Source organism: Excalfactoria chinensis, chromosome 4 (assembly GCF_039878825.1).
Source record: "Excalfactoria chinensis isolate bCotChi1 chromosome 4, bCotChi1.hap2, whole genome shotgun sequence".
Classification (NCBI taxonomy): domain Eukaryota; kingdom Metazoa; phylum Chordata; class Aves; order Galliformes; family Phasianidae; genus Excalfactoria; species Excalfactoria chinensis.
Window position 1 is genome coordinate 7,696,977 of NC_092828.1, and position 60,948 is coordinate 7,757,924.

Consider the following 60,948-nt stretch of genomic DNA (forward strand, 5'->3'; position numbering starts at 1 on the left):
TGCCATTTGCAGTGGAGCCACCACCCTGGGAAAGGGCCAGGGCTCATCATGCAGCTCTTTCCGGGCAGAAAAGAGCAAGTTTAGACAAGGGTCTTTGAAGAGACTGTGGTTTTGGTCTGCAAAGGAAAACAGGAGCTGAGATTTCGTGGCAGTGCACTTCACAGATGATAGCACCATCTCCTATTAATATCTTCTCTGTTGCTATTGGATAAAAATATTCTGTGCTGTAAATACGATGTGATGCCTTCAACAAAGGCCATGCTTCATAGAATCGTCACTATGAATGAAGATATGATAATGGATGCAGAGTTTACAATGAGAAAACAGGCAAACTACCAGATGTAAATACAAGGGATGCCTATGAAGCAGTGCAGGACACCTCGGGCAAATTGAGATGCCCAACAGTAATTCCTTTGATTCAATACAATGATTTAAAAAATCTGGTGGAAGTATGTGTGTTCAGTATGTGTGTGTACTATTGAGGAAGAAGGCAGGGAGGAGAACAGAGACTGAAGTCTTCATGCAGTCACATAGCATACAATATCCAATTAGTGAGACCCAGACAATGAAACGTCTGTGGTTACATATTTCAAGATACAGCAACGCCAATTTCAAACATTTAGAAATCATGAATTAAGCTACTCTGAAGCTCGTCTCAGTGTGGCACCAAGCAATTTCTATGGAGGAAATCACCCATAATTGCCATTTTACAAGATTTACAAGATTCTACCATTTTAAGTTGGACTTGAAAGTAATGAGACACAGACTGAAATACTACTTCAATTTGTCTTCTGGTTTGTAAGCTGCTGGGATATTTCTGATCTGTGTTTTACATTTGCTCTTTAACCCGGAGGACTACAAACTCACTCTTTTAAATAAAATGTGGCATTCTTCTATAATCAGTTGCCCTGAGAGCTAGATCTTTAAGATAAGCGCTGAATTATATTAAACTTATGATAAGCGCCAAAGAATTGGGATCACTAAATCAAAGAACAAAAGGATTACAGAAGGGTCATGCTATAGGGCCTGTGAAAAGGAACTGAATGGTGTTAGAAAATCAAAGAAGAACTTCATCTTGTAAAACGACAATTATGGGCACTTTCCTCCCTACAAATTGGGACAAGTCTTAGAGACATGAAAAGAGTACCTTGAAATATTTCTCTGAAGGTACCTAGAGGAGCAGTTCCCACTTAGAAAGAGCAGGCTTGTGCAAACAGCTACCAAAAGCTGCAGCCTTTCTGACCATCTGAGTGATTACAGGTAATAATTTTGCAGAATTTTTTAGCTTGAACTCCTGGACTCAGGCCTCTACTCATCTTTAACTACTGTCACACCTATATCTCAGAAACAGGTGGCTCCTGTGCACATCCATACTGAGGCTGTCCTTTGGTATAAGCTGAGGTGTCTTTCTGCTACACCGTGGTCTAGACCTCTTTCAAGAACTGCACTGTTTTTGTCTGCTGTTTTGTGCTGCTGAAATGTGGTGCCTTTAACCTTCTCTATTTCCTGCTCAGGAATGAGACGCCAAGATGGGGCAATAACTAGAGAGTTTTTCAGCGGTTGCTTCTGGTATCTGAGGGGCTGGTGGTGTGAAGGATGGCTGGATGAGTGACTGTGTTTTGGTGTCTTTCTCAAAGCAGTGTTGACTATTTCAATTTGCATTGGGCAGACTTCTTATTTTCCTAATGCGTTTTCCAAGCATCTTGAGGTTTGGCATGACTGGCAAAGCTACATTCAGGCAGGCATTCTGAGTGGAAAATATATTCTTGTCAGGTACTACTTTCTTTCCAAGTTAGTTCCATACATACTTGGCTAGTTTAATCATTGTAGTGTGCTGACAGCCCCTAACAGGAGCAAAATCTCCTGTCTGATCTGGTGCCTGGGCTGATTAATTGGTTCACTATGCAAAATGGCCCTACCGAGATCTGACTTCATTGTACTGATTGAGAAAGAATAAGAAGCTCATTTTGTCCTCATTTCTGCAGCGACAGATTTCTAGAAATGTTATTTGTGGTGGGATTCAGAATGGATTTTGCATTATTCTTGTTGGAACTATTTCCCTGGATGTTTCATGTACCAAAGTGAATCTACGCAGCATGCCACTGAGGTCAGCTACTGAGTATTTGTCTACCACACCATCTCTCGTATTTTCCTTTCTCCTGGAATGGCAGTAATTAATCACTGCCTAATGTAGGCACTGCCTCAATGAGATTTTAGATATTTGGCTTGGGAGGGCAAATCCAATTCATCTTGTATTGAATTTCCCTTTGCAGTCATTTTGGTTTAGCACTACGGAAGACCTAGGAAGGTAGGTCAGACCTCCTTAAATTGTCTTTTTCCTTTCAATGTTTATTCAATAGGACATTAGACTGCAGAATATATTTCAGTCTGTATATATTAGGAATTCATATCTTTTATATCAGGAATGCTATGAAAATCCATAGCACCGAGTGTGCTCTCCCACAGACATACCAAGCTAGATTGGAGCTGCCAATTGCCAGGAAAATGATGTGTAGACATTTTGTTTTTAGGGCTGAGGTCTTCTGGCTATCATGAAGTTCAGCAAGGGGAAATGCCAAGTCCTGTACCTGGGGAAGAACAAACCTAGAACGTGATAGGGCCACCCAGCTGCAAAGCAGACTCGAAGGAAAGGACCTTGAGGTCCTGGTGGACATCAAGCTGAACATGAGACAGCAATGTGTCCTTAACTGCAAGAACATCTAACAGTAGTCTGGACTGCATTAGGCGAAGCACTGCCAGCAGGTCAAGTGAGATGATTCTTCCCCTCTACCAAATACTGATGAGGCTGCATTGTGCCCAGATCTGGGCTCACCTGTACAAGAACAGCATGGAGCAACTGGAGAGAGTTCAATGACTGATGCTTAAGGAAGAAGAGAATATTTTCTATGAAGAAAGGCTGAGAGACCTGGGGTTGTTTAGCCTAGGGAATCAAAGGATTGTAGAATATCTCTAACTGGAAGGGAGTTACAAGGCCTGAGTCCAACTCCTGTCTCGAAACAAGTCTACCTAAAAATCAAACCACATGTTTGAGAGTGTTGTCCAAACACTTCCTGAAGAGAAGTTGTAGAGAAGAATCTTATCAATGTCTACAAATACTTGAGGAGAGGGTGCAAAGAAGATGGAGCCAGGTTCTTCTCAACAGTGACAAAGGCCAGGCCTGGAGGCACTAGCTGCAGCTTGGACACACCAGTAGCTCCCCCTGACCATTAGGCATCTCTGCTGTACTGGGTGGGTGCCAGAATGCTGGCACAGAGACCAGTGGGATGTGGATTGTCCTCCTTGGAGATCTCCAAAAGCCTCTTGGATGTGACCCAGAGGTCCTTGCCAATCCCAACCGTTCTGTAATTCTGTAATCATTTTCTGAGGAAGGTTCTAGACAGTTTGGAGAAGACGAGAGTCTTGCAAAAGAAGTATTGCCAATGAAATTGAAGTTGTTCACCATATTGGGAAATGTGTAAAAGTCAATACTGATGTTTTAGGAGCTATGCTGAGTGGTGTTTGGAAGCAAAATGCACATTTTAGAATTGTAAATAAATAAGTGCTTTTCCTAAGCACACATTTTTCCCAATTAAGTGAAACCTAATAACAGAATAATTATTCCTGGAACCTCAGACCTGGCTTAGACCTTAGGCCTGTCCTGTGACTGTGAAAAAAACAAAGAGTAAGACTCTTAACTTGAGGCAGCAGTTCAGAGCCTTGGAGCTAGATGGGTTGAGCTGAGGCTTTAGCTGCTCATTCTGAGCTCAATCGTTGGTAAGTTACTAAAGCTTGCCACTTGAATTACTTCTGATTGGAAAGAGACAGCTAGCGTCTGGTGGTGCCCATTCATATTCAGCTCATGTCTGAATGTTTGTGACTGCACCTTTGAATGATGTAGTTCACCAGTCTGCTTTCTGTATGCTGATCCTGCTCATCGGGATGCCCACATGGACTCCTGACTGTAATTACTCAGCTGTGTTACATGAGCACATTGGAGAGTGAGTGAAGGCAGGAGAGGAAGAGGACATGATCAGCAGCCTTAGTTTCTGGCATATCCTCTTCCTCTATTAATTCAGTAGTTTTCCAACTCATCTCTTTGAGGTCAGGGAGACATAAACTGTTCAAGAAAAACCCCTCTTGCTGGTGTTGATGATGAAGTGAAAGCTCTAGAGGTTAGTTGTACCAAACATAAGTAATTCATCTCTCTATTTCAGGGCAAGTCTCAGCCATTTGCAGAGGTCATTTTCACCATTCCCTTGTGAGGTAGGACTGACAGGAAGGTTCCTGATGCATGTATCAGAAAGCAAGCCCAGGTCTTCTGGCAATGCCTTATTAATCTTTAGAACACCGTATTCATGCTAGATGAATAAGTATCACTGCTATTTATCAGACGTATGTGGTTTGTATAGTACAAAGAAGACTTTAATCCACAAGGAAATCCAAATAGTCCAATCAGCAAATAATTTGTCTGAGATTTCTTACAACAGGAAAGCTCTCAATTTTTGCCTCTTTGCCCTCACCTAATTACCTGACTTTGTGCACCTAATTAACTTGCACTGTTGTCATCAAGGGAATCCGTGATCTTTCCAAACAGTTTAGCAGCAGCCAGAGATGAGTCCTCTCTAGGAAAGAAACAATCTGCTTTTCAACTGCTGTGCCCATTTTGTTCCGTTCCCTTTCCTCATGCCCTTTCGAAAGAACCACAGGTGAGAAGAAAAAAATATATTGAAGTAAGCACAGAAGAAAGAACATGCGCTCTGGAGATAATACTGATCTTTTACTCAATGAGGATGGTCATGTTATAGATGGGGACACAGATGAATCAGAGAGATTTAATGAGTTCTTCACCTCTGTCTTCAACACCACTGATGGGCTCTGGGACCCTTGAAGCCCTCAGTTGGTAGATTGTGACCTGAAGAAATGGCATGAAACTATTTCAGAGGAGGGTCAGATTGGGTATTAGGAAAAGGTTATTCATAAAAGGGTGGTTGGGAACTGGAACAAGCTCCCTAGAGATGTGGTCACAGTCACAAGGTGATAGAGTTTGAGATGCATTGCCAGAATTTGGGTGGTCCTGTGTGGAGACGGGAGTTGGATTTGATCATCACTGTGCATCCCTTCCAACTCTGAACATTCTATGGTTCTATGGCTTTATGATTCTATTTGGTTTTCCCTTACATCTGATGGATTTAACCAAGGTATATTCATTTCCTCATCTGCTTTCCATCCCAGAAGGAGTGGATGTGCATCTGAGTTGATGTTTTCTTATCTGGCCAAGACATTTCAAGAATTTCAAGATACTTAAGGACTCTTGTGCATGAGTGTAACAGTGGGAGTTTTAGGGACTTTTTCTGCCTCTGGCTCTAATTGGTAGGGGAGGGATTCAACAAGTCTCTGACCTTTTAAAAGATAATGTTAGCCTCAAGTATTCATCAAGACTTCCTCTGCTGAGAGTTAGAAGAGAATGCCACTTGTGGGTGTGTCATCTCTCACTAAATAAATACGTTTAAATAAGAATCTCAGCCACACGTTAATACTGAGTGTAGTAACATCTCCTCACTGCAGTGATGCTCCACGTCAAAAGGAGACAATAAGGTTTATTAGCTGTAGTACGAGGGTGGCCATGAAATTTCAGCTGCTAATACATATCAAGTGTTTTTTAAATCCCTCAGCAGCAAGTAAAAGTGAATTTGTTGTCATTTGCATCCAACATCAGAGAAAGCAATGATCTCTACAATGTCTAAATGAGACATTTTCAGGAGCAAATGGTAACTACATTGGTACCTCTTCTGAGTGCAGACAGTGACTGTAACTGAGAGAAGGAGAATGGAAGGTTCTGGTAATTTATGTACAGCTTTGTAGGCTGTATTCACTTGGAGATCTCTGCCTTGCCTTGCTCCTACCCACCAGCATGCATTGGGTTACGTGGGTGGTGGCGGAGTTAATCTAAGTAAAGTGCCATGTGCCACTCAGGACTTCTCAGGCTCACTTGTTTGCTTTTAATTCTGGTGTCCTATGTTAATTATCCTCTCTGTGACAACAATTTAGTGTTCATTCTGTTATTTTCAGCATTGGTCTGTATTTGCCTGTCTGTGTCAAGTCTTTTGGCGGCCGGTCACAAGTGGCGTCCCCCAGGGCTCGGTGCTTGGGCCGCTTCTGTTTAACATCTTCATTGATGATTTGGATGAGGGGATTGAGTGCACCCTCAGTAAGTTCGCAGACGACACTAAGCTGGGAGGGAGTGTTGATCTGCCTGAGGGGAGAAGGGCACTACAGAGAGACCTGGATAGACTTGATCGATGGGCCAAGGTTAATGGAATGAGTTTCAACAGGGCCAAGTGTCAGGTCCTGCATTTTGGTCATAACAACCCCAGGCAACCCTACAGGCTTGGGGAGGTGTGGCTGGAAAGCTCCCAGACAGAAAGGGACCTTGGTGTGCTGATGGACAGTCGGCTGAATATGAGCCAGCAGTGTGCCCAGGTGGCCAAGAAGGCCAATGGCATCCTGGCTTGTATCAGGAATGGTGTGGTGAGCAGGACTAAGGAAGTCATCCTGCCCCTGTACTCAGCATTGGTGAGGCCTCACCTCGAGTACTGTGTCCAGTTTTGGGCACCTCAGCACAAGAAGGACATGGAGGTACTGGAGCAGGTCCAGAGAAGGGCAACGAGGCTTGTTAAGGGCTTGGAGAATCAGCCCTATGAGGAGAGACTAAGGAAGCTGGGGCTGTTTAGCCTGAGGAAGAGGAGGCTGAGGGGAGACCTTATTGCCGTCTTCCAGTACCTGAAAGGTTCTTACAGTGAGAGTGGGGCAGGTCTCTTCTCACTAGTGACAAGTGACAGGACGAGGGGAAATGGCCTCAAGTTGCGCCAGGGCAAGTTTAGGTTGGATATTAGAAAGAACTTCTTTACAGAAAGGGTGGTTAGGTACTGGAATGGGCTCCCCAAGGAGGTGGTTGAATCGCCATCCCTGGATGTGTTTAAGAGTCGCTTGGATGTGGTACTCAGGGATATGATTTAGCAGAGGTTTGTTGTTGTGGTATTGTTTTGTGGTTGTTTTTTAAGAGATAGGCTACTGGTTAGGCTGCGGTTGGACTTGATGATCTTCAAGGTCTTTTCCAACCTGAGTAATTCTATGATTCTATGATTCTATGATTTTCTTTGCCTCCTTCACCACATTGCATTTTTACAGTCTTCGTGCCTCTCAGGACACTAATATCTGGCAGAAATGGGCTCTTAAGTTAGATTTTCCTTCGGGTTATATTTAACCTCCCTGTTCTTGTCTATCCTGAACATTCAGAGCCAGCAGTGTTATACCACCTGGCTGGCCGGTGCTGAGTAAACACAGCACCAGTCTGAAATCTTCTCCTTGCAGCCAGCCACAATTAATCTCTTTCCACATTAAGAATTGGCCATTTGTTCCTCCTCTTTTCTTCTTATCTCTCTGCAGGTTTTTAATCCATGACTGGACTTTAACTTCTACCTCTGGATTGCCAAGTTTCTCAATAGCCTTTAGTGCAGGACTTTATCAAAAGCCTTTTGAGAGCGGGTTGGTCCTTTCTGAGCACAGTTTGGTTAACCCTTTCAAAGTATTCAGGCCAAAAAGAGCATGAGAGAAGGAGAAAACTATCACTTTTGGAAAGTTTGCTGTTTGGCATATTTGTCATTGCCTTTGTTTCCTGGATTTTCTTGGCCCAAAAGGCCTCCAGCTTCAGGAGCAATATGTGGTTTATATTAACTTGCTTACTTTTCTTGGTCTTGCTCTTTTTGCTGCTTCAGCCTATTTGGGAGGAAGCTGGGGAAGTCCACATGTCTGTATTTTTAAGTTACAGACCCATCTTGGCTTCTAAGTCTCTGTGTTGAAGTCTGAAGTTATTGCTCCAGATCCCCAAACTTGGAGACTCTGATACAGGCTTAACAACACTTGGCACTTACTGGCATTTTGCCTTCCCTCCAAATCCTGTTTCAAAGAGGGCAGAGAGCTCCCAGGCACTTCAAGGCAGTCCTCATTGTGCCATCTCAGTGGGTGACTGCTGTAAATGCTGTGGTTCTGTGCAGAGCTGGCAAAAACCAGACCATGTTCTCTGCTCAGAAGCTTCTGTTTGTGGTCACTAATGCTTGCAGTTTTGCATAATCATAACAATCTGAACGCTATTCTGCCACTTTAGCACGTCTTCTTTGTTGTCACCATGTCAGTTCTCCACTGATGATGTCCATTTATTGTTGTTATTTCATTGCTTCCACAGAAGCAAAGTCTCTTAAAAATGCTGAAGACCCTCGAATCTACACAGCTTAAAAGAGCACTGGATGAATGTCAGTATCTTTCAGGACATGCCTGAGTCTGCACAGCTTCTGCTCTTTGCTCTCCCATGCTTCCATTTTGCCTGTTGTGCTGTATTAACATTGCTGTGACTGGACTTCCATTCTTACTTTTCCTTGTTGTCATAATAAACTGGGAAGAAGGAGATAGTATGGGCAGTAAATGAATCCTGATACGTCTTCCCTTGCTTATGTGAACCACAATGATTTCCTTTTCTCCCTGCTGGCCTGACACTTTGCTGCTCTTCGTGGGGCTCAGTCATAGGCACTCCAGCACTATTTGCTGGACTGTAATGTGAGAACATCTGGACAGAACCTCTTAGGGCCTTTGGGGCAGGCAATAGGAATTTTACTATGAGCTTTTCTTAAAAAATTATTTATGTTTCCCTGTCTGGCATGCATACATGTAACTGTCATATACAAAGTACTTCAATGGGACAAGGGGGAATCGCTTTAAAGTAAAAGAGGGGAGATTCAGTCTAGATGTTCAGTAGAACATTTTTACTCAGAGGCCGCTGAGGCCCTGGCACTGCTGCCCAGAAAAGTGTGGGTACGCCATCTCTGGAGGTGTTCAAGGCTGGGTTGGATGGATCCTGAGCTGATGGGGGGCACCCAGCCCACGGCATGGGTTGGAACTGGATGATATTTAAGGTCCCTTCTAACCTCAGCTATTCTATGATTCCACAATTCCATACTTCAAGCATAGATACATATTCAATTTTGGTGTTTTTTTGTAGCACAGTGACCTATCAACAAACAAAGCAGGAGTTGCAAGGCACGGGTTGGAATCTCTGGCTCTCATGAGAAATACTGTATTTCCCCGAAGGAGTAAAAAACTTAAGGAGAAAGATAACAGCATATTTCAGCCCCTGCCTGTAATCCTCAGGGGCATCAAAGGACTCTGTGGGGATCTGTTGTATATAGCGAAGAGCCTGAAGAAATACTGCTGCCAAGAAATGTATTCCCAGCTCAGAAACCAGCAGTTAACAGTTTGCAGAGAAACACCTTCAACGTGGATACATGATGTACTTACACGGGCACCTCTCCTGAGGCACCAGATTACAAGAGCTGTAACCCTTCAGGCAGTGATCAGAAAGCCAAACAGTCCCAGGAGATATCCTGGGAAATTACAGGATTTAACCATTTTGCCTCCTTAGGAAGGAAACACCACAAAAGATTTTCCAGGGCACATGACAAGGACTCACTGAGGACAACAGTTTTACCACATATTCCTCTATGGGAGTTAAATCAATAGTAATGTTGGATAAATAGCATTCAAAGTTGCCAAAACAACAAAACTGACAACAGCAGATAATATAGCAGTTTGTTTAGATGAGGAGGAAAGACACTGGAATCACTGCTATCACTGTTAGTGCTGAGTAGGGACCCTGGAGAAGAGCAGTTCTGTTATTGCCAGAGCCCAGGACAACTGCCCTTCACAGCGTCTCCCTTTTTATGTCACCTTTTGCTGAGGTTTGACAGCTATCCATTAAATTCTGGCATGTAGTTATGTTAGCATTCCAGCTGCTGGATCATCCAGCCCCAACCCCTGCCCACACCAGCTCAGGCTGCCCAGGGCTCCATCCAACCTGCCCTTGAGCACCTCCATGGATGGGGCACCCACAGCACGGGGCAGCCTGTGCCGGAGCATCATCACCCACTGCCCTGACTGGAGGAGGGTTAGGAATGAGTAGGTAACATTGGCTGTAAAGAGAAAGGCTTTATACACAGTGAGGAAACTGAACATCATTTCCTTAAATGTCACCAGAGTGAATAATTGCATAAAATAAAATAAAATAAAAAAATCTTTTCTTGCACCTGAAAAAATAGAATACTGCTGTGGGATTCCTGCAGGAAGCGTCTGACTTGGGCTTAAATCTGAGTCAATCAAATTCTGCTCAGCTCAGCTTGAGAGCATTCATAGAAAAAAAAAATAAGGGCCGCTCTTCTGTTCCATAAGAACACAGCTTTTCATCATTTGGGGACTAACAAAAGGGGAAGGTTGTTATGAGTTAGGAGTAGATCGCTTTTATGATATAATTTTTATTAAAAACTCACTGACCTCAACTGTTTCAATTTAGCTTTTCTGAGTGCTTTACAGAGAAACTTTCCCCAGCCTCGAAGTTCTGTGTCTCGGGGATGATATCATCAGACTCAATTTAAATCACAGATTTAACACATCATGTGTTATCTTTCAGCACCTGATGAATGTTACATGTTTCTTAATGCTCTTGCAGAATTGGAACCACCAGTCATTTGGCTTTCCAACTGTTGTTTTATTACACGGCATTAAAGGCTGAGTATTTTATTAACAAAAGGAAAACAACACTTCAATTAAGTACTTCAGCCAGTTGCCTAACTGCATACTGCTCAACCTCAATCCAATTTGTTCTTTTAGCTATGTCCAGAATATACAGATTGGATAGTTTTGACAATTAAAAACGTTTTATGTTAATATGTTAAAGATGGAAGAGATTCTATAACTTGCCAGAAGGTCCATCCGCTATGATATTGTTTTTCAAAGGAAAAATAATGAAAGCAGGAGAGTTTGGGAAGATGAAACACTTAAAAGCTGCAGTTTGCCAAGAGTGAGCACTTGTTGGGAACTTAGTGCAGCAAGGCTGAATCAAACAAACTTTGATGTAAATGTTGAGATTGAGAGGAAACGGTCCCAGGATCACAGACGTGATGGTCAGGAGGGACTGGATGATCTTGGAGGTCTTTTCCAGCCTTAATGATCCTATATCTTCTGGAGGTCTCTTGTCCAACCTCCTGCTTGAAACCAACTCTACATCAGGTCAGATACAACTTTGATGGCCGAACTTTGAATACAACCAAAGGTAGAACTTGAGCAGACCCTCTCTATGACCAGCTCCAGTGCTGCACTGTGCTCCTCATGACATTACATTTTCCCTGCTGTCCCTCTCAAGCTGCAGCCTGTGGTCACTGATTTCTTTTATACCACTCTGCACTACTGAGAAGACTTGAACTCCATTGCACTTATCATTGACCTTCAAGGCATTGTAGGCAGCTTCTCAGTTTCTCCTTTTTCTTCTTTTGCCCAACTGAACAGCCCAACAACATCATTGTCCCTTTTTAGAAGTTCAGGTGGTCCCTGATCACCTTGGCAGAAATATATTATGAGATTGGGGGTCCAAACAAGCCCAGGCATGGAGAACCCACTCTGCATGAAGCAGGCAAATAATGTGCAGAGCACACTTCAGCAGTCCTACAGTCCCTTGGAGTTGTATCCTGTGCTGGAAACCTCTGACCAGCCCCAAAAGGCAGCACAGGCTGTTGGGCGAAGCAAGAACAAAGTCAGTTTGTGGAGAAAAGGAGGCAGAGGACCTTTGACAAGGCCATCATCTCTGCCCTGCACTGAAACTTTAGTTCCTCTGAAATCATCTCAATCCAATTACCCATAATTTAATCTCCTGTGTTTCTTCTCCAAGTGAGCCACTTTGCTGCAGGTGTTACTTGCATATCTATGGTCTGTAGTTGAAGGAATGCCTGCTCTCTGCCTACAAGGACTGAGAGAACTTCTGCTTTTTCCTCATCCTCTGCTAATTTCTCTCATCTTCTTTTTCTTTTTTATGCTTCCTCTTCCTTATTTTTTATTTATTTATTGTTTTAGATGAAAGCCTCCAACAACCTCTTCTTTCCTATTCTTGCTTTCTTTCCCCATCCTCTCTGCACCCTGTCCTTCATAGCCATGCACAGGGATTGATGCCAAGGCTTGAACCAAAGGTTTGAACCCATACAGCTCACATCCCAACTGTATTCATAAACTAAGGGGGAAAAAATCCCACTTTATGCAGTGGCTCTGTTAGGTTTAAGGGAGATACGTTAGAATACATGGCAGAAAACATGTGCCGCACATTCAGAAAACATTCCCAGTGAGGGAGAAGCTTCCATCTCCCTGTGCTTCTGTGGACATGCTCATAGATGTGGACATACTCATTGATTGTAGCACATTTGTCAGTAATTTATGGACAGCCCGACTGGGACAGCAGCTCTTGCTGGATGAGCAGATGTCCAGAAATCCCAACATCTCTGCTGTATGAGGGAACATCTGTGTGGTAGCATTGGATCAGTCAGACGGAGGCTCCAGGAAGCCACAAGGGATCCTTGGCTGTGGCAGTAACATCAGCTGCTCTCTGACCCCAGCTCAGAGGGTTTGGAGGGCACATCCCTGTGCTTTTGCAGGCATTGCTATCATTAATGAGCAGGCGGTGTCAGAGCAGCATCAGGGACGAAGGAGATTTTTATCTATGCTGGGAACTGGCTGTGTTGCTGTGGATGTCACTGCATTTTTGGAACTTGGATTCACATGTTTGGAGCAGAGATTGTGTTCCCTTTCTACATAGCCTGAATGGTGATATCCTCCCCACCAGAAATCTCTTTCTGCAGCAAACCAGGTAACCAGAAATAACACTTCACCTTACAGCTGATGATGGAGAAGGGGCAATCACCACCCTAAACCTCCTAAATTGCATCCAGCAGCCTTGATCACTGCAACGACCATCACTGGACAAGGTGGATAATAGACTAGAGTAGGAACTGGAGAATGAACCTCACCAAGCACTGTTCTCAAGTTGTCAGCAGGCCCCAGACCCTGTGCATTTCAGTGTACAGGCTGTGGGTTCATTGCACGTCCAGGACAGAGAAGCTGTGACCTGATGCTGTTCCTATTCCATGACCTCATCACTGGCATCTGTCAGTGCTGTCCTCTGGGGAAACTCCTCTCTGATAAAGTAAGTGCCAGCCATGAGGAAATCCAGCCTCCCCACACAGATGGCCTTCCATATTTGGTCTCCCACAGCGGTGTCTCCAAAGCAGAGCACTGAGATGGACCTGTGAGCATCTCTTCACATTGAGGAGTCCCCAAATTGTGGAGCTCCAAACACAATGGTTCTCCAGTTGGATACAAGCATTCTTCTGTTTTCCTACGTAGGCCTTATACCCTGGTAGGATGCCCTGGTGACATGCCAGGTCCAATGTCCAACCTAGAAACCAGCCTAGTGGGTGAAGGCCTCGGCAGCACATCTGAAAGCTGACAAAAATTCTCTGCACTGATGGCTATATCCTATTATTTCCTCATGGAAGTGCTCAGGATCTACCCAGAAATCCTTTTGAGTAGTTTGGAGGAAATGTCATGTCTATTATGGATTCAAATATAGACAATATAGATTAAAAGTATGCACCTCTACCAATGTAGAGCAATTTTTGTCCATCTCACAGCATGGAAAGCAAGCATAGGTTTGCACAAGATTTTCTCTCCGCTTTTAGCCTTTAATATTCTGCATGTTGTGTTTTCTCCAGCAGCTAGGAGAACATTCCACCCTTGGGGTTTTGCAGAGATATCTGCGTAGCTCCCTGAGTTCTGCTGAGAAAAAGTGTCACATGGGAGAAAATGCCTCACGTGGGGCGTTCAGAAAGCAAGACGTGCAGAGAATGAAAACCACTCTTGGAAATGTTATATTAATAAACCCTCCCTGCTCTTGCTAGGCCTATTGAAGAGCTGTCTCCCAGTGAGGAGTGCATAGCCCCACGTCACAAGCAGAACATCCCAATTTAGCAGAGGGGTTTGAAGCCTTTGCCAGCAGTTCTCACACTGCCTTACCTCCTGGCAGGGTGCACAGCCCTCTCTTTCCCCACTCACATCCCCATCTGGCCATGGTTGTTAGCCCTTCAGGCTGTCCTCCGCTGTCCTGGCTGAGGCAGAAAATCCTGGGGAGCCTTGTAGGTGAGGAACAACAGGAGAGCAGGATGGAGGCTGTGCTGGAGGGCTGCCATGACTGCAGTGTTGGCCAATGGACTAGATAGTCCTACATGGACATACAGAGGAGTGTAAATACACCAATGGGATTGCATGGCTTTGTTCTGAAAGTGATGGCTGCCCACAAGCAGTGTAATTGAAGTTGGTGAACACTGCTCTCAGCAGCGACTAGAGACTGAAGGGGCAGCTCTGCTGCAGGAACCTTGCTTTAGCTGGAGAGTTGGACTTGATGATTCCCAGAGGTCCCTTCCAACCCCTGTGATTCTGTGATTCTGTGAATATCTCTGTTTCCTGCTTGCAGGGACCTGGTTGGGATCATGACTCTCCAGATGTGTTTATCCATCCTCAGGGACTCATCCTGGCCACCATGAACAACCCCTCCCTGCCTTCTTCCCTGGTTGATGATGCTAAATATTGCCTCATCCCAGGACCTGATTTCATTTCATGCTTGACTTCATACCTTGGGCTCACAGGAAGCCTTGTACATCTCAGAGCTTATCAAGAACAGACCCTTTAGCAGGGTCTGTTTTGATAGGACAGGGGAAATGGTTTCAAACTAAAAGAGAGGAGATTTAGATTGGATATAAGGGGGAAAAAAATTATGATAAGGGTAGTGAGGCACTGGTTGCCCATAGATGTGGTAGATAACCTGTTCCTGGAGACATTAAAGGATGGGGCTCTGAACTGTAGATGTCTCTGTTCATTGCAGGGGAGTTGGACTAGATAGGCTTTAATAAGGGTCCCTTTCAACTCAAATGAGTTTTTGATTCTATGATTCTAGTATCTCCTTTTGGAGTTATTGATCCCTCCTTCTCATGCTGTTGTACAGCAGGTGGGCTGACCCACGCACCGTTTATTTTCCATCCTGCCTCTCAGATCTCTGTGCCCACCACAGGGACTGGTTGATGTGACAAGGGTGGGATGGTGAACAGCGGCGCAGACGGGAACCCCAGGGAGCTGCCTGGAAACACAGCAGTGGGGCGAAGTGCAAGGGGATTCCTGGAGAGAACCGGAGCTGCAGGGGATCATGAATGTGCGTAAATCACTCCCCATGCCACATTTATTCCTCCAGTGCTTGCAGAAGTGGCAGAGTCCAGCTACAGCTTGGCGCTTATTGGATTGCTGCTGGGCGAACAAGATTCATGGGAAAATTAAAAATTGATCAGATGAGCGAGAAACAATGTGTTCCTCTGGAAAAAAAAAGTTGGCTTCAACCAATTTCACAACTTGGGAAAGTATATCTTTGAATCATAGTCGACATTGCTGAACACGTATTGTTTTGCAACCAGAGCGGGTGTCAGGGACAATTGCTGCATGTTTGAAATGGAAGCGAAACATTTTGGTTAAGCTCCCCAGAATCTTTCTTTCAGGTTTAGAGCTTGAAAAAATGCTTCTGTGATTGTGGCTTTTCATTGCAGCTCATGGCAGATTTATTATCCTCCTCTTTGATACCCTAACAAGTTTCACAGGGAAAGAAAAGCGCTCTCCGCTCAGCTCTGGCTGCATGCGCTTTGGGGCCAAGCATTGTTTTGCATGGGAGGCTGTAGTATGTACACTCAAAACAAGGGCTTCCTGTTGTGCAGTTGGCTGTTTAACCCAAACAGGAGTATGAACAGCAAACAAGCCAAAGCAACTGTAGCTGCTCAAGGCCCTAGTAAAACCAGCTCTTTGCACAAGGAAAGTAGTTTGGATGCAGACATCCCCACTGGGTCCAGATCTGCTGCTGATTTTGCACAGCAGAGCCAGCATGAGTCCACATGGCTGCTCATGCAGAGGCATGCAGCACGTTCTCTGTGGTCACCAAGCCATCCCAACATGGCTGGTGGCTGTGGCAGGGCATCTGAGGCAGGTTCCTGCCCATGCAGAGCAGATAGACGCCAGGCAGGCTGTGAAAAGACATTATCCACCTTTGCTTTGGCAATGGAGCTGTTCCCATCTAGTTATGGAGCACACTCTACCCGAGTATAAAAGGCAAGTAAGCTATAACTGTGTTCATGCTCCTTACTATGGCTTCTCCCCCTTGCTGGCCAACATTTATGTGTGATGAGTGCATCTCCTCCTTCTCCTGACTTTAAACACCGTGATTGAAACAAACACTTATTGAAAGAGTTCAAAGCACTTGAAGAGGTCATTCCCACGACCCAGTGCCAAAACTCTGGCAGGAGGTTTTGGTAGCTGATGGCAGCGTCTTTGGCCAAAAGCCCCAGGAGATTTGAATTTTGGGCTCCTCGCTACAAGAAAGACAACGCGACACAAATCTAAAGAAGGACAACAAAGCTGTGGAGGGTTTGGAGCACAAGTCTTATGAGGAGCAGCTGAGGGAACCGGAATTTTTCAGTCTGGACAGGAGGAAGCTCAGGGGAGTCTCTCTACAGCACCTTGAAGGGACGTTGTAGCAGGTTGGGGGTCAACCTCTTCTCCCAGGTAACAACAATAGGATGAGAGAAAATGGTCTCAGCTTTCATCAGGGGAAGTTCAGGTTGGATATTAGGAAAAATTTCTTCTCTGAAAAGCGGTGAGGCATTGGAATGGACTGCTCAGGTAGGTGGTGGTGTCACTGTCCCTGAAGATGGACAGTAGATGTGGCACTGAGGGTCATGGCTAGACGCCATGGTGGAGATGAGTTGGACTAGATGATCTTGGAGGTCTTTTCCAACCTTAATGATTCTATGACTCTATGAATTTGGGCATTTGATCTTGAGTTGCCCTTCCAAGGAGGGTTGTAGGGTGCATCAGGATCTCCCAAAGCAGGAAGGTAAGTTTGTGCTGTCTGCTGTGTGCTTTTTTTTATGAGATCTGAAGGATTTTCATAAGGAGTTGTTAGAAAACTGAGGTGGTGCAAGAAAAATCCAGGGAGTCACTGAGCATCAGGGAGCAGAGCAGCCAAGGTGCCTGGTCCTTTGAATGGGTCCTTCCCTGTGAGGCCAAAAACCTTTTTAAAGTGAAGGCGCTGACTCCTATTTGCCTCTCACATGGGGGACTTTCCTGTGGCCATTTTGTGTTTGATCTGTTAGACATGAGAGGCAATTCAGGACAGCCCTGTTTAGTCTTACTCATCTGGCATCTTGCTATTGCACGTCTCTCCTCCCTGGACCAGCTGTTCCCCACAGTCAGTCCCGCAGAGATAGCAAAAGCAGCAAAACGTGCTGTTCCCGGTGTGTCCCTCCAGCCTGCAAACAGCCTCACGCTTTCCACGAGTCACTGAGAGAGGCCCTTGTGCAGAACACAGACCCTAAGCTCCAATATACAGAAAGGAAAGGAAATCCAGGAGGGCAGGTTTCCATGCAGGCTGTTTCCCCTCCTGGAAATCCTCCTGGAGATGCTGAGCAGCGGCAGTGGTTGTGAAAAGCAAGGCAGAAACCTGCTGCAAACCACCATGGCTGCAAAGAAGGGAGGAACCTCACACCTGGTCCCTGCCTCTTCTTTGTGGGGCAGCACCAGCAGAACACTCTATCATGTATAGAGATGCAACTTTGATCACTTTTGCAGCAAAAATGAAGCAAGGGAGTTTTCTGCCTGCGGTCTTAACCTGGGCACATCAGCCAAGACTTATGTTCTAAATTAAGTACAAATGGCTGGAAAAAAAATAGTTTTTGACTAAAGTTGAAGGAATTAGGCTTGCTTAGTCTACAAAAGCAAGTGAAAAGGGCATAAGATAATAGGTTTCCAATGTGCAAAAGGTTGCTGTAAAGCAGGTGTTCAGTTGTGGTCCTTCATCTCCTGGCAGGAGGATAGGATGTAATTGGAGTAATGCACAACGAAAGTGACTTAGGTTAGGTATGAGGAGTAATGAGATTTAAATGCTAGGCAATAAAACTAGAGATTACATTACTGAAGGAAGCTGCAGACCTCCCCTTATCTGAAGGGTCTTGAGGACAGATTTTAACTGGGAATAGTCTGTGAATATTCATCCCTTACTTGTCGAAGGAAACCTGGATAACCTTGGATTGCACCTCAACTGGAGATTCAGTTTCAGGGGCTGAACGCTGAGAAATGGATGGGTAAAAGTAAAGAATGAGAGCTCCTTTAAGAAATCATTGCCAGCAAGAACATATTCCTCTAGATTTTAATTCTCTCCTTACTTATTTATTTTTATTTATTTCTTATTTATTTTCTTTATTCTCTCATTACTTATTCAACTCCTGCATTTAATTAATGTGCACTAGTCAGCCTCATGCCCTGCCTTCCTCTCCTCTCCCCTTCCCCAAGCCCTGGGCATGCTTTCCTTGCAAGCAGGGCTGCCACATGGTATTTCAGAAGTATTTTTAGCATGTGCATCACTGTGGCATCTCCTCCTGCCTTGGAAAGCTAAAGACAGAACCAGGTCCTGCTGTGATTTGAACCCATGGTTCCTACAAGCTGGGGCGTGAGCGGCTGAGCTGTCCATTCCAAGTTACAGAGTTTACTGAAACTTCAGGGCCAGACTGATTTATTGATGCTGGAGACAGTGGTGGCCTCATGCAAGGGCCAGCTGACCTTCCAAGGTGCTCCTGCTCAGAACAGGTGGGTGACATGCCTCCTCACCCCAACAGGATGGATGTGAGCCTTGAACCTGTGTCAGCCTCCTGTCTGATGACCTCTGGTAGCCATGTGCTGAATAAGCTGAAAAGGTCAATCAGCATATCAGCCCAAACAGCTGGATCTAATAGAAAACGAGTCAACATGATAAATAGTTGGCATTATAGGAATAACAGATGTACCCCGGGTTGGTTGCAGCAGCATGTTGATGTGTTGAAGCAACTGAAGAGATTCATATGACGGCAACCTATCATTCCCATCCTGTCCACTGAAACTGAGATGGCCAACAGATGTTATGCACAGATAATCTGATGGCCAGCTTTCTGCATGCAGCTGATAGACAGCAGGCCACACGGCAAAATGCCCTTCAGGAAGGGCCATTTGCAACGGGTGGTGCAGAAACTGCAAGGTAACACATACAGCCCACATTTGTGTTTGGTGTGAGGACTCTGCACCTTCCAGCAAATCAACTATCAGTTGTCACCATCCCTGGAGGTTTTTGAGAAATGTGTAGATGTGGCACTGAGGGACACGGTCAGTGGGCATGGTTGGGATGGGTTGATGGTTGGACTAAATGACCTTAGTGGTCTTTTCCAACCTCAGTGGTTCTATGATCACAGCTGCCACTCTGGATCAGGCATGCCAAAAAGTCCAGATATTATTGTTTTGCCTTCTCTGCTGTTACAACTGGAAAATAATAACAATAATAATAAAATCAAAGAGCTCTTTTGCTCAGAGCGTCTACTATTGCTCACTTACAGGCAACAGCTGGGGTAGCATGAGACTTGCATGGAACAGTGCAACATTGCACCTCATTCCCACTGCAGGAAAAGGAATTAAAGTGAAAAAATGTAAAAAGGAAGGCTAAAATAGGAGTCTAAAATAAGAAGCAGAATCCCTCTGGTAAATTGCTGAGTTTGCTCCCTGCCGTGGAGAGCCAGCCCTGTGGGGGGGGGGGTGAGCTATTTTCTGGATATGAGCTGAAAATAGCACAGGGTAGCAGCAGCGAGTGAATGTGTGGCCCCCAGAAGCTTCGTGCTGATTCAGGTCTCCCAGCTGTGCTCTCAGCAAAACCACCCCATTATTCAGGGCGAGACACTTGTCCCAGTCCCAGCCCTGGCAGAGGTGAGCAGCCACTCCTCCAACAAAGCAATTACTGTCAGCCCCAACGTGCCGCTGTCAATGCAGAAACTGAATTTCGGAGCAGCCGGCAGCAGCTCCCCAGAGAACGCTGGGGGATGGCAGCAAGGAGCTTTTCCTCACCAGGCTTCAAGCCTCCCTTCGACAGGCTGAAATGAGATGCTAAGCCTGGAACTCAAATCCTCTGATCTTCCCTTTTGCATTCAGCACTGCTCCTGGCTTTCCCCTACAAAACCCATTAATCAGTGCCACACCAAGCACCTCCCTGTGAGCCGGGCTCCAATCACCACTTCCAGGTCAGTGCCTCCCCTTCCCTCAACCACCCTCACCCCCCAGCTGTGTTCTGTGCATGGATGTTTTGGGGAACAAGAGTCTGAATGCTGTATTTTTAATAGCAGAGCAACATACAGGGATGAAATCCTGGCCCAGGCATGGCACAGAGACACCAACTGAACAAGCTGGTGGCCAGGAGGAATGACGTGCAACCATCAAGAGGTTGCATGGCTGTGCAGATGTCCCAGGAAGCAAGCATTGGGCTGGGAGTTAAGCACAACCATGCAAAAACACCCAAAATGAATCTTATTTTGCCAGGGTTTTGTAGCAGTACTACTATGCCCTTTTTTGCCCAGGAGCAGTGCATTTAGAGCACTGCTTTGTGAGCAGCAAACCATGTCTTACAGGGACATGGTTCTAACAGAGGCACCTGCAGGACTGCCGGGTGTTGGAAAGCTTTCAGTTGGACGACATGAAGACAGATGATGAGCTCACACTGGTATCTGCCTGGGCTGGGCAGGAAACCCCACAGAGAGGAAGAGAAGCAGCAGGTTTTCCTTCCTGCTCGCTTTCCTGGGGGAAGCAGGGCAGAGAAGAAGGCCTCCTCCAAACCTCTGCTCTCCTGCACGTCTCCATGCTGTGCACCTGAGCATTGCTAGCAGGGATAAAGAGCCCCAAGTGGGTCTGTGCAATGCAGTACTGGGGAGCGCCGCTGGAGGTCTGTGAGCATTGGCTTTCTCCTCCTCTGCACAGAGACAGGATGGCTCTCTCAGCTCACCTCGCTACGGTGGTTGCTTTTCTCCCACCAGGACTGCAGGGTGGCATCTCTCCAGCACCTGTGCAGGACGGCAGGCTGTGCCCATCATTGGGGTGGGATGCCATAGGGTATTACCAGGCCTCTGTGTGTTGGGTTTCTTTTATCTGTCCAGAGCCATGACTACAGCAACTTTAATGTTACAAAAATACTGTTGGGGTGTTTGATCTACGCAAACCACCGTGACTTTGATTTCAATGAAAATATGGCAGCACAGAATCACAGAAGGGGTTGGAAGGGACCTCAAAAGATCACCGAGTCCAACAGCCTGCTAAAGCAGTTCCCTACAATATGTTGCACTGGTAGCATCCAGATGGGTCTTGAATATCTCCATAGAAGGAGACTCCACAGCCTCTCTGGGCAGCCTGTTCCAGCACTCCATCACCCTTAGTGTCAAGACTTTCTTCCAAGTGTTTGTGTGGAACTTCCAGTGTTCAAGTTTTAGGCCTCCACTCCTTGTCCCGTGGCTACACATCACCAACAAGAGCCTGGCCTCATCCATCTGCCTCCCACCTCCCTTTGGACGTTTATAGACATTTATTACAGTGGCAGCCACTGCTGTATTGTGACACCCATCAAAGGGGAAAGTTGTTGAGTCATAGAATCACAGAATTAAGGCTGGAAAAGACCCTTCAGATCCTCTATGTAGAGAACCCGCTTTCCATTTGAAAACATGAAAACACCCCTTTAAAAATCTCATGCCTCTGTCCAGCTGGTGCCCCCAATGCCAGCCCATTGCTTTCAGCACTCACAATATTTGGTGTTTTCCTCAAAGTTGCCATTTCTGGAACCAACTAAATCCCACCTGAAAATAAAAATAGTAGTTAAACAAACAGAGAAAAACAGCAACAACAAAAGGAGACTTCCCCCAGAATTCAGTGTAGGCATGGCAGGGATGGGCTGAAGGCCAGACTATATGATTGTAGTGGCTTTCCTATGTTAATGATTCTACAGTTCTCTCTGAGAAGGGGTTCAAGCATAAGCCAGCTGTGGGGAGTGTGACTTCAGATCCTGATGCCCCCCACAGCAATGGGGACAGGCATATGTGACTCCGTGCCGTTGGTTTTGCTTCTGCACCTGGAGCAATTACTGTCCCATGTGCAGAGCGAAGGGGACCCAGGCCATGAGCACAGAGCCCTGGAGGCATCACTGAACAGCAAAACTGGAAATACCGGAAACCTTCCCTCGGCTTCTTGCTGCAAGGCAGCATGCAAAGGCAGGAAAACCCTGGCCTGCTACAGCTGTGCTTCAGCCATCAGTTAAAATCGCTGCTGTTAAAAGTGCCAGCAAAATAGCTGTTGGCCGAAAGTACAATCATTAACCTTAGGTTCTTCTTTCCTTCTTTAGCAAAGACAGATACTCATTGACAGAGCTGCTCATGATACAGCACATTTCCTAGCGCTATTACCTTGCTGACCCAAGCAAGTAACCAAAATTTGGGTGGCTGCGGGTTAATCATAGCAAGAGGAAAAACTGATTGCAGGGACAGGTACTTTTCCAGGAGGGGAAAAAAAAGAGAAATGAGAAATCCCTGTCTCGTACCACCTGTGGCAGTCCCAAATGCACCTGGCTTTAAAGCCCTGGTGCTCCTCCAGCCACATGTGGTTTTTGCTCCCACCATTTCAGTGGTGTCTCCTTCACACCCCATTCAACCACCCCAAAGTCCTGCAGTAGAGAGAAGATTCTGATGAATCACCCTTTAGGAAGCTATTTATTAGGCAAATGCCTCACATTCATATGCACATCTGCAGCCAACAGAGAGGCTTTCACTTCTTGCAGCCCAACAAAGCAGAGGCTGCAGCAGCTAAAGCCGTGGTGCTGGGCTGCTCCTTGGGTTGAGCCGGTGCCTGTGCCCATAGCATGGCAAAGCTACTTGTAGTGATGGAGCTGGAGGCTGGAGGAAGACCTGGAGGCAGGTAACAATAGCTTGAAATCTCAGCACCTGCCTCGGTTGCTCACTGATGGAGATACTGCGGAGGATGGGGTCAGAGACACCAGACCATGCTGGGAACAGCCCTTCTGGCACCACTGCGCCAATAGAACTTGGGGCGTCTTTTGTGTTAATTGCTGTGATATATTGATAGCCCCCAGTGAGGGATGGATTGTGGCTGCTTGTGGCTGTTACAGGATAAAGACAGAGCCTACACTGTGGTGCTGCTATGCACAGACCCTTCCCGCATCATGTCTACTTGCCCAGCACATCATGAGCTGGAGGAGGCACAAGGATGCTGGTGAGGTCCTGCCTTGGTGCCCACCATCCCTTAGGAACAGTTGCTCTTACAGAGCATCCAAGTTGTTTGGACTCGCCCCTCGGGTTTATTGCTTCAAGAGTTACAGCAAAATCTACTTTGGTTTGGTGTGTTCAAATCCCAGGGCTGGATAGAAACCTCCAGTTTGAGTGAGAACAGAGCACGAGCTTCCCAGTAGTCAATGGCTCTGTTCACATGTAAAGGACCAACAAGTGACATCACATCTGCCTGGTGCATCCTACAACTGGGTTGGTGTGCTACTCAAAAGCAAAGCCAGTCTGAAGCAGCCCTGCTGAAGACAAAGCAATTTCCTATTTCCAAATAACATACCACATTTTAAAGCATGCAATACTTCCTTGCTGAAAACGATACCAAATTCCTCAGCCCTCAGAGCCACACAACTTGCCCCCATTCATTCCATGCAAATGGATTGAGCATCCATGCACCGAGTGCTCTTCTTTACACTACGGCGAGTTGCTGGGAGCACTGGCATGAAATGCAGACTCTGAAATGTCCATCTTCATTACGTTACTTCTTTCGGTGAGGTTCAGCAGTGGGTCGTGGCATGTGGGTGACTTCCCCCCAGGTCCTGGAGGAGCAAAATCCTCAGTGACTTGGGATGACAAGTGCGCTTTTACAGACTGAAAGCTCTGGGCAGCGCAGTTGCCTTGCCAGGCAGCTCTGCTAACAATATTCTTTTCATTCCGGGGGCCCAAATCTGCTGCCTGGGAACCTGCCTGCCTTGTGCAATCGATTGCAGTGAGGCCCTTGATTTTCACTGACATTTGCTTCCATCCGTCACAGCCTCCTGCTCTGTCCCCATCCCTCCTTGCTCCTTTGCCAGAGCCCTGGAGAAACCTGAAAACCTGGCTTGGCAATGAGGGAAGGTGAAGTTTGGCATTCAGACAGGGCTCAGGAAAGCTGGTGTCGTGCCCGCAGCTCCTCCGAGTCACTGCATGATGGTGCACAAAATCCCCCCCATGCCTCAGTTTCCCCCCTGCAGTAGCGTGCCCTCAACTCGGGCAAAGGGAGGATGCTCATTATTGCTTACGAGGTGCAGCATAAGTAGTAAACAAGTGTTTGGAGCCTTTCTAAAAATAATCCATCCGCCAACACTCCGGCCCATAGAGCAGGACTGGAATTGGGAGCTTTCCTGGCTGTTACATAACTGCGGCAGTATTTTTTTAAGGAATGAGTTGTTTTGATTACTCTCGTTATTTCATAAATAAGCAGCGTAGAAAGGATCAAACAAAAATAAATGCCTGCTTCACCCAGGCATATGGAGCTGAGTGTTACTTGAATTATATTTTTAAACCAGCAATCTCCTATCTTTGGCCTGGAGCTTTCACAGTCTGAAAGTGAACACTGCCCCATTTGTTTGTTTGTTTTCCCCATCCACTGCCTCTTTGCCTTCACGCTGGCAAATTCTGCTGAGGGCAAGATGTGCCAGGGACATGGGGACGTCTTCCTCCCATGGAAGGTTCTTTGCTTGGGGACATTTCTCCCCTGGCACCATGACTGACGAGTTGAGCTGCCATCAGTGCCACTTCTTGTCACCCCAGCTCTGTGAGCAGGTAGGACATTCTGGCTCAGATGCTCTGGAGAAAGGACCATCCCGTGCCCACCCCGAAGCTCCCCACAAGGGCATCTGGCGCAGTGTGAGGCTGCAGGTGTTGGCAGCACTCAGCAGGTGGGAGAGCTTCCAAGCCCTGGCCTCACATCTTTCCCCCTCCATGATTTAGAAAGCTTTTTTTTTTCCCTCCTTCCTCCCCCCTCCCCCCTCTTTTTATGATAAGGCAAAGCAAGGAAATCATCGCTGTGGCACCAAGCTTGGAGCAAAGCCCCAACTGCCTGCGCACCACCCTGGGGACCTCACCCGGAACGCAAACCCACAGGGTGCAGAGGCTCCAACGGGGGACGCACTGAAGCCCGCAGGGGGACGCAGCATCCATAGGGGCGGCAGCAGGGGAGCACCGGGCAAGAGGACGCTCAAGTGCACCCCGCGGGAGGACGGGACTTTCAGGGGCGACCTCGCAGTGGGGCTCACACGGGGCTCCGGGGGCGCAGCCGGTGGGAGGGAGGCGGCCACCGGTGTGGGTGTCCGTGCCCGCCGCTCCGCATCCCCGCACCTCCTCCCCGGCCCCGCACCGTCCCCGCACGGCGCATGCCTGGGGCAGATGCCGGCCGGTTCCAACCGGGAAAGAGCGAAGCTTTTCGGGTCTTGCGAAGAGGAGGAGCCCATCTTCCTCCTCGCTGTGCATCCCCCCGCCTTCTCTCTCCCGCAGGAAAAGTTACGGAGCGGGGGACGAAGCGCGGAGCCGGCGTGGGGGACGGATGCGGGGTCGCGTGGGCTGGGGGAGCGCTCGATGCGTGGATGGGGAGGGGGGGCCCGCGCCGCATGAGTCACCGCGGAGCGCCCACGCTGTGCCGCAGCCCACCGGGACGCGCACCCCGCGCACCCACCCGCGGTCGTGTCCGCCCGTGGGGCTCCGCGCACCCGCAGCGACTGTTCCAGAACGGGAACGGGGAAAGAAAGAATGAAAGGAAGCGGCGGCGTCCCCGAGCGCGGACGCAGAGGAGAGATGCGCGACCCGCGGGAGGAAACCGCCCCCCGCGCAGGGACGCGCCGTAGTAATTTGCAAAGGGGCGGCGCGGGTGATGGGGGTGGGAGGTGGGCAGGCGGCCCGCCCCCCCCGATCACATGGCGACCCCGCGCAGCCAATGCGGGGGGCTCTCGGACCCCAAGGACCCGCGGCCCCCCCCGCTCTATAAATGCCTCTCCAAAATGCAGCGCAGCTCCTTTCTCCCGTCCCGCCCGGTCGCGCTGCTCCGCGCCCCGCGCAGCTGCCCGCGGGTCTCCGGCCCTGCTCCGCGCTCCGCTCCTCCCCCCTCCCCCCCCCTTTTTTTTTTCCTTTTTTTTTTTTTTTTTCTCCCCCCTCCCCTTTCCCCTCTCCCCGTTTTTCTCCTCCTTCCCTCCCCGCGCCCCGTTTGCATGCATTGTCTGTCTCCCAAGATGGTTTGTGAGACCAAGATCGTGGCGGAAGACCATGACTCAATCCCGGGAGCCAAAAAAGACACCATCATTGTTTCTTCCTCCCAAATGTGGCCCACCCTCTCGGGCTCCCCCTCCTCCCCCCCTGCTCCCCTCGGTACCCCCAAAGAAGAACCCAAACGCGACAACGTCTACATCCGCGAATTCCACCCCTCCGAACAGGAGGTGGTGCGCCGCATTTTCTACGAAGGTATCATGGAGCGGATCCCCAACACGGCCTTCAGGGGGTTAAAGCAGCAGCCCCTCACCCAGCTACTCTACGCGCTGATGGCGGGTGAGTAGCGACTCCGCTCGGGGTCCCCACGGGGATGCGTGGAGCCGGGAGCGCCGCAGCCACGCGGAGCCGCAGCGATGCGGAGAGAGCAGCGCATCGCGGCGGAGGGAGAGGGGGGTGGTTTGCGCTGCGCGGGTTTGGAGGGCGGTGAGGGGCTCCCCGCGGAGGTTGCGCGTCCTTGCGGTTGTTCTGTGCTGGGCGTTGAGGTGGGGGGGTGGGATGGGAGCGGTGCGCGCATCGCAGCGCGCAGCTCCGCAGCGCGCAGCCCTGCGTACCGCGTGCCGCCGTTGCTTGGAGACGGCCGGTCCTCTCCATCTCCGTGTGTGTGTTGGGGGGGGATCACCTCCTAGGGTGGCAATCCCAAAATAACTCCTGCAAGGTGCTTCCACCCCCCGCAAATAACCACGTGTGCCCCCTTCGAAACCCCCCTTTAAAATAAGAATGTGCCCCCAAGCCCCCCCTTCCTGGAAGTAATGGTGTGAGCTCTGCTTTTGTGTGAATAATAATGTGATAATGCATGTCCCGTCCCCCCCCCCCCCCTAAAAACGCACTCTCCACCCCAAGCCTGGGTTCTCAAGCCATTGGTGGTTGCAGGTGACCCCTCAAGCTCTGTATTGGAGAGGGACTGCTGGCAGTAGTGGGGCGCTGGGAAACGACTACTAAAGGGTCCCCCCCAGGAGCCCCCCAGGCCTTGCATGGACCCCCAGTCCCAAGGCTGTTGCCCCTCCCCAGCAGCCGGTGCTTCCCAGTCTGGAAATAGTAATGCCGCAGTGCCAAACACATGGCTGCGGAACACGGTGCCTGCAGCACAGCCCCCCCTCAACTGACAGCGGGGCGCAGGGGGTGCCCCCAGCAGCCCCTCTCCACCCCTCCATGCACTGCAGGAATACTGAGCTGCATTGTCACTTAGCACTGCTTAGGGAGAATTGCACCGTTCTCATGTGCGAGCTGCAAATGTCTGTTTTGCTCTGTGTTCTTTATTAATTTTATTTTATTTTTAAATGAGTTTGTATTCCGAAATCAACACTAAATTCTCTTTTCTGACAGGTGTCGTTTATTTCTCTTCCTTATCTCCATAGTAATGTGCTTTGTTGTGACCAAGTCCTTCCTGCTGACCTGCTGCTTGCCCATCTTTCTGATGGGCATGAGGTACTACTTCAGCAGAAAAGTTATCCTCCACTATCTCGATTGCGCGCTGCATACGGACATGTCTGATATCGAGCAATATTACATGAAACCGCCAGGTGAGTGTGAGTGCCTGGGGCTGCCTTCCCCCCAACGGGGACTGTGGCTGCCCCATGCTGCTGGCACCTCGTCCTCTTTGCAGCAGCACTGAGCACAGCTATAAAGTTGCCAGAATGCAGCTTTTAGGACATGCCAAGCACAAATCCATCCATCCATCCATCCATCCCCCCCCAAGATGTTTAGTCATCCACATCTGCAGGCAGGCGCTGGGGGCTGTGCTCTTCACGCTCAATTGGGGTACAGAGAGCTGGATGCACCCCATGTTCCTTGAGCTGGGGGTTTCTTTGCCCCCTGTGTGTATCAGGGCATATGGGGTGCTGGTGAAAGCACATTCTGCCATATTACTCTAGAAGAACCTTCCTTAATGCAAGCGTTTTGGAAGGAGCGTAGATCAGGTATGTAAAGGGATGTTGCTGGTGTTTGACATATGCCTTCATCTTCTTGTTATGCAAGTGCATGTAATTAAAAGCACAGCATCTAATGTTTGACTGTTAAGCTGCAAATAGCTCCTACGTGATTAATAACAATAAAAATCTCCTACACAATTAATAATAATAAAAAGAAGTCCTTTGCAATTTGTCGGGGGGAAGGTACCATTCCCATTCTGTAGGTGAGAGCCAGAGCTGGGGGCTCTCTGGGCTGCCGGGGGCTGTTACTGGGTTGGAGGTTTGCACTGTGGTTGTACCGTGCTCCTGGGGAAGTGGGCTGGGTGAGATGTGCCATTCATCATCTTCTCTCTCAAGGCACCACTCATTGGTTTCTCCATGTGATGGTTTTCGCTGCATCACTGCTGTCCCCAGTGTGGCAGAACTCTTCCTAGGGCTCTCCTCATTGGTAATAAAAGCCACAAACTTATGTTCTCTTCACTCCTAGTATTAAATCCTTCTAAAATGGTGCTTACCTTGTAATAAGACTCAAAATGCCTTAACAGCATTTCTTTTGGATGTTGCATCCCATTGCTGTGTCCATCTACATGGGTTATATTTAATTCCCAGTGCTCGTTCTCGTGACAACAAAACCATGTGTAACTTGTACATGTCCTTAAAAAGAGCTCAATATTCATTAAAGCTGTTGTCACAAAAATAAATGGGCTGTGACTTCACATTTCCGAACCTGTGTGGTGAGGTCCAACAGTGCACGGTGCTGGGGGGGGAGAGCTGCAGGAGAGCAGGAGCAGCGAGTGTGAGCTTTGTAGGTGCCTGAGCTGCATCTGTCCCTGCAGCCTGAGATGTGCATGGCCACAGTTGGGGTGTTCTTACACCAGTGTTTGTGGGAAAGGCTCAAATGAAGAGTTGGGAGTGTCCCCACTTGTGTAGGGTCAGCAGCACTGTGTAGACAGCGTGCCTTCCACCCATCAGCGTTGCTGCTTCTTGATACCTAACAGGGCTGATTTCAATTTCGGAGGGAAGTGTGGGCTTTAGTTTTTGACAGAGTTTAATCACGTGTGATTAGGCTTCTGCCATGCCATAAAAAGCAGATTTATGGGACTGCTGGTGCTTGTGAAGGGTGCCCGATGATTGTAGCATGAAGCGAGTTAGAGTCATGATCTGGTAGAGGCCAAGAGGAGGCAGCCAGGACTGCTCCATCCACAATTCCAGTGCCTGTCTGTGTGCTGTGAAGCTGTGTGGTGCTACCTGCATGAGGCACCAACCTGGCATTCTGATCGTTTATTTCTGCTCTAGAAGACACCAGTATAAATACAGATATCTCCGAAAGCTTTGAGTTCCTTGCCTTTCTGGCACTGATTTTGCTGTCTATTGAAACACACCAAGAACAGGCAGTGCTGTGCCATATCAGCTCCCTATCCCTGCACAGAGGACAGGAATGACAACAGAACAACTTCCAGACCCAAGTTTTTCTCTTATTGTGATAGCTGACGAGTTAGCATTCAGACATGAATTAGTACAGCAGGAACAAGAAGGGCTCCTCCTTGTAAGTAGTGCCTGTTGTTCCAACTTAGATATTAGTGAAGGCTTTCTCAATTGAGTATTATGGAAGAGTCATAGAATATCCTGAGTTGAAACAGACCCTTAAGAATAATCGGGTCCAACTCTTAATGCTGGAACAAGAGCCCAGTGAGGCTGTAGGTACTCAGAGCTTGGCTAGATGCGGTGCAGTGAACAACCTGGTGTGACTTCAGGTGGAACAGGCAGGCAGAGGTAGAGCTGGGTGTGGTCTTGAGGTCTTGGATCTCAGTGTTGGTTTTGGCTTTACTGAGGTATTGCTCTTGGCATCCGTGCCATGAAGAACTGCCTGTCATACCCAGGTCACGGTTCTGTTGTGCGGAGCATCCACAGCAAACAGCCCTCTGCTCACAGGGAGGGAATGGGTTGCTTCTGGTGGTTCTGCCAGAGCATCTGTGTGGGCTGTGCAACCTATGGATCAGCTTAAGAGCAAAGGCCAAAAGCACAGTATGTAGTGGGATGCTGGAAGCACCATGCTTCACGATTAGTGTTACTCGCATCGGAGTATTTCTTTTCTTCTGCAGTTGTCTGACCCACCAGTCTGCATGTTAGTTATTGTCTTGAATTTCTCCCACTGGGTTTTGTGTGAACGTAACAGCATGTGCTGACAGCCATTTTGCTGAAGTACACAAGCCAAAACTTAAATATTTGTTTGCTCTCATCCTCCTACACTTGCACCAAGGATCTGGTGGAACATTTGGGCCAGTTTGACTCTAAGCCCAAAGGCAATAGATTGAGTTGAAGTTGATGTTGACTTCAAAGGAATTAATTGTTGGCATTGAGTTTGGTGCTGGATTGGGATCTTAAAACAGAAGAGTGAATGGCCCAACCTTCCGCAGCTCTTTGTTAGCTTGCATTCCTCATTTTAAAGTAGCACTTACTGGAATTCATCTTTTTCCGCATAAACTATGAAATAAGGCACTGGGGTGGTAGAAAAGGAAGGAATTGGATAATAGGCTTAATTGTCAACCAGAGTAACTTGGGTTCTAGTAAACAACAACAACAAAAAAAGAAATTAATTTTAAATAGAGAAGTGCGGGAGGCAGGGCTTTACGCAAATAAGGGGAGCACAGCTGGAGCTTCTTTTCTGGTCTGATGATTTTGACGACTAATCAGTTTTACAGCATCTCTTCAAGCTTCTGTCACGGTGGTTCTGTGTATGTTTGCAGCAGTTTGTGTGTTGGAAAGATTCTTGGGAGGTTGAAGTCTCTGCTGGAAGGCTGATGGAAACCAGAACTCCTCACTTCTGGTGCCAGCCCACTGCTCTCCTGAATGAGCAGAGCTTGGGTAGATGAACCAGCATGTTTTTCTGGGGTAGTTTCAGCCCTTATCTCCTGTAACTGTCTGTCTTGCCCTTCTGCTGGGTACCTCTGCAGAGGGATGTGTGTATGTGTGCCTGGTGGTGGTGCAAAGATCTCCTTGTTGCAGAAGCTGACCTTTGTTGGTGTTGTTTGTGCAGAGCCCAAGCAGGAGGAGCAGAGAGCATGGGCAGGTGACCTGGAGAGCTGTGGCGGCCAGACCTGGTGAAGGGTTGAGGGCATCTGCCTTGCATAAGGCAGCAGGTGAAGCTGAAGGGATTGAAGCAGGAGATGTCAGGATGCATTAAATGCACCAGTCTGGTGGCTGTGGTTTCTTGCATTGATTATTCTGTGGTGGTGTGAGCAGGGCTGGAGGGAGAAGTTCTGTGTTCACTGAATCCCCATCTTAGGCTTTCTCCTTTCAAATTGGGTTCAGGGAGCCAGCCATCTCTATGTGTATATCAGAGAGGGCCTTGACTGCATTGAATGGGGAAGGGTCTGCCTTTGTTCACCCAGTTCAGGCTGCTGGTGAGCAGAGCAGTTCTGTTTCCATTGTCCCCAAGTACACGATGAATAGATTAATCCTGAATGACAGTATTGCACTGCCCTGAAAGAAGGATGGCTTATGAGCCATCAGTCTGAGCTGCTTTTGGGTGGTACGTTCAGGTTGGCTATTAGGAAAAATTTCTCTGAGAGTGGAAATGCATTGGAACAGTCTGTGCAGGGAGCTGGTGGAGTTTCTGTCCCTGGAGGTGTTCAAGAAGAGGGTAGAGGTGGCACTGAGGGACATGGTTAAGTGGACGTGGCGGGGATGATTGATGGTTGGACTAGATGAACTTAATGTTGTTTTCCAACTTTAATAGTTGTATGGTCTCTCAGCTGAACTCTCATGAGGTATGTCTTGTCCTTGACAGAGACCTTGAGCTTGTGTTCTTACCTCAGGATTCCAATTGAGGTAGGGGCAGAGAGGGCTTGTGAGAAGGTGCAAATCCTGCTAGTTTCCTTCCAGGCCTGGGCAGGGAGTTGGAGTCCCCAGATGGCCGCTTTCCATGGTGGGGATGGAAGCCTGGGGCTGGGTATTGGAGTACACCCCCAGGCACAGGGCTGACTCTGCAGCCCAGTTCTTCCACATTCTGGGTAAGGCGAGCAGCTGAGCCACCAGATAAGCTGGAGGGACGCTGCCCAGTGATAACATTGTTTTGAAAGAATAGAGCAGCTCAAGCTTTGCAAAGCCAGGGCTTAGTTACCTGACCCCAGGATAGGGCTCAGGGCTGCTGCTTCCCAGTGCAGGAATGTGTTTTCAGAGGGCCCTGCCTCACTTGCCCATCCCTGAAAGGCAGCTGGAATCTAAGGCATCCCTATCTCCATCATTTCTTGCTGGATCATACAGCACCCTGACCTCAGGCATCTGCCAAACCCCTTCACTGGCTTTTGTGGGTTGGGTTTTTTAGGGATTTTCTCAGGCGTGCTTCTCCTCACGGAGAGATGGGGAGTGCAGCCTGAGGCATGGAGCAGGGGCAGGAAACCCAGGAGAGAGGCTGTGTCCTGAAACATTGCATTTCCCAGCTCTGCTCCCAACAGTGCTGGAAGAAACAGAGGTCAGGTCTCGTATTTTGGAGGAGAAGGGCCTTGCTTCCGCTGCCTGCCAGTGGAGGTAACTTCAAAGGATGAGATGGTGCACCTCGGAGAGATCCTGCAAGAAAAGATCTTTAGTGTACTTTAGAATGGAAAACATGGTGCCTGAATACATCTTGGACTGGCCTCCTGTGAGAAGACTGCTAAGCAATTCCCAGTGTTGCCTTTTTTTTGTTCCTAATGCCTTAGCTGAGCTGGAACTGCCCGCTTTGGCAGTTCTCACATTCAGTGCCTGTCTTGAGCTGAACTTGTTGGGAAGCAATAAAACAGCAACTGATGTTTTCAAGTGTTAGAGATGCATGTTGTCCAGAACTGGTGATTGACCAAAATATTTTATTATTTGAATTATGTAAAATGTCATTAAACTTAGAATCATAGAATCGCCAAGGCTGGAAAAGACCTCCAAGATCATCCAGTTCAACTGTCCACCTGCAACCAATATTTCCCCCACTAAACCGTGTCCCTCAGTGGCTCCTCGGCCCTTTTCTTGAACACCTCCATGGACAGGAGACCAACCCCCATCTCACCACAGCCTCCTTCCAGGTAGCTGTAGGGAGCAAGAAGGTCTCTCCTGAGCCTTACAAGTTGTTTCGTGTGAAACCTGCCTCTTCAGATACAATTGGCGTTCCATCCTGCACTCTCATATCCAATGCTCTGCTCCTGCAGCCAAGCAGCAGCAGGGACCTGCCCTCCAGGATGGACGTGACACCTTGCTGTGCCACTTTTCTGGGGCTGAGTGTCCCCAGGGCTTCCTCCAGCATGTGACCAAGTGTGGACAAACCCAAGGCTGGATGTGGTCCGCCCTGGCTGATATCATGGCCAGCCCCAGCCTTGCCCTGTGCCTGTGCTGATAAGCACTTGGTGGGGCTGAAAGAGGGAAAGTGACACCTGAGTCTTCAGTTTTTTCCAGTTTTAGGGATGCTCAGGCTGTGCACATCTTCTTATCTTGAAGAGCAATGCTGTAAGCCAGGAGTTTACCACGGAAAAGTTGAAGTGTCCTGATTAACAGAGCAGCCTGAGGGTTCAGGCTTCTTCAGGGCTATGGTACAGACCCAAATGGGATAAATGCATTAATGGAGAAGCCGCTGCAGCCTTGCTCCCCATAGTTTCTCTTCTTTATTACTGGAGCAGGAACGAGTGTGCAAACCCATTCCTCAACATGCATATCCATGAGACAAAAATAGACCTTGCTTCAGATCCAGCTTCAGCACATTCCCATGTCAAAATGAGATAAAGTTACATTTTCTAGTAAATTTTGCGGAGTGCTGTGACCTATATTTTTTTCCCTTGCGTTCAGAAACTCTCTCTTGAGGTGTCCCTAATTGATGTGGCTATCGGTTCGTGCAGCGCTGTTGAGTTTGTACCGATGCCTGGTTGGGAATGGCGCTGCTGGAAGCAAACTCTGCGTGCAGGTGTTTAAAAACCCCAATATGTGCAAGTGCTTTTAATTAATCTGTGACATGAGAAGTAGTGAGTTGTGCAAATGGCACACCAGCAGTTTATAGGCTCGGTTACCTCCTCAAGAGCATTAAATGTGAGCTGTGTGGGGACTTGTGAGCATGAATAGAGTAGCAACATCAGGTGTTGTGGTTTTGTCTGACTTAAAGTAATTTTTTTCTGTACAGCTTCCTGTGACTGTTGCAGTGAATAAACGTGAGGAGGAGTGCAGAGTTTTCTCTGTGAGTTAAGCTGTGAAGCAATGAGTCTCAATCAGGGTGCTCAATGGCTCTTCTTCCTTCTCTCGCTTCCTTCAGAGTGGCTGAGATTTAAAGCAATTACCCAAAGGTGTGTTTCAGTTTAAGGCTTTTGAAGAGATTTAAACTCAGTCTTCACATTAGGTGCCAAAGTCGTGGTGAGAGGCAGAAAAGTCCAGAGCTTTGAGCTGCTGTGATGCTGAGTTTTGGATGTAGAGCATGAGTTGAAATCTTACTATGGTTAGACTGGATGATCTTAAGGGCCTTTTCCAACCTTCGTGATCCTATTCCCAAGCACCAGAAGCACTGTATTTAGCCTCTTAGGGATTTCCAGGAGTGTCTGTGATCCTCATGAACACAGCCAGGTGCCCAGATACTTTAGGGGAGCTATCAGAAGGCTTTGCTCTGTATCTTAAGGTCTCTAATATTTGTTAGATACCAAGCCTAAATACACGGCTTGGTTGTCAAAAAGACAGAACCCTCCAAATCTGGAAGTGGATTTCAGAAAATGGGCACATTGCTTCTTGCAGACTTTCATCTTCTTGTCTCCGAGTCACGAGGCTGGGATTGCCTTTCCCAGCAAGCCAGGTTAACCACTGCCATTGGAGTGAGGGAATTGTACCTTGGGGGTGCTCACCACTATTAATGGGTATCACAGAGCCCACCCCTCGCTTTGGTAGTGAGGTGCTGAAGGTCTCTTAGAAATAACAGCATGTTTTGTGCTGCTCCCTGCCTTTTAACGGAGTGGCTGCCGGGTGCTTTGCTGGTGTGTAGTTCTGCAGCGCACTGAGTGATGCACGGCCTTTGTTGTCTCTGCATCAGTGAAATGGGGAGCTTCAAAGCGTATTTATAGGGTTCTTTTATTGTTACCTTTTTGCTCCCTGCCCCCCAGTGAAGCTGAGGAATCAGATATTTTTTTCTTTTCTTTTTTTTTCCTGACAGCTGGCTAATGAAAGCAGCCTTCACGGGAATCCAAACACAGCAGAGTGCCTTGCTTAGCTTCTGTTCGCAAATCTATCATTTGTAACTGGTGCCAATAAGAGGATTTATTTAATTCTTTTGACAAAAGCACAGTGGAATCATCAAGAAACCTCTGCCATGCCTTTATTAAGGCATCACAGCCGGCTTGTGCTGGTCTGGTTAGAGACAGGTGTGTGCCATGGTGTCTGTTACAGATGGCTTTGAGCCACGCGTTTATAAGTAGCCTATTGACCCGCGGGACCCCAACGATCAATTAACTATTTATGAGAGCACGTACTGTATCATTTCTTGCCCTCTGTAATTGCTCAGAGGGTGTTTCTTTACGGAGCTGAAGGTGTCATTGCTCACAGGGTAATTCCAAAATGTTGACCTGGAGCTCCCAGTGCTTGATGCCAAGCGGGGTTTGTGTTTTAAAAACAGGTTCTGAGAATTAAAGACTGCTTTTCAAAATAGCTACTGGGAAACACGTATTGCAGGTGTATTTTCTGTAACGGCGCTGTGAGATAGTGCTACATAAAACTGATTTTGGAACAGTGTAAAAGCAAATACAGAAATGCAGTGCCTTGTGGCAGGGTGTGCTGCTTGAAATGATAACTTGCAAATAATAGTTTGGTGACTTGACATTCGTTTGTTGTCTGTAGGATTTATTCAAGTGATAGAGCTGAAAACCTGAGTTTTTATGAGGACACGATTCCTGTAGTGAATGTTTTGAAGTGAACTTAATGCTTTCCTTGTCAGTCAGGAGTGTTGGTTTTCATACAGGATTTCTTCTGAAGCCAGGCATATTTAAAATAAAAAATGCTGATTAGAGTAGAGCCCATGTTATCTCCCAGGCATTACCCGACTTACTGGGCCATAAGGGGCTGTGGTCTTTGCATGGTATTATGAGGTACGCACAGAATCAGACCTGCACAGGTACGCACAGAACACCTGAATCTGAGCCCTGTTTTAATGACAGAGGCATTTTGTACCGATGTAGTTGTTGAGGAGGTGGTGCTGTGGGAGCCCCCTGAAATCCCGGTAGAACTGTAGAATCATTAAGGTTAGAGGGCACTGAGGTCATCTAGTCCAACCGTTGGCCCATCACCATCGTGCCCACTGAGCCACATCCCTAAAAACAGCAGCCCAGCAGAGATGTGGGGATGAGCTGTGAGCAGGATTAGTGCCAGTCTGGGTTGCCTGTGTATTTACTTATCTGGCTAAAGATCTTCAGTGAATTCATGACAAGAGTGTGACTTGTTTTGAATTGACAGAAACTGTGTTTTGAGCACATTGCTTGCCTGGGTTTACTTTTCAATGCAAGTAAGAGCTATATGAACTGCTCCTGTGCTCCTTTATCAACGTTTGAATCCTGACTTGCAAACCAGTATCAGAAGTGCGGGCTGCTTGGCTGTTCTGCTGGTTGGGTTGGGGTTCTTGGCCAGCTGGCTCCTCGGTGTGCCCAGCAGACACGTACAGTGCTACCAGATCACAACAGTGATATGGGGAACTGACAGTGGCTCTTTGTTTATTTTTGTCTTTTTTTTCCCCCCCTTTCCTTTCCACCACCATTCTGCATCCCATTTCTCTGCTGTCAAGTTGCAGTGCTTGCATTTTTCCTTCTTTGAATCCCACTTGGCTCTCCTACCCATCCTTGTGCTGAACTCTCTGGTGGGTTTGTGTGGGCCAGTTCTTGCTTCATTTATCACTTGTGACGGTTCCCCAAAGCAGCAATCTGCATCTAGCATCTCCCCTTCTCCTCCCATCATGTTTTTAAATGTGTTTATGTCCCTTTGCTTAATGTCATTCTATAGGTCCTTCTCTTTCTTAATGTGCCATTCAGATATCTGCACGGTGAGCACAGGCATTTATTTTTGTTGGTGGAACGCTCAGAATAACAGAGATGAGAAAACAAACACAAGTCAGCTGCACAAGGATATTGTGTCTGCTAAGCTGCAAACACGGTGCGTCAGCGCATAAACCCACGTGGCAGTGGGGAGAGAACATTTTGCCTGAAGGCAAATGTACAGCCAACAACAGGATTTCTTACACCTCCTTTAAATCCTCTGACCCACCTCACCCCGATCCATATCTGGGTATGTCCTATTGATCTTTTCCACTCTGACTCTTTCCATGAAACCTTTTCTGACCGTTTTAATAGGATGTATGAAATCATTACTGCAGGCAGAGTACATGGAAAAGTTGTTTTGCTTGCTGAGATCGGGGCTTTGGGTTCTTTTTTTGGAGGTGCCAAATCTGTTCATCCTCCCTGGAACTAGCTAACAGCATCAGCACCCCGTGTAACACTTCCAGTGGGAATCCAGGGAAGACCTAAATATGCTGTCTTTCAATTTAAAATAATGCAAGTAGTAGAACAGCAATGAGAAGCTTTTGAAACGGGGCTCTTTTGGAGCACCTGCTGTTTCCAGCACTAAGCAACTGTGGATGGTGTTTAGTTAGAGGCAGAGCAATGGAAGCGCTCCGGGTGCTCAGCTGCTGTCTGCCTGACAGTAGTTTGGTTCTTCACCCTTGGAGTGCACTGGTGAAGTCACTGCTATCGGAATGGCAGTGGTGGTGCAATTGGTCAGAAAGAGGGAGGATGCAAGTGGGGGCAGTTGGTGTTAGAAAGGGGTGGCAGTGAGCATTTGGATGGATATTTTTTTATGAAGCAATCCAGACTTTTTGAAAGGACCGTTCTTGAAAAGCTTCTGCTGCCTGTAAAATATATGAGGTTCATTTAGCAGCTGTGAAAATACACGTCTGGTCTGATTTTAGAACCTACAGATGCTCGGAAGATAACATCTAGCTGTGCAGAGGTTTTCATTCAGGAGTAACCTATCACCAGATTTTGCAGTGTTTTGTTTTGTTTTTTAGCCCTCAGCTCTCTGAAAAGCATCAAAGTATCTGCAAGGCTTCTTAAGAAGTGCGAGTGTTTTTCCATGAATAACTCAAACAGCTAAGGAAGGATTTCAGCAAAATTATTAAATAAAGAAAAAAATCATTACAAAGAAACCCCTGACACCCCTTATTTCCTGAGGCAGAACTGAGAGAGCTCGGCTCAGAGATTCAGTGGAGCATTTGCTTTGAGTCAACCACATGCTTCCATCCTTTGTCTTTTGTTGGGAGTCAGGAGCACACTGATGGGCATCTTTCAGCACAGGTCCATGTGTTGTTTTGATCTTTGTGGGAAACCTGTGGTGTAAGTGGGAAGTGCAGTGGCGTGGAGTAAACCTGCCTCCAGTTTGCTGTGTGTGTCTATCAATTGGCTGCAAGAGAATAGGTGATGTTTACAGGATGTCACAGAATCGTAGGGTGGCTTGGATTGGAATACCTCAGAGATCATGTATATCAGCAGAAGGCAGTATTAGACTAGATTAGGAAGAAATTCTTTACTGTGAAGGTGGTGAGACACTGGTACAGGTTGCCCAGAGAGGCTTTGGATGCCCCCTCCATAGAGGCATTCAAGGCCAGGCTGGATGGGGCTGTGAGCAACCTGATCTAGAGGGAAGTGTCCCTGCCTATAGCAGGGAATTGGAACTAGATGGTCTTAAAGGTCCCATCCAGCCCAAACGATTCTATGAAGGAGTTGTTCCATCCAGGAACCTGCTCTTGTTTCACTTGTTCTTCTCTGTCTTACAATTGAGGTTTAATATATACTTTAGTGTTGCCTTGATAGATACAAAAACCTTCCTGGATCCTTAAAATACTGCATTGCTACCTGGATTGCATGGGTTTGCACCTCTCCTGGCCATGGTTGCTGTTGGGTGCCTTATGTGTAAGAGAAGATCCTTTCTGAGCAAGGCTCAGGGCACAGCAGTATCTGCTATCACCAGCTGTAGACACGCTGCCCTGCACTGGTGGGACTGGTCAGGGTGGTCTTGCCTGGTAAGTTGAGCATGTCACAAAGGTGTTGTTATTTTTACTTTTCATTTGTGAGATGCAGACACTCGGCATGTGATTTTCATTTTACGTTAATGCATCACCCACAACAGGTCCATCGCCTGTGCCCAACCTGACAGATGTTCGTGTATTTACGGATGTAGTTTTCCTTTGGTGCCGCATTCAACAGATGTGCTAATTCCAGTCTGGATGTAGTGCAGTTTGGTGTAATTAAACCCAAGTCACCCTGGCCTCGATAAGGCACAGAATCTAGTTTTTAACCAGTGGTTGATTTTTGCACTTAGGCAGTGCTGTGGCTTCACACTGGAAACGGCTTGCTAAGAGTTGAAAATACAAGCGGTGTGCGATGGTTGGGGCCCATGGTGCTCCACAGTGGAGTCTGCAGCATGGTGGGATGGAAAGACAAGTGCTGAGGCTTTTTAGAGGACCTTTGTTTTCATTCCTCACATGCTAGAAAGAAACAATATCTTACCCATAGTTTTAGCGTCTGGCCTTGATGTGTAGTTCTCCTAACGGGACATGAGGGAGGAAAGAAAAGCCCTTCATGTTGGCGCAAGCAGGTAGAATGCAATTGAGCAACCTTACCCCAGGGCCATACTTGGTTGTGTTAAGTATGAATAAAACAGTCCTCCAGAGGTTAAATATTTATGGTAAATCTAGAAAAATAAAAGGTCGGCAAGCAAGGAAGGTGTTAGCTGTCAGGAATATTTGTTGCTTGCAATAGACTCAAGGAGATCAAGTTGTGTACTGTCTTCAGCCTTTAGTTTGTACCAAACCTGTGCCTTCAACATACTCTCATTTTTTTGTGTGTGTCTTCCTCTCCTTTGAGCAATGAGCTCTTCAGTGTGGTTTCAAAGAAAACATGACTGCTTATGGTGGCTGTTTCACTCCAGCAGATCATTAACGCAGTGGCTGGGGAGCTTTGGATCGTTGTGTTAGCAACCAGGCAGGATTCTTATGAAACCTGAGTCATCTGCAGAAAGAAAGGCTTTTGGAGCAGCAGAGTTGTATTTATTGTTAGGTTTTGGAGAGCATGGTGGTACTTTCTCTTTGCCAGACAGAATATAATGAAACGCGTTCCCCATCCTTAAGTGCCTGATACTGATCTTGAAGCAGAGGACCTGCCCTGAGGTCTAAGACCCTTCTGGTCAGTGTGTCTGCACCGTAAGCTACTCCTAATGAGTACTCATAATTATTGCTCATCAGCTGTTGTAGTCATGAGGTCCCCATTCAGAAGCTTTTAAGGGCAACAGGAACATTTCCTTTTAATGTGCTGAGGGGAAAAAACACGTTTGGAACCATTGAAACGTGTTGCATAGATTGTTTTGGCTGAATATGCACACTCACTTTGTGATGTACAAGTGAACATTTCCAAATCGTGCCTTTGGCCTTTTGCATTGCTTCTGTGGCCTGGGTTTCCTTCATGTCCCTGAAAGTAGAAGGAAAGGTCATGCTGTTTGGGGCATGTGAATGTGGATTCTTTTATGCTTTTAGGTTCATCTTCTTACATACAGCTGGGTATTAGAGTGGAGGAGACCCGTTCAGCCTTGCTTTAAACTCTGATTTAAAGAACTTGCTTGTACAGATCGGGTGTTCTGTCCTAATGCACCATTATACCATATCCCACATTTGTGTCTGTATCTTGGGGGTAGTTCACCCTGCTGCCTTTGTCAATTCTATGATCATAGAATCATAGTATGGGTTGGAAGGGATCTTTAAGATCATCTAGTTCCAACCCCTGCTGTTGGCAGGAACACCTCCCTCTAGTTCAGATTGCTCACAGCTCATCCAGCCTGGCCTTGAGTGCTTCCAGGGAAGCTTCCAAAGGACCTCACCAGTGCTTCCAGGGAAGCATTGCAGCATTTGCAGAACGCTGAGTAGGCTTTGATACCGCTGTTTGCAGAATGGCTTCTCCTGAAGGGTGAGTCACCGTAAAGTTTGTTGACCTCCTTTAGAACGGCATAAAAGTTCTCAGAAGTCCTTGTAGAGATCAGAATTGCTTTTATTATTTAACCTTAAGTAAATGCAATGTTGGTTTCTCCCTTTGCTTTGAAGCATTTGATGCAATTCCTGTGTAGGTGCATGCACTTCTGTTCAACTGGAGGGAAGCTTGGCTAAATTTAGGCCAGACGAGTAATGATATATGGCTAAAATAAGATCAATTCTACCCATTTTCTCTTTATGATCTATGTCTAGGCCAACTGCTAAGCTAAAAAGAAGTCTTGATATTGCTCAGTGCCTTTTTGTGGTAATGCACATAAAGTAGAAGCCAGCCAGCAAATAATGAATACTAAAACATCCAATAATTCTAGATTTTCCAGTTTTTTTTTCAACATTTGAAAGTGAAATGTGCTGCAATGTAGCTCCAGTACATTTCAGAAAGCACTAAAGCCATAATAGGTTGAGAAGATTGAGAAGATGGAGACTGAGCATTAACAATGTCCTTTTAAGAAGCTGGCTTAAAGTGCAATGAACAGCGCATTTTATTTTGTAAACTAATTTAACTAATGAGGAGCTCATTGTCAGAGCTGTCATTTGAAGCAGTGACTGGGGGTATGCAGGACAGCAAGGCTGGCAGGAGGGCTGCCTTCCTTCTCACCTTTATACTTCTGACTTAAAACAGCCTGAATACTAAAGCATTGACTTACCTAAGGTCTGACTCCACAATTTAGAGGCTTAGTGAGGATTTTGGATTCGTGGGGAACATCTGCTCTCAGGTTGCTCTAAATATTCTTTTCTTGCTGCTTGCTGCAGACCGATCTGTGCTGCTCAGCCAAGGTGTGTCATGCTCAGCAAAAAAGAGCTGAGCAGAGGATTTCAAGTCTTGCTGTTGCACTTGTTAATATAGCAGCCTCTGAGATGCACTGGAAGTGCTGCCTGTGTCTGGTTTTGGGACTGTCAGAAATGCCTGCAGGGTTTCATAGGAGATGCTGGGCCAGACCTGGCCACTTTCTGAAGTCTGGCTGCTGCAGAAGGTTTGTTTTCTTCTTTTCTGTTCTGCAGTCCAACAAATTGTGTGAAGTGTAGCTACTTTCCAGCATTTTAGGATTTTCTGAGAGGCTTTGACACCTCAAAATATGATTCCTGTGACATAGGAGGAGGATGCTTTTGAGCTCCATCCGGAAACATGGAAAGGCGCTGGTCAAAGTCAGTTTTCCTATTCTTACTCAAAAGTTCAACCTCACCATGTTTTCCCGTCCTCATCTGAAAGTATGAGCTGAGCACGGCTGCTGTTCTGGACTTGCTAGTGGCATGTTACAAAACAGATGTTTGACTCTGAACCCTGGAGTGTTCTTGGGTTTGCAGAGATGTTTACGTCAACCTAGAGTCTACAGAATGCTGGTATACCCCAAGCTAGAAGGAACCACAGAGATTATCAGATCCAGCTCCTGGCTCCAGGGAGTGAGGATGAAAAAGAAGGCAGATGGAGAAGCAGTTGTGTTGGTTGGTGGTGGCAGCTCATCCATCTCTCCTGCTGCTGTGCACACGTCAGTGATTTGCCCCTTGGATGCCCCATGAATCAGTGGGTGTCACCCACTCTGTGCATCCACATGGCCCAGCATTCTTCCAGCACGGAGCTGTTTGTGTTGGGGCAATGAATCCTGCTGTGGTAGGTTGTGTTGAGTTATTTACGTGAAGGAAAGGGTCCCATAGCATTTCTAATTTCATGCATGGGTAATTCTTCTGTGCCCCTGACATTTTTGCTTCTCCATATCTGTGTCAGCTGAATAGGGATGCTCACGAGTGTCAGGAGTGCCAAGGCAGGACTCTCATATGTCATCCAGTTTCCACCACCATAAACTACTCTAAAATGCCATTATTTTGTCGGAACCCTCCAGGAATGCCTCCTAACTGAAGTTCAGTGTAGAATTATTTGTAGAAGTTGTTGGAGCTTGTTACTCAGCCCTGCTTGAAGCCAGGGGGAACTGGAAAGGTGAAAGGGAGAGAAACAGGCCTGGAAAGGATGGAGGTAACGGAGGTGATGCACTGAGCTTTGGGGCTTTTTAGCTGGCTATATGCAAGTAAATCAGAGTAGCACAACCTACACAGTGTTCAGTGCAGTATGGCCCCACTGGGTTCCCCCTACACTGCCCTGCTTGGGCTGCCCAAAACCACCACGGAGCTTCCAGGGCAAATGACTCCAAGGGGAATATGTAATGCTCTGCGATGTGACAGTGTGCTGCATTCCATCTGCCCTGATATTCCTATGCAGTGGTGTTGCAATGGGACCCAGGGCATCAGTGGGTTGTAGCAAAGAGTTTGGGGCATACAGGTTTTGCAGCTGGTGTTATCGAGCCTGTCGGTTTTGGAAAGCTTCTGTGTGTGATATGTGAGTGAGGGACATGGGGAATTGCAAGACCTGCTCTTTGGGAAGTGCTCAGCTGTTTTTTCTTTTGTTTTCCCTTTTTTCCCCAATGTAATGATATAGGGGAGGGTGTGAGATGTAGGTTGGCCCTGTATGCAATGCTTCAATGTAAGACAAGGCACTCACTCCTCCCATTGAGCTCTGAGAACACAAGAACCTCCATCCCCTCCCACAACTCACACCTGCGCATCGCTTTCCTCCCAGCAATGCGGGTTTGCAGTGTTTAATCCTGAGGAGGCTGAACAGAATTCTGTAGGTGTCAGCTTCCTTCTCACTCAGTGGCTCACTCACTGGGATCACCTCCTTGGTTGGAAGATGCTCTGAGGACATTGCTCCTGACAGCTCTGAGCCGGGGGGGACTGCTCACATCTGTGTCATGGTAACATGCTAAATCAGCACTGAAAATCACAGTCCATCTGAAATGTGCTTGTGGGGATGTTGTGTCTGTCTGGAAGTGAGGTTCAACGAGTAATTGTGAACATCATTGCCTCTGAAAGAGGGTGAATTCCTCTCATTTTGATCGTGGTGTGAGCTGGTAGCATCACTTCTCTGGGTGGTGTCCCCTCCTTCATGGAGCTGCTGAAAAGGGAGGAAAGCTGGAAATCAGTGTGTGTGCACCTAATTTGCTGGAATGGACCCACAAGGATCATCAAATCCACCAAATCTCTGCACAGGAGCACCCAAACCCTCTGTCTGAGAGCAGTGTCCAAACACTCCTTGAGCTCCAGCAGCTCAGTGCTGTGCCCACTGCCCTGTGCAAACAAACAGAGAGACCTCAGCTGTTCTTCATACATCCTGTCCTCCAGAGCCTTCCCCATCTTCACAATCTTCCTTTAGTTGCTCTCTAATAGTTCCTTGTCATTCTCATATTATGGCCTCACAGCTGAGTTTAATTGCCCAGCCTGTGTGCCACCTGTGTGTGAAATGAGAGCTCGACCTTCAGGAAGTAGAAATGCCAGCAGTGAACAAAGAGGGGAGAATTCTGGTCTGCTGCAGGAATAGGGTTCCCAGAAGTGTCCGGTGTTGAGCTCCCAATGAAAGCGCTGTCACAGGATTGCAAACCCTACACAGGCTGGCACCAGCCATTGGCTGTAGCTGATCTCCAGCCCTGCGGAGTGAAGGATTTGATCTGATCTGGCTTCAGGAAAGGGGTGGGTGAATCAGAGCAATATCTTTTGGTCTTCAGAAGCTGGGAATCATCCTTGAATTTAGAGCTGTGCCTTCAGCTGAGGAGCCATGTCTAACTTTCCTAGGTGGATCTTGCCACCAGCTCATTGCTGTGTGTGTTTTTTAGAGCAGCTTCACTATTACCATGGCTCTTTTTTGAGCACTGTAAATAAAATACATCTGAAGCGACCATCACTTCACCGTGGTGATGTCCAAGTTGGCAGCCAGCTGCATGGTTTAGGTTAATTGCTGACAATTTGGTCCAGCTTGTTGCCAAGGCAAAGGAAAGATGCTGTTAACTGAAAGACAGACGACAGGAGAGCATAGGAAGATAAGACAGAACGGCTGGCCTCTTGCTATCCCAGGTGCTTTGTGTAGCTTTATGGAGGTAGGAGATACAAGAGCATTTGCTTTATCTTACAGTGTATTTTGTAGATCTTTTATATCCTACTACGGCATCTCTCCTCTACACACTTGTAAAAGGAAAGCTTTTGGAAGAGGCTGCTCTGGGTGCCACAAGTGGAGATGTGAGGCAGAAAGGTCGAGCTTCAAGGGGAGTGTGGTAGGAGCACCAAGGCAGGAGACAAGGACGTGGTTTGGAGATGGCTTGCAGTGAGACCACATTCAAGTGGGAAGCCTGGGCATTACGGCGTGAGCTGGAGTGTGTTTGGAGATGCCTGAGGTGCTGACAGCATGGAGATAGAGACAGTTGAAGTTAAATGCAAGACATGTGTGCAGAGCAGCCCTTTGAGTGAGTCTTCTTGCAGGATCAGAAATCTAGAGAGCAGTTTGGGGCAGCATGATTTGAGAAGGTTTTGACTGCACCAGTGATCGAGGGGGGGACGCCAGAAGATGGAGGCAGGTGAGAGTAAAAGCAAATGCTGACCAAGATGAGCATCTGAAGGGCAGGGTGAGCCGCAGCCGTCAGGGTGTGTTTATCTTTGAAACCGTGATTATTTTCAGATCACAGTTCAAGGGAGTAAAACGTCAGCACCTGCTATTAATAGTGTTGCTGGCAGCGAGGCTCTTTCTTATTGCTGACAGGTGAGAGGAAGATAATTTTGTTTCATCCTGAGTATGAAAAAGTGCAAAAATGAGACGGGCTCTGATTCAATCCCCTCAATCCTGAAAAGATTAGAAGGAGATCCCCCGTAGTCCTTAAGAATGAGGATATGGCTTGTATTCCCTGGGCGCTTCCCTCCTGCTCCAGATGTGCTACGCATGTATTGCTGGAGGAATTGGGTATGGAGCTGCAGCTGGCTAGGATCAGTGGGGAGCAGTGAGCCCTGGCAGAAAGCAATCTAAAGACTTGCAGTTTCTTCTCCGAAGGAGTGGTGAGGCATTGGAACAGGCTGCCTGGGGGTGGTGGTGGGGTCACTGTACTGGGAGATGTTTGAGAAGAGGGTAGAGGTGGCACTGAGGGACATGGTTAGAGGGCATAGAGGTGATGGGTTGATGGCTGGACTAGACAGTCTTAGTGGTCTTTCCAACTGTAATGATTCCATGATCTAATTTATCTGAAACTTGAGGGGTTTACTCAGCAGAGAGAAGCACCAACCTGAGATCAGCAGTGTGCATGGGGATCCAAAGAACCACTTTAGGTAGCAAATCCCTGTTTGCAAGAAGCGTTGCTCCCCAAGGAAGGGATTTAACCAGACCCAAAGTGGATCAGACGGCGCTGGGTTTGCAGCTTTGGGATCTGGGCATTTTTCTGTAGGCTGGTGGCAGTCTACAGCATGGACATGGAGCAATGAACATACTGGGGTCTGATCATGTCGGTGCAAAGGGAAGACAAATACAGCTCGCATTGTTTGAGCAGATGTGTCCTGTCTGGCACTAATTATAAGCGTTTCATGCACAACACACACCAGGAGATGTGCCAGATAGTGTTTCTTTTCATGTTGAACTTGAAATCATTATAATCAAGCTTTAAAGTTGTAAGTTAAAGCTAACAAGATGTGCGTGTTTGCCTTGGTTCTACTTGCAGTGAAGCTGGTCCTTGGTGTGAGGATGAGCATATCAGAGGAGTGTGAAGAGTTTCTGTGCTCTGCCCTGGCAGCCATGTCCAGCTTTGTTTTTAAAATAGGCAGAAAACCTAAAAATTTGGGCAATGCGCCGTTTTACAAACTTTGGAAGTGTTTTGTTGAATAAGCTTTGCTGGCTCCTCGGGCACGTGAGCTGTCTGTTAAGAAAGGAAAAGCATTAATATACAGAGGGAGTAATGGAGGTGGAAGTGCAGAAGAGTGTCTTGTTTTGGGGAAGACGAGCCATCTCTGCTCCTCAAATGCAGGGGAAACCCTGAAGCCCCATTCTTGGGCTATGCCACTGGAGCTGAAATTGGTGGCAGTGTGCATAAGGATGATGAGCACCACATTATGCAGTTCAGTGGTCCAGCAAGCATGCTGGAGGCATGTGGGATGAGTGATAGAGGGCTGACAGGGTATTGCCATGTAGTGCACAGTCACCACATGATGTGCACTTGTAAAAATAAGGCTGACGAGCAAAGAGCCATGAGCTACTGGAGCCATTGGATTTGTGTGCAGAGGGAAAGCAGCTGCTGGTCCTCAGCACTCCTGAGTTTCATCTGGGGTCTTGTCTGAATGAATTACAGCGTGAGATTTGGGCAGATGCAGGGGGATGAGTGGCATTGTCAGAGTGGTGGCACTGAGGAGATGTTTTAGCTGCTTGTGATAAGTGGGTCAAGATGGGTCCCAGCGTGTTTAAAAATTAGCTGTTGACCTAGATAGCAACAGTGTGATGATGGCTCACAGCAGGAGCAAAAGCAAGTGTTAGTGCTGGCACTGTGCATGGCTGAGTGCAGTGGAAAGGCTTGGAGCTGATTTATCCTGGGTGGCTTGTTTCTGCCCCACTATTCATTGGCTGTTGTGCCATGGATTGTAGCCATCTCCTTCTGATGGGGGTACCTGAGTCCTAAAGTCACAGCATGTCGAGATCTCGTCTGGTCAGTCTTCTTAATGTAAGGCCACATTCCTCCTGTGCAGACGTTCACATTTTCCTTCTAAGTGAAAAGTTTGTCATAGTATCCCTCATTAGCTGATGTAATTGAGTAATGGCTTTCTTGGCTGTTAATTAAGCAGCATCCAAGTTGGAATCACTTTTGCCCTGTGATGAAAGCATTAATCTTCTCAGGTCAATTAAAGGCACTTTGTTACATGTTATCACATCACGTGTTATGTGATGATCTGCTTTAGTTAAGACCAAAGTAATTCATTCATTTAACTTCAATTGTTTTGCTTAAGTTGTCTTGCTAGTGGAGCCAAATGGTGCTGCAGTGCCCTGGAGCTGCAGTAATTTGTAATTTCATTGGCTCCCATGTTGATTAGTCAGCCTGAGCAGCTGGTTGGGATGGGTACCAATGTCTCTTGGTGAGATCCATATCCCACATGAGCCATTTTGTTGGAAAGCCAAGCAAACACGTGGCTTCCTGTGCTGTGGTTGGATCTAGGGAGGTGCAGCACACAACCAAAGGTCTGTCCAAATGGGGGCCAGGACTCAAGGTGGTGTAGATGCTGGTATGACTGGAGAGCACGACTGCATGCAAGTTGGGATTTGCCCATCGTGCCCCATTACAGTGGAGGATCACCCGTTGCTATTAGGTGCCAGTGGCTGAAGCTGTCAGGGACCAATGCAGGGCCACACAGAATAGGGTGCTCAGATCCATTTCCAAAAGTGGCTTTTGTAGATCTCCATGAAGGCACATATCCGTACTTTAGAAGCTTATAATTGTTAGTGTCTATGTTTTGTTTTTTAGCAACTTTATGTACATATTCCTCTGGAAACAAACATTTCCCTGGCATTGCCAAGGGGAAAAGCAAGTTGGGTCCAAGCTTTCAGAGCACTTTAGTCCCCAGGCAGCTACATGTGGTGCTTTGTTTCCTACAGGCTCCTGCTTCTGGGTGGCTGTCCTGGATGGCAACGTGGTGGGGATCGTGGCAGCGCGAGGCAACGAGGAGGACAACACGGTGGAGCTGCGCCGCATGTCTGTCGACTCCAACTACCGTGGCAAGGGGATTGCCAAGGCCCTGGGCCGCAAGGTGCTGGAGTTTGCCATGCTCAACAACTACTCCTCCGTCGTACTGGGGACCACAGCTGTGAAGATGGCGGCCCACAAGCTCTACGAGTCCTTGGGCTTCAAGCACGTAGGTGTGGTTGAACATTACGCGCTCCCGGGGATGACGCACTCCTTGCTGGAGAGAATGTTCTTCCAGCTTCGCTACCACCGCTACCGCCTGCAGCTCCGTGAAGAATAAAACCCAACCAATGAGCAAAAAAGCTATTTTTCTCCTCCCCCTTCCAAAAAAAAAAGAAAAAAAAAAAAAAGAAAAATAATAATAAATTACCCTTCTCTTTCTTGTCACCGTTTATTTGCCAATTTTGTGCCCCCCTTGCTCCCTCATCTCATCCTGGCTTGCTCCGTGCAGCCTGGTGGCCCAGCCTTGCGTGCTGGAGGCGGCGGGGCTGGAAGTCAGCATCCTACAGCCCAGCCTCCCGGGGACTGACAGAAAGCACAGAATCTTCCCTGCAACATCGCACCGCCACTCTGGTGCGCCCAGTGTTCTCCTTCTCCAAGTGTAAGATAACATAGCGATGCATTCATCATAGTGCAGAGAAAATTACTTGAATGCAGTTTTCAGTATTTCACGCACCAGTAAGTATAGAATATGCATTCGTCTTACCGTTATTTACTGGTTAATAGTTTCCAAGGAAAACGTGGGGGGCAGCCCCCAGCCCAACCCGCTTGCTGCAATGCATGAAGAGGAAGCGTGCGCTCGCACTCCAACACATCGCACTGCCACCGCGGCACTGATGTTGCACTTTTTTGGATGTGCCTCATCCTGCCAAATGTCTGAGAGCCCCTCGGCGTGTGGGAATCACAGCTCCATCCTCATCTCCTTCCCAGCCAGCAACCAGACTCGATCCGTCCGAACTCTGAGCCCCGATGTAACATAGCCGAAGTGAAGATCAGCCCCATCTATCTCCTGCGCTACCGTCGCCACGCCTGACCTGCGGCGCTGGGCCAGGCTCCGCATGTGACTTTCTCTTTGCTGCCTTTTGGGGTGGGTGTTCTTTTTTTTGTTGTTTGTTTGGCTTGGTTTTATTATTTTTAATTTTTTTTTTTTTTTGGTTGTTGTTGTTCATTTTTTAGTTCTGGCTTTTGCTGAATGGTGTCACTGAGGCATAATGGAGGCTGCAGTTCCTATGGCAACACATTTGCACATTAATGTGCGCACCAACTCCGAGCACTTCAGAGAAGCAATGTGACAGATAATAGCATTTTGGGGGGCTCTGGGGGGTGGGGGGCACGTACTTATTATCTTAACCAGCTGCTTGTTTGATCCATGTAGATGGCCTCACTGCAGCCTGCCATAAAAGGTAATTAACCGCTTTAATGATGTCAAGATTTGTGAATTGTACAATGCAAAAAGCAATGCAAAGCAGATCCGGCATGTGTCTGTACCCAGTATGTATGTACAGTGCCTGCCAACTAAGAGTAACCAAGGCTACAGCTTCTCCTAGCCTGAAATATCAACTTTTATAACTTATTTAAACAAATAGCAACTTTGCATGAATTACGTCTTGGGGTGGGGGGGGGGAGGGGAAAAAAGAAGATGAGTAGATTTTACTTTTAAAACGTGGTATCAGAAATATAAAGAGAAACACTTCTGGCTGCACTTAATTTGGGGTGGGTGGAGGGGTTTCAGCTACGTTAACACATTCAAAGGGAAAAGCCCTTTCACTCAGTTCCTGGGGGGAAAGAAGTAGTTACTATTTCACAAGGTATTATGTGTGTAGGGGGGGGGAATGTTCACGATCAACTCGGTGAGAGGATAGGGGACGTATCAACAGCATTGAAAGCGTCGCAGTGTGCGGGAGGGGCAGGGTGGTGTGGGGTCCCATCCCTGGGCAGCACCAGGAACAGCCCCTTCCCCATCCGTGTTGCCAGCAATAAGGGGGGAAGGGGCGGAGCAGGGGTGCTGTGGCACAAGGTTAATTAACACCATTTCTGTATGGGGGCACTCTATTTTTAATAGTCTTACTATGCTGTACATTTCTCCTGAAGCTGAAATAATGTACTGTTGGTTGGGGGGTTTTGTATAGTGTACAGAAATGGGCAGAATATTTTCTTGCTGCTTTCAGTGATTTATTAACCTATGGAAAATAGACAACTATAAAGTGTTAGTGAAAGGGAAAGGAAAAAAAAAAGAAACCACAAAACAGTTTGTGCCTTTTTTAGTTTATTTTTCTGTTGCTATATAATCACTGCACTAAAATCTTTCCAGAGGGGAAAAAAAAACCAACAACACACAACTAGTCTCTTAATAAGGGAGGAATACGTAAAGCCTAAACTGAGCATTAGGGGTTTTTTTATTGGAGTATTTAATTGAAAGAATGTCGCTGGTTTTATTTCATACCTGTGCCTTTGTAATGAAACCACCGCATCACCCTATCAGAAAAGCCAAACCTGGAATCAATTGTACCAAGATCCCACAGATACAGAAGTACCGTCAGCCTACCAGGATTGTTCTTAAGATGAGCAAACTGAAGCTGGTGATGGCAGAAGCTGCTGGTGATACCTGCTGGCTGCTGGGGATGTGCTGAATCTTTGCCATTTGGCCACCAGTTGCCCAGTGAATTCCATCCTGTAACGCTCTCGTGTGTTGCTCTGTGACCTGTGGCTTTTTGGAAGGAATCCATCCCTTGCTCCCAGTGCCATCCATCCCGGGCGGCTGGTTCTGGGAGGGAAGGGCTGGCTGTCAAGCGTGCAGCTTTGTGCTTGCCAAAGAAGGAGAGGGCTCACGGGTGCGACGCTGCTGGTGCTGCCCCAGCTGGGCTGTTTTTCACCGGACAACTCTTAGGTGCCAGTGTGGCATCCAAGGTGCAGCAGTGGGGAGAAGCACCCCAGTGTGATGTTTAGATGATGGCTGGCAGATCCATCGTATGCTGTGCCCCATTCAGGGTGCACCCGTTCAAATGGTGCCATGCAGGGAAGTCAGAATCTGCAGCTCTCTGCAGGGCCCCTAGAAGTGTCCCTGTAGTCTCCGTAGTGAGCTCCTTGCTCCTCCTGCATGATGCAGTCCTGCAGCAGGACCATCCCTGTGTTCTTTTCACTGGCTCAGGCATCATCTTGCTGCTTCCAGTTGAGCATCAGGGTGGCACAGAGCAGTTCTGAGCTTGGTGCTGGCCAGAAGATCTGGACCCACTGCCTGGAACTTGTTGAAAACCTATTTCCAGTTGTCATCTAATCCCAGCAGTGAGGGGCTGCTGCTGACTGATGGTGTTTCTGCACAAGTGCATCTATAGCAGGAGCAACTGGAAGAGCAGTACATCCCTTGTAAAGCTTGCCTTGGGTAAATATGAAAGCTAACTGAGGCCACTTCAGGGCCAGGCAGAGCAGCTGGATAACTGCAGATGTCCTCCAGCTGTGCCAGGCACCTGCTGTTCCCACGGGTTGTATCTGCTGCCCTTGCATTGCATGGCGATGCTGCCATCCCTTTAGCACCATGGCTGTTCTGCTCATGTGTCCTCAGCTCGAAGCCAGAGATCACCCGGGAGAGCAGCTAGGGGTGGTACAGGACACTTTTCCTTCAAAGTAAGAAATTTTGCATTGTAGAAGCTCAGGAATTGCCCCAAGAGATGAGTTCCCTTGGAGATGAGCCGGGACACCCTGCACATCTAGAGCAAACAGCATCCCAAGCACACATCATGTTTGGCAATAAGATCTATGGGGAGCTCAGCCTCTGCTTGCAGACAGGTCAGCAATGAAGGATGTAGTTTCCAGTTTTACTTGCAAGCCACGCACTGCTGTTTGTTGTCAGTTCAGTCCATGTCCTCCCTTGAGCGAAGGCGGCAGCACTTGTGAGGTGCTCAGAGCTGTGCAGTGCTCCTGGCCACAGGGACATCGCTGCTTCTCACTTGTGCTGCTGTCACTGCAGCCGTGGTCAGGGCAGCACCAAAGAGGTCAGCGGGAGTCCCAGGGGGAAATTCACCGAGGAAATGGGGATTTTAGGAATCCCAACGAGGAGCGTCCGCTGCTCACTGAGTCTTTTTGATCCTCCATGCAAGGCCGCTGCCTTTTAATTCGACGCATTTCCTGGCTGAGGTGCAAATGGGTAGAGAGGGACTGCAGGGATCCCAGAGCTGCCAGATACACGAGGGTAGGAACCAGCTCCGGTTACTTCTGAATTAACAATCTAATTTTAAGTTTGCTGGGAGCCTGCGTTTCATTAGCGCTGGTATAACGCTGTTGGTATGCGCTCTATTTAAAGCTTAATAAAGGCATTTTAATTCCAAGCTAACTGGAGTCTTGCGGTGGAATGTACTGTACCGCATAAAGAAAATGAATGGGTGCAAGCTATTAAATAAGCTTTAACATGCAAAAGGACCTTTTTTTTATTTTTTTTTTATTTTTTCCTTTTTTCTATTTTTTTTTTTTTTTCTCCCTGAAAAATCCTGAGCAAAATCCTGAGCAAAAGTGTGTTCTTGCGCTTCTCAGTAGCAGACACTGTGCACAGAGATTAGTTATCTCCCACTGAAAAGCTGCTGCCTGCGACCTCCTTGCGAGTACCTTTCATTGGGAATCAAAGGAGCCAGAGAATCCTTTGGACAAGTTGGTTAGAACACAGTCTGTCTAGAAGCAGGAGCTGTAAGGCAGCTTAAGGAAGGAGACAGACACTTTAGCAGGGTCTGCTATGATAGGACAAGGGGAAATGGTTTCAGGCTGGAACAGGGGAGATTTAGGTTGGCTATAAGGAAGACGTTTTTACAGTAGTGGTGGTGAGGCACTGGAACAGGTTGCTGCATGTGGGGAAGCCTTGTCCCTGGAGACATCCCAGGTCAGGCTGGAGGGGCTCTGAGCACCTGATGGAGCTGTAGGTGTCCCTGCTCATTGCAGGGGAGGTGGACTAGGTGGTCTTGATAGGTCCCTTCCAACTCAAATGATTCTGTGAGTCTATGATTTGGAGGTGCTGTTCATTGGGTGATAGCCAGCTAGAGGAGAGAGGGCGCTAAAAGCATCAGAGTAGCTGGAGATGGACTTACTGAGACCAAGCGCATAGAAAATACCTAATGCAACTGTAAATCTATTGACAAATAACACGTTTGGATGCAGAAGCAGCTACTGCTATGTAAGCGTAATGAGCATATAGCTAACATAGTTTTCAATTTCTTTGCCTTCAAAAGCTTAGTCCTTTGACTTGTAATATGTATATTTGCTTTTTTTATTTTTGATTAATAAAAAGTTATTATTAGGTTTCACAAAGCACCCTTTGCTTTGTGAGCTGTACTTACAGTTGTGCTGGGCCGTTAGCTTTAAGCCGTTTGTTTGTGTGCTCGTGTTATTTTATCAAAGCAAAAGTCTTCTTGAGACAAATGCAGTAAAGGTTGCAAAAATAATAATAATTATTAATATTATTTTTTGTTTTAAAATATAGTGTTAAGCAGATGTGTGGTATGCATTTGGAAAATGTCCAATGTCAGCTGGGGCTCCGTGGCTCTACGTGCCCATGGCGGCGGTGTTGGTTCATGGGGCTGCCTCTGCACCTCCCCTCTGTTGTACGAGACTGATGTGAAATTAGTCTTGTGTTCTCCATGTCCAGCCTCGTATGTACTGTATTTGTAACAGGAAGCGGCTACAAGTCCTCAAAGAAATACGAACCTATTTTAAAACAGCAATAATTACACGGTAGAGCAGGTGGGGGGCGAACAGGCCAGGCCCTACAGGGCCATGGGGCCTCGTGGCTGGGCTGCGAGTTGCAGGGCCTACACGTACAGGATCGGGCCTCAAACGGGTCAGCGCCACTGGGCCTCGTGTGGGGTGGGCTGTGTGTGGTGGTTGCATGGAAAGCTACTGGAAATGCTATTTGTGGTGGGAGAGAGGGAGCCTGTGGGCAGGCAGGAGGCAAACCCAGCACTGTCACACAGAGGAGAGCCAATGTCTCATAGCCCGGTGTACTCTGCTCTGCCCTATGGCAGAATGCAGGAGGAAGGAGCACACATGAGTCCGTGTGTCCACATGTCCGTGTGTCCACACGTCTGTGTGTCCGTGGTGGGGTGGAGCGGGGAGAGCGAGGCGTAGGCACTCGTGTTGTGTTCCTGATGGCCGCTGTAACTGTGAAAATTAACCAGACCTGCTGTGATAAATTTGGTTATATAAGGTTTATTTGGTTAATTTTTTATAAGTGAAAACTGAAAAGATGAAAGAGAATTGTAATATGAAAGCAACTGCTGTAAATAATGTATGAATGAATAAAATCTAAAACTTATGTCAGTTTTTTCCTAAACTGTATTGCTGTCGAGTTACTGACTACTGCACAAACATCCCGTGTTGTTCCCAGCTCTGAGCCCAGCGCGGGCACACACCACTTGTTCCTGTTTCCACTGATAAATAGGACTATTCCTATGTGTGTGTCATGTCCTTGGATTCTATTTCCGCGCTGCCCCAGCTCACTGACTAATGCTGTTAGAGGTGTCAGTGTTCTTGGAGCCGCACAGAGTCAATCCACACGCCTGCAGACTGCTGGTGCTGCCGCTATCAGGAAGAACCCCACGAGGTACAACCCAAATCCCAGCCAGGACGAGCACTTCCCTGCAGCCAGAGATGGTCCTTATCCTGAGCAAAGGGTGAACAGAACTATGCAGTGTCTTATTTTTATCACCAAGGACGTGAAGCATTAGTGAGCTTTATGGGTGAGGATGTTTTTGTGGTGGAGATGGACTGGTAGAGATTCCCCGAGTCCCTCAGTCTCATTCTCTTCCATATACCTGTATGTTTCCTTATGTAAAACCCAGCACAAATGAGCTGTTCCCCAGTGCCCTGGGTTTAGATCAGCACAAGGCTGTTTCTGACTCTTAGAATCATAGAATTATAGACTCATAGAATCATTAGTGTTGGAAAAGACCTCCAAGATCATCTAGTTCAACCCTCAACCCATCCCCACATCCCCACTAACCATGTCCCTCAGTGCCATGTTGACCTTTTTTTTTCCTGAGTGACTGTACCACCTCCCTGGGCAGCTTATTGCAATGCATCACCACTCTATCAGACAAGACTTCTTTCCAACCTACACAGAACCTCCTGTGGTACAACTTGAGGCCATCAGCTCTCATCCTATCACTGTTACCTAGGAGAAAAAGCTGACCCCCACCTCACTATAATCTCAGGTAGTTATAGAGCAATAACAAACATTCACCTCCAGTTTGGGAAGGGGAATTTGAACTCTATCTTTCAGACTCATTGGCTTCAGTTGGGATAAATGGATCACTGCTGGAACAGCCTCTGGGGCTGCCTGTTCCTAGGAGGTTGTTTCTGGGGACATCTTAGCACATACAGGGATCACTAGCTGAACAGCCAGGTAGCAAAGCAGAGTGCAAGGTCAGTACATTCACAATAAGGATTCTGTCCCCGTAGTTTGTTTCTTCCAGGCAAGCAGACATCTGATAGCAGCAGCTCACTTGGAGGATGAGTGTGTCCCTGGCTTGGCCTCCCCCTTCATACTGGCTTGTTTTGCATAAAAAAATACAATTCCCTTGGATAAAGACCTCAGCTCAATGTTCTGCATTGCCAGGCATGTGCCTTATGTTCTGAATAGATGAGATGGGACCTCATTATTCTTTTCCCTGTTGCAACCCCCCCAGTGTTCTAACCAGCTACGCATATTTCAATGGCTCCTACATTGCCCCAGCAAACCACTCCAACCTGTCCCTTCCTCATACCCACACCTCACCTCAGCAGCTTGATTTTCTCCCAGGATAAAGTAGGGAGGCTGAGGCTGGATTGGAGCTGTCTATGTAGACCCATGGGTTTACTAGAGTTGTGCACATTCTCATCACAAAACTGCTGTTTTCAGGCTGGTCAAACAGCCATCGAGGAGCTCCATCTACCTACCTACATAGCCACTTATCTTTCATCCATCCATACACCCACCCATCCACTTATCCATCATTCAATCCATCGACCCACTAATTGATCCATCCAATCCATCCATCCATCCACACTGCTCCACCTTTTTCCAAGAGATAGAGCTGTCAGGTCCCCACCTATAGGTGCCCAGCCGTGCACCACAGTCTCACTGCCCACCCAAGCATTCCTCTGTTATATAAATGTAGGCATCGTGATGACCTCCTCTTCAGTACATTTAAAAAACAAGTGCTGTCCAGTGGCAGGGAACGTCCACTTTCTCAAAGCTTTTGTTTATTTATTTGTTTATTTAATTGCAGTTATTTACAACAGAAGTGGCCAAAACCAAGCAAAACAAAATAGCTTCTTTTTACTTTCCAGTCCTCTCAAGATATGGCCATGCTCCTCTGGGAAGCAAAGTCCTCAGAGGCAATTTCCTTAGGAAATGAATTCCTCATCAAGTCACTGCAGGATGTTTGTTTGGCTCCCTGAGGTCCTCATAGCCCACATTTTGGCACTGCACGTGTGTATTATTGCCAGCATATCTTCAGACTGTCCCGTTCTCACCAACAAAGTTTTTGATCTTGCTGAAAAGATGAAACCCGTGCCAATATCAGCTCTGCCACTGAACAGCAATTGTCTGGAATGACAGCTATTGGTATGGGAGGAAGACAGAGCTCAAGGTTTCATGTTTACAATCATGTATGATAAGACTTCTAAAAGCCATAATTTCTGGAGAAATTAACATATTATTATTATTTTTTTTCTTTCTGTGATTTACCACTTTTGCTACTGTAATACAGCAAACAGTACCTCAGGTCAGTTACAGCAGAAGAGGAATGAGAATTTTTCCCATCTGGAGAGCTCAGGGAGGGTCAGATGAATCGTGCCCATTTCTCTCCATTAATGAGTAGTGCAGTATCAGTCTAGACCAGCCCAGCAGTGGATGTCTGTGCTGTAAACACCTGAGGTGTGACAAATCCTAACATGGTGTCTGGCTACAAGTGCTTAATTGGACCTGAGAACTCAGGGAAACTGAAGGACAAAAAGTGTCTGCTTTATCAGCAAGTATTCACAGGGGCTTTAAATACAACCAGTTCTATTCAGCCATCCTAACTCCAAGCTCTAACAGTGAAGCTTCTGACAAGAATCTGAAATGGTATTTAAAAATCAAATGTTTGGTGCTGTGGTAAAGACAAATTACCTGCAAAAACTCACCTGGTTTATAATCTGGTTCAGCTCTCACTGCATCATGGTTTCACCTGCTAGATGGAAACCAATACATCACTAGTAATATTTATATTATAATCTAATTAATCTGTTGGATTCCTTTTCCTAAACAGGAAAGAACTGACGGAGTAGGAGAAGGAGAACAAAGAGCTCCTCTGTGTTTTTCGGTAGGAAGAAGGTGGTTTGGAGGAAAGGAAGATTACAGCAAATTGAATTTGACTCCTCTTTATTTGCTATCACCTGTATCTCATCTTGCAGCAACCCTGAATATGTAGCAACCACAGAAATTAGGATCATCTTCTTTCAGATGTGATTCTTTAGGGGAAAATTCAACATACATCTCATGGTCTTAACGGCTCCCACAGCTTTCTAAGCTGAAGAATTCTTGTTTCTCAAATACAGAGCAGGATTTTCTGTATGATAAATAGGGCTTCCAGGAAAAATCATCTGTGCTCTCTTCTTCATGGAAATGCAAAGGAAATAATTATGAAGAAGAACAAAAGGTCTTAGTGGCTCTGACTTCTTGAAGCACCACTTAAAGGAATGGAAGAGTAGGTAAGGAGTCATGGGAGCACAAGAATGTCCAAGTAATTGCAGAACACTGGACATTTTGGCAGAGCATGAAGGGTAAGAAGCAGAAGGTTCTGAACCAGAATTCACCACATCTGGGTTCTGAGGAAGGCTGCTATCAGCATCAGCAGCAAAGAGTGTTTTGGGGGAAAGATGAGCAAATAGTTACAAATGCTTTTTCGTGGCCATTGCCTTGCACATAAGGTGTAGAATCCATCATTCAGGTGTCCCACCACTGATGAGTTCTTCCTCCTGCTCTTAAAATCTTCATGTCCAAGAGTATCACATCAGAAAATGAACAAAGGACTGGATGTTCTCCCTCTCAGATGTGGATCTTCTTTCTTTTTCATGGCTACAGAGGAGCTGAGAAACCCAAGGGTAGTTAATACTGTTTAGACTGTTTCAATCTGAGGAAAGTACATTCTACATGTAAAGACTGTGCAAATAATAGCTCAAATTTTGCTGCATTTTAGGAGGTGGGAACCCAAACAGGAGATCTTGTACCAAGGCTCTTAAAGATGAATGCATGGCATTCACTGGAGGAGCAGGCTTATGTCTGCTGCTGTGGATGCCCTAAGGCAGTAATTCTCCAGCTAAGACTGATTGCTCATAGCTAAATCCCATCATGAATATACACAGACACAAACGTATGATAGCTGAGCAGTTCTTCCTTTCATTTTAGCGCTGTGCATCCAGCAGATCATCACCTAAAGTTGCTCCAAGGTTAACCACAGCAAAAAGGAAAAAAAAAGAAAAAGAAAAAGCATTATGTTTTTATGTTGTTTTGATTTACAGATTTAGTGAGGATTAGTTTTCTTGTTCACAAAACTCTCTAAAGAAACAACAAGGTCTAAAACAGGCTTTTCTTGATGGTTAGGCTGTGAATCAGTGTCAATTTACCTAATAACTAACCAAGATTTGTATGTCTATAAAATAAAATTGCCATCTTTCCCTTATGAATATACTTTATACATCCACATCTCCCACTGTGGCTGGCAGAATCCAATGGTGGATTCTGGGCCCTGGGGACTTCGAATGGCAAGGAGAATTGCCTTGACCTACCACTACCAAAACCATTCTCGAGTTTTGGCTTCTTTTCTCAAGCAGGCTTTCAGAAGAAAGAAATATTCTCCGTGTGCATCGTAATCTATTTCAGAAAATGTTAAGTGGACCTTGAAAGTCCTGGGAAGAGTGGAAATCTGGAAAAAAAGTGAAGGAAGGAAGGAAGGAAGGAAGGAAGGAAGGAAGGAAGGAAGGAAGGAAGGAAGGAAGGAAGGAAGGAAGGAAGGAAGGAAGGAAGGAAGGAAGGAAGGAAGGAAGGAAGGAAGGAAGGAAGGAAGGAAGGAAGGAAGGAAGGAAGGAAGGAAGGAAGGAAGGAATCACATTGAAAACCAATTTCTAAAAATGTAATAGATTAAAAACTTTCCAGTATCTGTCGTGCTGCTCTGGCAAAAATTTGTATGGAGACATTAAACTGCAGAAAAAATATCCTTGTGATGATACTGATTTTCAGAACAGATAACAGTTTCTCACTGATGTTGGATCAGAGTTTTATCATTGCAGTATCACACCTATGATTATCAGATGCAAAGTCTGGCCCAGTGGGAAGAAGAGTGCACTTCCACTCCACACCAGGTCTGTGCAGTGTTCAGAGCCATGATCTGAGATTTTGGGCATCCTGGCAAGATTCCCTCACTGTGACTTGCAGAAATACTGCATTCAGTGAAAACAGAGTCTCATTCTTTACTCTTATTCTAACACAACCACGTATTTGTGATACGTGAAGCAGTGCTGTGAATATGAAGAACATGATTCTGTTGGCTACACATAAGAATATCATGTCATTTGAGACCCTCTATCTTTACAGAACTTGGACTGAGCCCAACCAGACTATGCACGGCTTTGGTGAAGCTAAGTTGGAGAGACAAGGAATACCATCTCCTCCCTTACACGTGGTCATTTAGGCTTATTATACATTATGTTTGCATAGCTCATGCGAATGAGTCACATAGATGGCTTAAGCACCTGCAAACTGTGCAGCCTAAAAAAATAAATATCCTTTCCCCAGAGGGATTGTCTTCTTGGAGTCTGAACATGTCTGAGAAGTGAAACTCAATCACACTATTATCCACTGTTTCTATAATAGCCTTCATTAATTATCAGTGTCATGGTCTTAGGAATAGGCCCTGTCCAGGTGTAATAAAAAAGATAAATTTCAATAGGACAAATAGTAGTGAAATGAGCAGAGTACATGACAAAACAGTTTCTTTGTCATTCATTTAAGCAGAATTAATCAAAACACTTCCATATGCTAATAAACTGTAAAATTATTCACTGAGATGGTTTGTTCCTTCGTTGTGTCACAGTGTCAAAGGATTTGTCACCAGAGCTTCCGCACAGATTTTCAGTATTTTTTTTGCATATGTGAAGAAATCTTAAGGGAAAACAGCACAGAAGCTCAAGTCCTACAGAAAGCCACGTCAGAAAGAGAAGAGCTGTGAACTTACCATGATTTGAATATGCTAATATTAATTATATCTCAACATAGCTGTCTGATTTTCCTTCCTGTGTGCTAAAACTCATCGCTA

The 60,948-nt window shown here is 46.9% G+C and overlaps 1 protein-coding gene across 1 annotated transcript; it reads left to right on the forward strand.

Moving 5' to 3' along the window:
* Positions 1-25,716: 25,716 nt before the first annotated feature.
* On the forward strand, positions 25,717-49,063 carry NAT8L (N-acetyltransferase 8 like). Its single transcript, XM_072334422.1, has 3 exons — positions 25,717-26,414; positions 27,494-27,658; positions 48,547-49,063. Exons 1-3 carry the CDS (start codon positions 25,790-25,792, stop codon positions 48,912-48,914), a joined length of 1,158 nt encoding a protein of 385 aa, XP_072190523.1. The 5' UTR covers positions 25,717-25,789; the 3' UTR covers positions 48,915-49,063.
* The last annotated feature ends 11,885 nt before the right edge of the window (positions 49,064-60,948 follow it).

Coding starts and splice junctions, on each gene's coding strand:
- NAT8L (XM_072334422.1), top strand. CDS start 25,790: ATGGCGACCCCGCGCAGCCAATGCGGGGGGCTCTCGGACCCCAAGGAC. Junction 26,415..27,493: donor ACTCTACGCGCTGATGGCGG/GTGAGTAGCGAC, acceptor TTATCTCCATAG/TAATGTGCTTTGTTGTGACC. Junction 27,659..48,546: donor ATATTACATGAAACCGCCAG/GTGAGTGTGAGT, acceptor TGTTTCCTACAG/GCTCCTGCTTCTGGGTGGCT.